At 31.0% G+C, this 72,089-nt stretch overlaps 4 protein-coding genes across 14 annotated transcripts in view; 2 read left to right on the top strand and 2 right to left on the bottom strand.

The window, feature by feature from the left end:
* Window positions 1-25,153: 25,153 nt before the first annotated feature.
* LOC137813601 (histone-lysine N-methyltransferase ASHR3) lies at window positions 25,154-27,836 on the top strand. 3 transcript variants are annotated; one of them, XR_016519661.1, is made up of 6 exons: window positions 25,154-25,631; window positions 25,721-25,867; window positions 26,366-26,530; window positions 26,918-26,982; window positions 27,286-27,403; window positions 27,586-27,836. XR_016519661.1 is itself a non-coding variant. In XM_068615944.2 (6 exons), exons 1-6 carry the CDS (start codon window positions 25,383-25,385, stop codon window positions 27,753-27,755), a joined length of 876 nt encoding a protein of 291 aa, XP_068472045.1. In that variant the 5' UTR covers window positions 25,233-25,382; the 3' UTR covers window positions 27,756-27,836. The 3 variants fall into 3 exon arrangements, 2 of the variants coding, with proteins under 2 accessions (XP_090156740.1, XP_068472045.1); XM_068615944.2 differs by having other exon boundaries at window positions 25,233-25,631; window positions 26,956-26,982; XM_090300614.1 differs by lacking the exon at window positions 27,586-27,836 and having other exon boundaries at window positions 25,228-25,631; window positions 26,930-26,982; window positions 27,286-27,550.
* A 251-nt stretch (window positions 27,837-28,087) lies between these two features.
* Window positions 28,088-49,895, bottom strand: LOC137813600 (histone-lysine N-methyltransferase ASHR3). 6 transcript variants are annotated; one of them, XR_016519659.1, is made up of 12 exons: window positions 49,499-49,895; window positions 49,263-49,409; window positions 48,600-48,764; window positions 48,148-48,174; window positions 47,727-47,844; window positions 47,451-47,544; window positions 46,919-47,012; window positions 46,697-46,775; window positions 46,303-46,474; window positions 32,172-32,370; window positions 31,663-31,743; window positions 28,088-28,523 (listed from the first exon to the last, which is right to left on the bottom strand). XR_016519659.1 is itself a non-coding variant. In XM_068615943.2 (11 exons), exons 1-11 carry the CDS (start codon window positions 49,745-49,747, stop codon window positions 28,364-28,366), a joined length of 1,386 nt encoding a protein of 461 aa, XP_068472044.1. In that variant the 5' UTR covers window positions 49,748-49,895; the 3' UTR covers window positions 28,088-28,363. The 6 variants fall into 6 exon arrangements, 5 of the variants coding, with proteins under 5 accessions (XP_068472044.1, XP_090156734.1, XP_090156736.1 ...); XM_068615943.2 differs by lacking the exon at window positions 32,172-32,370; XM_090300608.1 differs by lacking the exons at window positions 31,663-31,743; window positions 32,172-32,370.
* Window positions 49,896-55,446: 5,551 nt separating this feature from the next.
* LOC137813599 (uncharacterized) lies at window positions 55,447-64,261 on the top strand. Of its 4 annotated transcripts, XR_016519657.1 has the most exons (18): window positions 55,447-55,727; window positions 55,820-55,976; window positions 56,354-56,448; window positions 56,532-56,645; window positions 57,364-57,468; window positions 57,561-57,632; window positions 58,367-58,479; window positions 58,765-58,896; window positions 60,479-60,547; window positions 60,614-60,701; window positions 60,796-60,867; window positions 60,956-61,056; window positions 61,363-61,480; window positions 61,756-61,909; window positions 62,147-62,251; window positions 62,996-63,055; window positions 63,208-63,318; window positions 63,895-64,261. XR_016519657.1 is itself a non-coding variant. In XM_090300589.1 (17 exons), the coding sequence occupies exons 2-16, from the start codon at window positions 55,862-55,864 to the stop codon at window positions 64,003-64,005; spliced, it is 1,476 nt and encodes a 491-aa protein (XP_090156715.1). In that variant the 5' UTR covers window positions 55,447-55,727; window positions 55,820-55,861; the 3' UTR covers window positions 64,006-64,020; window positions 64,110-64,261. The 4 variants fall into 4 exon arrangements, 2 of the variants coding, with proteins under 2 accessions (XP_090156715.1, XP_068472043.1); XR_011081460.2 differs by lacking the exon at window positions 62,147-62,251; XM_090300589.1 differs by lacking the exons at window positions 61,756-61,909; window positions 62,147-62,251 and having other exon boundaries at window positions 63,895-64,020; window positions 64,110-64,261.
* A 5,765-nt stretch (window positions 64,262-70,026) lies between these two features.
* LOC137813598 (LRR receptor-like serine/threonine-protein kinase RPK2) overlaps window positions 70,027-72,089 on the bottom strand; it is a 4,690-nt gene continuing 2,627 nt past the window's right edge. Inside the window, exons 1-2 of the mRNA XM_068615941.1 lie at window positions 71,209-72,089; window positions 70,027-70,620 (exon numbers count right to left, since the gene is read on the bottom strand). The exon at window positions 71,209-72,089 is cut by the window's right edge and continues 2,627 nt beyond it. Of these exons, the coding sequence (XP_068472042.1) occupies window positions 71,279-72,089 (811 nt within the window). The 3' untranslated portion in view covers window positions 70,027-70,620; window positions 71,209-71,278. The remainder of the gene's footprint in view (window positions 70,621-71,208) is intronic.

Genomic DNA, 72,089 nt, shown 5'->3' with positions numbered 1-72,089 from the left:
CTACTAAGATAATGAAATCATATAGATGAAGTTATTGAGGTGGTGAGAGTCGAAGGAGGTTCATATGAATGGGTAAGTTGTTTGAAAGATAACTAACTTGACCTGTTACATGAGTTAACTTTATCATACTAGGAGATATATGATATTGAGATTATTTATGCGCATAGCTGTGTGGATTTCACAGTGATATAGTATGACAAGTGCAAATCTCTGAGTCTAAGTCAACGCACGAGTCTTTCGGAAGTAGAGTAAAGTGTTTATGTGATATGAGTCAGTGGAAGTCTGACATGTGAAAGATGAATATTGAATTTTAATAGACACTTGATGATTTGAGAATTTGTATGGGACTTGATGATTTATGTTTATTAATTTCAAATCGAAATCTAGCTTACCATGTTATTTGTTTGTGTTGTTTCTTTATCTGTGATGATCGTGTATTTACACAGGAGCATATGATGTTACAGGTGATAGAGCTCCTTAATGAGAAGCTGGATGATGAAAATATTTTATTTTCTTTTGATTTTATGTAAATATTTAAAGTCTTATAAAGAGAGATATATTTTGAAACATTTTAAGAAAGAGTTGTGGACATATTTGTATTTTGTTTATATATTTATTTTAATATTTTATACAGATTATAGATTTTAGATGTGGAAAAAATTAAGGATATTATAAATACTCATTAAAACAATTAAAGATTAGGGATATTATAAATACTCATTAAAACAATTAAAAATCTCAACTAACAAAGTCTTCTTAAAACAATCATGTAATTAACATTGTCAAATAGATAAGTTCATGAACATTTTCTTGGTTAGATGTTGTAACGTGCTAATATTTTGGATCTCATTTTTCCAACATTTTTAATAACAATAATTTGATTAATTCCTTTAAATTCTAAATTTAATTCAAAGGTACTGAGTTTAAATAGTAAAGTAAAACAATTCACTATTACAATTAAAAGATTTTAACTCAATTTTTGTATAGAAACTTATTTATTTATTTATTACTTTTTAATTTTAAGAAAATAATATTTATTTATTAATTTATAGTGGTTACATAAAAAATTTACAAGACCCCAACAACTAATAATGGTTAAATAAGTGGCAAAATTTTACCCCAATGAAAAATTGGAATAGTTTCATAAACAAATTGACGTTACAAGCTTTAAATTGATGTAATAAATAATTTAATTTATATAATTTTAACTTTAACAAGTCTTTAAATTGTTATAAATAAAAATTAATTGTAATAAATAATAAAATTACATCACTAATTGAAAGGGGTGTGCATAATTCATTATGTCTAATTAATTATGTCTATTGGGTTTCAAATGTACCATTTATATCATCATATCCTTTGAGATTCTCTATGGGACATATCTATCTCACTCTTTCATTTCTACAATGGGAGAATAATTTCCTTGAAACAAACTATAGGTACTCTTAAAATCAAATAAGAAAAAAAAAGATAGAAATGAAAAAAAAAAGTATAAAAATGAGAATAAGTAGTTTTAAATTATAAGGTACTTTTTCATAAAGATTTAAATTGATCACAACTAGTTTATTTGAAGGAGTATATAAAATTGATAAAAGTACATGATGAATTTAAAGTGAATTATGAAAGTTCTCTATTGCCCATTTATTATGATTTGAATTTGGAGGAAGTGTGGTGGGTTGGATCTTCTCATGCTTCCTCTCATAGTATCATTAACTTCATTCATTGCTGAAGTGGTGGTAAGTGGTGGTGGTGTGGATCTGGACCTCCTGGACTGGTTCTTGCTATTTGATGAGCACCATCAGATTTCAAGAATTTGGAACTTTCCAGAATCTTCTTTAGATTTGGAGCAACCTTCATTTGTTGCAAGGAGTAATAGTGAATTGCATCTGGACCAACTATACTTTCTTTTCTCATATGAGTTGCAATTGATATCACATTATCACTGAATAATGCCAAAACAACAATTATTATAATTGTTTTTGAAGAAATCATATGCAAATTTGCCATTTCTTAAAAACTATGAAAGAAATGATAGACAAGTTTAAAGCAAGATAAGTTAGTCATATATATATATATATATATATATATATATATATATATATATATATATAATCAATTCAATTCTAACTTATTAAAATCATATTTCCTTTTTTGGAGTTACACGCCATTTCCTTTGTTGAAAACAATATCTTGTTTTCAAACTTAAAAAAAAATACCACATTCTGTTTTGGAATTCAGTATACAATTTGACTTGTTTTAGATGCTTTCTAATACCACATATTGTTTTATATATTTACTAAAGTGGTGATAGCATTTATTAGAGTGATGATAAAAATACCAAATTCAATTTTGGAATATTTTCTAACTTCATAAAAATACCACCCTCTATTTTGAAATTCAGTGTACAATTTTACTTGTTTTAGATTTATTTTCAATGCCACATCTTGTTTTAGAAATTTATTAAAGTGATGGTAAAATTATCACATTCAACTTTGGAATATTTTGAAAACTACATATTGTTTTGAAACTTTAAAAATAATATCATATTCTATTTTGAAATTTAATATACAATTTGACTTGTTTTAGATTGTTTTCCAATACCATATACTCTTTTAGATTTTTATAAGAGCACAATCATTATTATACTTGTTTTAGAGGTCTTGCCAAGCCCAAAATTCCTTCTTAGGTCGTCAACAATAAAAATTATGAGAATATATTTACATAAATAATAAACTAATATATTTTTAACAATTTTTCAGTGTCACATCTTGTTTTAGAAATATATTAAAGTAATTATAAAATTTACTTGTAATGACAAAAATAGAACATTTAATTTTGAAATATTTTGAAAACCACTTCTCGTTTTCAAACTTAAAAAAAGTCATCACTACTAAAAATATATTAAATAAAAATTAATTTTAAAAATAAAATAATTAATTACTATATTAACTATGAATTATATATTATCTTATAAATTACTTTAAATATTGATAACTTTTTTTAATATTTAAAATAATATCTAATTTAATAAATAACTAATTAATTTTTATTTTAAAAATTAATTTTTAATTAATTCATATTTAATAATTTTCTTATGTTATACATCCTAATTTGAAATTCAATATATTTAACTTTTTTTTCAATACCAGATTTTGTTTTTCTTCTACAAATAATCATTATAATTGTTTTAGAAGTGTAAGTAATACCAAAAACATAAAATCTGAGGTCGTCAATGATAAAATTTATGGAAACGTATTCGAAATGGTATATATATTTATTCAAAATGTTTATGAATTCTAATTAGAATTAATGATATATTAACTAAAGTATCTGTTTACTCAAAGACTAAATGAAAAGAAAAATATGCTTTATTAGTGTGCGAGTATTACAATTCTTTCTTCTCTTCATTAATATAAATTGAGTAATGTTTTCTTATAATGTCTTCTCCTCATTAAATACTAATATAATGAATGGTATGAAAAAATTTCTTATAGAAAAATATATTTATTTAAAAGATCTTTATTATAAAAAAACTAGCGGAAACACAACACATGTGTAATCCGCATTTTTCTTTTCTATTCAACTCCCACGATGATAGAAATCTAACATGCATAAATAATGTTGGATGAGTTGAAATTGAAAAGTAAAAAATAACATGTAAAAGAAACATAATGAATTGCTTAATCAACATTTTTTTTCCTCTGGTTTGAATTTCTCTTCTTCTCCAAATTTTTTTCACTTCTTCCATTGGTGATTTTGGGATCGAAGAGATGTTCACGTTGAGGTTAAAATTTATTTGATGGTAGATATAAAAGAATGATGGTTTTACCAAAAAATAGAGTTGCTTGAAATTGAGTGGAGAGAGTGATTAAGAATTAAAAGTTATTTTATTTGATATGTGAGATTTGGTGTGATAATCGAATGAGGGTATGTTTTCTCTTTCTTTCTTTTGTTGTCTTAAAATAAGAAATTAAGGAAAGGGGGGAAGTTAGTTTGCATATAAAAGTTGTCCCTTAACATTAATTTAAAAATTAAAAATAAATTTATTTTTTAAGAAATTCATATGAAATGACAAAATACTCTATTGTACTAATAAAATGAGATATATTAAATAAGAGTATGAACATACAAAAAATTATATACACCGAAAAAACGGTTATGAAGAATTTTTTTATATGTATATATAGGTATAGATATATGCATTATTTTAATTGGATATAGTTTTTTTGTGATTATCTTAAGATTTAATTATGATAATATTAGAATTAAATACACTTGAATATACTTATTTATAAAATTAATATTATAATTTATATTATTTACAATAGTTAAATATGAACAAATTATATGAAGTAATAAATTTATTAAAATGATTAACCTCGTGATCTCTATTTACAGAAACTATGAATAAAATATTACATTTATTAATTATTAAAGATAATATTATTTTATATTTTCAATTAGAATAAATAAAACTTAAATATAGTTTTATTATAATTTTGATCTTATATATATAACAATGAAAATGAAAGAGAATATTATTGTACATCTCACAGTTAAGATGTTATTATTTTTATGACAGACTATTAAAACAATCATATAATATAATTTACGAGCAGTTCATTAAAATAAAATAATTTTTAGATTTATTTGATTAACTATTAATAATATAATAAAGGTATAATTACCTTATTTATTTTTATTTTTTTGGGGAAATAGTCAATTTATTATAGGAAGAGCAGAAGGATGCCATAGATCCGAAGTCGATGACGATGAGGGCATGATCTGTCAGGCCATTAGTAAGTAGGGGTGGCAATGCGGGCTGACCTGCCCCACATAGGTCCGTCCCGCATGTCCTGCATAAGAGTTGGTCCACATAAGAAATATTTATTAAAAAAAATATTTTTTTAAATAAAAATTTTGAATTTTTTTTATTTAGATGCATTAAATAAATGGTCTCATAATATTATTTTCATGAAACATGTGTAGTAAGATGTTATTAAAATTTTCATAATGTAAAATATGAGACTACATGAAGAAAATATGGGGGTGTAGAAAAAAAAATTATACATTTTAAAGTTATGCGAACCAACCCGTTCCGCCCCGCACTTGGCCCATGCGGGCTGCGAGTTATGCGGGACGGACCTAAGCGGGTTGAAATAAGCAACCCGCCCTGCATTTTTTTGCAGCGGACCGCGAGCCGGCCCATTCCACTTTACCACCCCTGTTAGTAAGAGCTCCTTCATGGACGACGATGACGAAAAGTCCTTTGTGGGCCCGAAGGATGTCAGCATGACCGTGTTTGGTTTCAATGACGTGGTGGTGGTGGAGGAGAAGGTGAAGTCGAAGGTGAAGAGCGTTGAGGACGCGCTTTTGTTGAAGAGCATGGGAAGAAGGATTTCGCTTTTAAGAAAAGGTTGGGCCGATTGGTTTGATAAAAAAAGTGATTTTTGGAGGAAGGAGAAGATGTTGAGGTCTGGTTTGGAGGGATTGAATCCTCTGCATAATCCCATTATCCAAGACCCTGATGATTTTGGTGTCACTAGAATCACCAAGGCTGATAAAATCATCAAAAATTCCATCTTACTCACTCTTCCAATTTCTAACTCTTTTCTCTTATAGGAAAATCATCTTTCTTAGTCCTTACTTTCAAGCTTCTTGCTTTAATTTCCAATTGTCATATTGCATGCTTCAAAACACTCATTCCAGATTCCAGTTGAATCAATTAATATGATCATTGATGTAAAAATTAAGATTTCAATTTATCAGCTATCTGGGTTTTGTTGGAATGTGGAGGTTGCATATAGGTCAAAAAATTGGCTGTGTTCACAGAGAAGAAGTTGTGGAGAACTAGAAATAACATGTTGTTAGGTATAAGGTAAATGAGCTCAAACCTATCCATGTCTTAGATATTCACGCAGATATATTATTCCATCACACCATTATGTAGTCACTGTGCTATTGGTCATATTTAAGACGAATTAACGCCATACTCTAGCTATCTTCAAATGCTACCAAAAGATCTATAAATACCATTTTATTACCAGTTTCAATCACATGCACCCTTATAAGGGTGACTTTATATGCTTGGGGAAAAAGTAGTTTCTAGAAATATTTCTTCTTGAAACCCAGGACACATGTAATTCACATGTAGTTGTTAAAAATATATTCAGTTATGGTCCAACTTAGCGTATTGAACAGTCGGTTTAGAAATGAAAAAAAAAAATCCTTCATCACTTATGCAAGTTTCTCTTAGCAATCTCTGCATTGCATCAAGAGTAAGGGGGGAAACTTTATGCTGACCTACCCACATTGTGCACTGAACTCCGATCACTGAGTACTTTGTCTAGTACAATTAATAAGTATATATTTTTGTATTAAAATTTTATTTTATTATTAATTATTATTATTTTATTTTATTGTAATATTTGTGTTAGATAAATTTATTTCATAAGAGTAAATTCAGAAATAATTCCATGTTGAGGTGACTTTCCCTTTGTTTCTCTTCATTTTAAGGGGAGCAGATACTTACTGTTCACACTTATATCTTTTCTTTCTCTTTCCCACAAAAATCATGGATCCAAATGACTGTTATCCTCTCATATATATGCTTATTAACAGTACATCCACAGAAGCAAACAAACCCTTATGCTGTGTTTGGATTGAGGAGTGGAAGTGTGAGGATTTGAGGAAGTGGATGTGTGAGGATTTGAGAAGAAAGTGTGAAGAAAGTGAGTGTGTTTGGATTGAGGTATGTTAGAATGCATTTATGAAGAAAGTTTATTGAAGTTTGTGAGTGATGTGATGGTTTTGAGAATATTTTTATTTTTTTAAAGGTGTAAAATGTAAGATTATAAATTCACCATTTTCGTTAAAATAATAGAATAATTATAATATTGGTATTTTTTGTGTGGATGAATTAAAATTATTAGTAGTATAATCCGATATAGTTCAATAATTAATTTCCAAAAAAAAATACAAGTTAGTTGACCGAAGAATAATTTAAATGAAGAAAAACAAAGGAAAAGACACATTTGCATGAGGTTATTTTCGAATTTATCCTAATTAAATAAATTTAACTGGCACAAAAGAGTTTTCTAATTAGATTTTTTAAATTTATGAATATTTAAATTATTTATTTCTGTATAACAATTTATAATTTGTACATATATTCAAAATTTTACATGAAAAATATTTTTCATCAAGTAACTAGTATATTTTTTTTAAATTAATTATTTAACTATATTGAATTATACCACTAATAATTTTAATTAATCCAAATTTAGACAAAAATATCTAATATTTAATTATTCTACTTTTTATAAAAGACAAAGATAAATTTGTAATTTTACATTTTACACATTAAAAAAATAATAAAAATATCGTCACAGTCATCACATCACTCAAACTTTCATCACGAATTCATTTTAGCATACCACAAGCCAAACAAAATCACTCTTTTCACACTTTCCTATCAAATTTTCACACTTCCACTCCTCAATGCAAACAGAATCTTACATATATGGGTAAATTTTGTGTCGTTTCTATGTAAATTGGTAAAATTTATAAAAAAAAATTAAAAAAATGAGTAAATCGTGATTTAAAATATGATTTTTTATTTTTTAAAATGAAATAGTGTTTTGAAGCACATTTTTATTTTTTATTTTTTATTTTAATTGATATCGTGCTCAAAAGTATGGTTTTTTTATTTTTTTAAATATTTTTTTTTGTTTTTCTATATTTTTTTTGGTTTATATTTAATAATAATAGTTAATTATAAAATTTTAAAAACAAATAATATAAAAGAATTCAATATGCATTTGCTTCATAAGTTTAATTTATATGCCATTATTATATATTCAAAGATATCTTTTTATTATAAAAATTTATGATTATTATTTAAATAAATATTTAGTTAGTTTAAGTAATTAATTAATTATTTTTTTTTTATTTTTTATTTAATTATTTTCAAATTTATTTGTAATTAAATTTATTTAAATAAATGATTTTTATAATAAGAAAAAATAAAAGGTAATTGAATATATAATAATAGTATATAAATTAAATTTAAAAAGCAAGTGCATGTTGCATTTTTTTTTATGTTATTTATTTTTAAAATTTTATTTAGTAAGTTAGATATAATTTAGGTAGTTTATTATTATAATTTAGATAAATATTTAGTAAGTTTAAGTAATTAATTAGTTTACTTTTGAAATTGTATATTTAGTTATATGTAATTGAATATAATTTAGATAATTTGTTATTATAATTTAAATAAATATTTAATTAGTTCAAGGAATTAATTAACCTATTACTGTAATTTAAATAAATATTTAATAATAAAATTGAAAAAACCAAAAAAATTGAAAAACAAAAAAAAAATTAAAAAAATAAAAAATTGTGCTTAAATTTCAATTAAAAACATAAAAAAGTTATACTTCCCAACCAGACTTTACTTAAAAAATATTGAAAATCATCTTTAAATGCACAATTTACCCATTTTCGTAATTTTTTTAAAAAATATCCATTTTTACAAAAATAAAACAAATTTATCCCAAATATGTAAATTTTCCATATGTATCTCTGTCTCTCTAACCAATGACGCACAACGTGACTACTTCCGTTAACATTAGTATGTGGCTACCAACAAATGACATTGTAATCGAGTAAAAAAAAATTAAACATAACTGATGTCGCAAAAACAATAACTAATTACTTGTCCAAAAATAATTCAACACTGATTTTGCACTTCACAACACATATTCTTAATAAATTATGACTTAAAAACACATATAATTAATTATTGGATTTTGGATAATCCATTAACTTAAAAAAACTCTCCATAATCCATTATGTGTGTATATGTTCAATGTGAATAATTAATTATCTTTTTCATTACTTACATCCAACTCAATAGAATCACACAATCTATCTATAATACGAATAGAAGACACTTTCTGGAAGTGACAAGTGGTACGCTGTAAAACTTACACGTGTGCAAAACCCAATTTCTTTAAATCTTCTCCTTCTTTATATACTTTTAGCGTTTCTCTCTCTCCTATTTCTCTACTTCCTGGTTTCTCTTTCTTTCTCGTTGCCTTTCGGCCTTCTTCATTTCATTTCGGCCTTCTCCTTCTCGAGGTGATTATTGCTTATGTTATGTGGATTCTGTTAATCTCATTTACGATTTCTTTGTTCCACAACATAAAAATGATATTTTTTTTGGTTTTTCTTATCAAAGTTTCGTTCTTTTCATGTTTTTGCTGATTCTTTTCATCTCTTTTACCGTTTCTTTGCTTCTTAGGTTTTAGACTACTTTGGGCTACTTAGGGTTTGGACTTCCACTCCAAGAGATCTCCTTTTTGTTCTTAAACTTTTTTTGTAAAGTTTTTTAGACCTTTTTTCCATCTACATTTTAGTTTGTGCAGCAACTGGTAGTGGAAGTGGAATGAATTTTCGTTCATATCCATCGTATGTTCAAGCACCAAGGTGAAATCTTTTCCTTCGTCTGTCCTCATGGTTGTTTTCATTGTTCATTTTTTTGCTGATTTAATCGTTTATGGGGTTTTTTTATTGGGCTACTTAGGGTTTGAACTTCCACTCCAAGAGATCTCCTTTTTGTTGTTAAACTTTCTTTATAATTTTTTTTTACAAGTTTTTTCCATCTACATTTCAGTTTCTGCAGCAACCGTTAGTGGAAGTGGAATGGATTTTCGTTCATATCCATCGTATGTTCAAGCACCAAGGTGAAATCTTTTCCTTCCTCTGTCCTCATGGTTGTTTTCACTATTGATTTTTTTGCTGATTTAATCGTTAATGGAGATCTGTTTTTTGGCTACTTAGGGTTTGGACTTCCTCTCAAAGATATCTCATTTTTGTTGTTAAACTTTCTTTTTAAACTCTTTCACACCTTTTTTCCAACTATATTTTAGTATTTGCAGCAACCGGTAGTGGAATGGATTTTTCTTCATATCCATCGTATGTTCAAGCACCAAGGTGAAATCTTTTCCTTCCTCTGTCCTCAAGATTTTTTTTTTGGCTACTTAGGGTTTGAACTTCCTCTCAAAGATATCTCCTTTTTGTTGTTAAACTTTCTTTTTAAAATTTTTTACACCTTTTTTCCATTTATATTTCAGATGTGCAGTAACCGGTAGTGGAATGGATTTTCCTTCATATCCATGGTATTTTCAAGCACCAAGGTGAAATCTTTTCCTTCCTCTGTCCTCATGGTTGTTTTCATTATTGATTTTTTTGTTGATTTAATCGTTAATGGAGATATTTTTTGGCTACTTAAGGTTTGAACTTCCTCTCAAAGATATCTCCTTTTTATTGTTATACTTTCTTTTTTAACTTTTTTACACCTTTTTGTCTGTGCAGCAACCTTTAGTGCAATGGATTTTCCTTCATATCCATATATCCATCGTATGTTCAATTTGGTTCTGGATGGAGGGAATTTTGTCAAATCCATGTAGTTTGTGAAGGCGATAAATTGATCTTTGATAGTGGAATAACCCCAATTCATATGATGGTGTTGTTAGTGCTGTGAAAATTCAAGATTTTGTTCTTCTGAATTTAATGTGCTGATTATAGAGATTCAATTTGTATTATAGAGTTATGTAATTTGCAAATTGTTGTAATGTCCACTAGAGAAAATTAATTCTATTTACTTTATTTTAGTTATCAAGTTTTGTTTACATGCATGGTCAAATTATGTAACTTCATATTAAATATTATTATGTAATGTTATTTTGTATTTTTTATTTCAATATGTTACTTTATAGTTTACTTTGAAAAGAGATGAAATGTGTGTTATTTTTTTATAATAATGTGTTGGCATAAACAAGTTAAACTTCATAAAAAGTTATTATTCAATTTAATGTATTTAATTATATTTAATGTATTTAATTTTATTATTTGCATTAATGTATTCTTAAAAAAAAACATTATTCGTATTATATTTCAAATTTCAAATTCAATTTTGTTTTTAATATTTGTGAATGGTTATTATGATTCTATATTATTAATATTAATATTTCATAATGTATCCATATTAATATCATATTAATATTAATATTCAATATTTACAATTCCAATATCATTAATTACCTTTCTGATTCCTATAAAATGTATATTATTTCTATTATTTAGCCTTTGATTCAAGTTTGAATAACATTCATTTTATTATTATTATTATTAATTATTAATATTTGTTTTTTGAAATTTTCAAAATTTACAATTCCAATATCATTAATTACCTTTCTGATTCATATCTTCTTTTTCTGACTTCTGCTGCACACTTATTTCCAATTTCATTATTATTATTATTATTATTATTATTAATACTCTTCAAATATTTAATTTTTCAGATTTCCAAAATTTAAAATTTCAACATCATTAGTTACCTTTCTGATTTATATAAAATGTTCATTATTACTATTATTTAACATTTGATTCAAGTTTGATTCAAAATCCTAAATAAATACAAAATTTAAATGATTTAATATTTTACACAAATAAAAATTATTTTAATTTATAAAAGTTAATTGAAAATTTATAAATATCAAATATCATTAAATAAATGTAAATTTCCAGTCATTTTGGTTTTTCAACTCATCCAATAGTTTACTCATTGTGGTTTCTTGCAATACTTCATTTATTGTGTTTTTTTCAGCTGCATGTAAAGTCATTCATTCTCATTTTTTATATCCTCAAAACAGTCCATTGAATGGAAGTGATTCTTTTTGTTGGATAAATAACATGTTTTATGTTCATTCTCTACACCATAAGACCTTTATTTTTGTTGTTTTGGTTTGTGTTGTTAATAGTCAAGGTAGGACCATAAGAAGTGTTTGGTTAACAATGAGGCTGAAAGGGGATAAATGTTTCATCTTTTATCTTTTTCCGGAGAAATTGTTAAGAAAGTTTGTATTTTTAATGTATTAAAGTCGAAGATAAGTTTGTTTCTTCATTTTTCACGTTTGCATGTTGATAAAGTTTTCATTTTTACACAAATATCTCATTTGGTTTAAAACACTTTCTCTACAAATTTTGGATCTGACATTCCCATTTTCTACTTTCAGTAAACTTAGATATGATTTTAAACCTTTATCTGCGTGCGTTGCATTGGCTTTTTTGTTTCTATTACCTTCTTGGCTTAAGTCATTAATGTTGATCTCTGCGCTTTCTATCTCACTTTTTCTCCTTTTTGATTTCTTTACGTTTTCAGTAATTTGTGAACGTCACCGCTACTTTCATAGGTTTGTTTCTTGATTTTCATGTTTTCAAACAGATTGCACAGTATATCAAGCACCAAGGTAAGATTTTTTTTCTTCTTTTGTACGCATGGGAAAGCAAGAATGCATCGTTCAATGAATTTGGTAAGATTTCCCGATTATGGATTTTGTTCTTTTATACTTTCGTTCTTTTGTACACATGGTTGCTTTCATTATGGGTTTTTTGGTTTTTTAATCGTTAATGGATTTTTTTTTGGGTAGTTAGGGTTTTGACTTTTTGTCCGTATTTCAAATTTTTCATCTGAAAGACATTTTTTTTCTGTTGTTAAACTCTTTTCTAAAACTTTATCTGACTCATTCTAAGGTTTCCACCTTTTTCTGTTTATGTTCTTCATCTGTGTATTTTGGAAATCTGTGTATTATTTCAGAAATTTCTAAGCAAGGATTCTTTTTTTGTTTGCTAAACAAAAAAGCTCTTTTACAAATGTCCGAAACAAACCTACCTAAAATTTTCATTTTTTTGCGTAGTAGGATTTTCAAATCATGCTAGGAATTTAAAAAAGGTTGTACTTTGTGTTTCTTTTTAGTGTGATTGTTTATACATACATGTCCTGTTCAAATGTCTTTTTTATGCAACATAATAATTATATTTCCTGCAGTTTTCATGTTTTTAAAGTCAAGCAACAATTTCATTAATCGCAATGCTAAAAGTAAAAACATGTTCTTTTGAATCTAAAAGCAAATTGGTTTGCACGCTTTAAAGTTTCGATTTTTTATATGCTTAATCTCTTTTGTATAAAACCTGACATACTTATTTTGTTTTATTATTATTGATTCTTGAATGTGTTGGCATAGTTTTGTCTGATACATTTTTGTAAATGTGTTGGCATACCATTACAATAATTTTGAAAAAAAAAATTTATTTGAAACCCTAAACCTACCATACTTAAAGACTTCCAACACCAAAAATCATGTTTTCAATAATTTGACATATTTTTTTATGTATTTATTGATTTGTTATTTTATCCAATAGTTGGCATAATTTATTGTGACCAACTGCATATGGTTGTTTCCATACAAAAACACACATTATTATTTCAAATTGCAGGTAAGCAGAAGCCCATGATAGTGTATTGGCTTGGTGTTAAGAATAAGATTAACTTCGTTTTTGTACCATTCAAATGTTATACAATAGAAATTTAAATTAAATGTAATGTAATTTCCATTTAATATATAATGTGTATTTTGTTATCTCTTATTTTAATTTTAAAACGGTTGTGAATTTATTTATTGTTTATAATTTTAATTCGTTTTCTCCATAAAAATTTTGAAAGATATATTCATACTAATTTTTTGTTAATCAAATTAAACAAATATACGAATTACATATTAAATCTAAATAACATTAGATTTAAATGATAACAAAGATAATGGCATTTCCATTTAATATGTAATATCTATTTTGTTATTTCTTGTTTTTGTTAATGAAATCAAACAAGTATACAAATTACATATTAAATATAAATAACATTTATATTTAAATGATAACAAAGATAATGACATTGATTTTTATTTCATATTATTTTTATTCCATATCATTTTATGAACATTGAATAAATTGTAAGGCTTAAAAATTAATGAATAAAATGAGAAATAAATAATTGTAATTATAACTTCATTACTTAACACGAGTTATGTAAAATTATAGTTTTTCAGACTTTATATTGATTTTGCTCATGTTAAATTCTATTTTTTTTACTTTTAATTATGCCTTTCATTAGGTTTATTATTATTATTATTAGTTTTATTATTTATGTTACTACTAATATTTAAGTTTTGTGTATGAGATGTTATCATTTCCAGAAAGTATGTTGCTTAGAAATTTGTTTCTGTCAAATTTATTGTCTTTGTCATTTCCCTATATTATTACTAATATTTAAGTATTATTGCCTTTGTCATTTTCTATACTCTGACATCACTATTTTTTCATTGTCCAAGAAGAGTTCTCTGAGGTCTTAATTTTTGGGATTCTGCGTGATCTTCATCATCAACTTAAGAAATCATATTTTTTTTATATCTTCAATTATAATAATAATAATAACTGAAGATTTAATACAATATGTAATATTATTTATATAAATTATTTTAAACTGTATTAATACTATTATATTATTTATTACCATTACCCTACAATATCTGACATACATACAAACAGTATCTCACATTTACCAAGACAAGTCATTTCACATTTCACGTCTTTATTTTTGTCATTCCAATGCTCTTTATCATCAACTTAAGAAATTATATATATATTTTTAATTGTCAATAATAATAATAATATCTTAATATTTTATAATAATACCTTAATATTTAATACAAGATTTAATATTTATATTTCTGATATAAATTATTTTAAACTATGTTTTATTTATGATTTCTGATATAAATTATTGGAAGCTATTTTTTATTATTGGAAACTGCGTTTTCATTATTCATTCATGATCTGCAGGTAAACATATCATCAGTGTGTTTTTGCGTCCTGAATTCTTCCAATATGTTGGTATAAATTTAAACATATCATCAGTGTGTTTTATTTAGATTGCTTTTTTTTCCTTACATGTTAGGTGTTTGATTTTATTTTATTTTATTCTTTTAATATTATTTAATTTAAGCATATTAGCAAATTAAATTCTTTGCATGATTAGAATAGACATGTATGTATTTAATTTTAGTTGTTGAAGGATTCCAATATATAGTTTTGCATATGTTCTTATCCGATATTTAGATTGTATTTTTCATTTAGTCGCTATTATTATTCATATGTTAACACTGTAATCCTGTTTCGGTCAAGAAACGTACTTTCGTATTATATTATATATTTTCATATTTATATTAGATTATTATGTTTCTTTTTTTTTTGGTGCACGTTTATTGTTTTTAGAGAATTAAATGCATATATTGATAACAACAGGAATGCAACTCAGGTTTCAATGACAGAAAAAAACGCACACATCTTTCCTATTGGAGAAAAAAAGGTAACACAGGATAGTATTTTTAATTATGTTGCTAAAGACGTTCTGTCTACTTAAACCAACTCAAAAGTAGGTTCTTATGTTGTTTTACCTTTCTAAAATAACTAATTAAATTATTTAAAATTATAAATAAATACAAATTCTAAATTATTAAATTTCATACTTAAATAGAAAATTACAATAAAAAAATTATTGAATGTCATACTTAAATAAAAATTTACAATATTTTTTTTATAAATTATTTAAAATTTTAAACACATACAAATCTTAAATTATTTAATGTTCAACTTAAATAAAATATCTAAAATAAATTAAATTATTAAATTATTTTAAATAATAATAAATAATAATTCTAAATTATTTAATGTCCTATTTAAATGAAAATTTAAAATAAATAAAATTTCAAAAATATCCAAAATCCTAAATAAACACAAATCATAACTTATTATGTTTAACCTACCAGGTATAAATTTATGTTTTTCTCAAAGTTTATAAATACCTTCTATGACATTAATTTTTTGGTAGGCCTTATAATGGAAGATGCTCAAATACAAAACATTTGTCTTCTACAAGTAGAAGACTTATTAATTTCAAATGATAAGTCTTTAAAAGACTTTAGCAGTATCACAACCTATTCATTCAGATTCTTATTTATGAGAATAAATCATTATTGATGAATTAAATCATGACAAAATAAAAATGTCTGAATTGCATTATTTTCTTTTTCAATCTCTAACTACTGAGCAAGTGGATCTCTATCAGAATATAATGACAACAATATTGTCAGAAGTTGGCGGTTTTTTTTTCTTATACGATTATGACAGCACATGAAAAACTTTTATGTGGAAAACTTTATCTCCTGCCATTAGATCAAAAGGGTTGATTGTATTGAATGTAGCTTTTAGCGCTATAGCTTCTTTGTCACTTTTAGGAGGGAAAACAACTCATTCTACCTGCAACATACCTCAAGGAAGTCTTCGTGCCAGATTGTTGATTGAAACTAAATAAATTATATGGGATGAAGCTTCAATGATCAATAAATTCTGTTTTGAAGCTCTGGATAGAACTCTAAGGATGTCATAAGGGCTGAAAGTCAAGAGAACGCTTATAAACCTTTTGGTGGTAAAGTCATTGTTATGGGAGGAGATTTTGGGCAGATATTACCTGTTGTAAAAAATGGATCAAGATATGCCATTGTGAAGGCAACAATAAACTACGCGGAGTTATGAAAACATTGCAAAGTCTTGAAACTTACAGAGAATATGAGAAAAAGCAGTGAGAAATCAATGCAAACTGCAACAAAAATAAAAGAGTTTGTTGATTGGATACTTCATATTGGAGATGGAGATATGAACGTAAATAAGTTGGGACAAGCAACTATTGAAATACCAGAAGCATTTTAATTCTACATGTTGAACAACCTTTATTGCAATTGCTTGAATTTATTTATCCAGGCTACATGCAAACTCTTAACTCTGATGGATTTTTTGACGATGGTGCAATATTGTGTCCTACTAGAGAATGTGTGGACCAAGTGAATGATTTATCCTCAATCCCTGGAGAATAACTTAGTTATTTAAGTTCAGACACCCATTGCCAATTTGATGAACAAGAAAATGCTCAAAATGAGTGGTTTACAACAGAATATTTGAATGATATCAAATGCTCAGGAATTCCTAATCATTTTGTTAAATTAAAAGTTGGAGTTCCAATAATGCTTCTAAGAAATACTGATCAAGCCAATGAACTTTGCAATGGAACAAGATTACAAGTAATTCACTTGGGAAGAATGTTATTGGTGCCAAAGTTATTACTCAAAAAAATATTGGTGATAAAATATTTATTCCTATAATGAACTTGACTCCTTCTGAATTAGGTCTGCCTTTTAAGTTTCAGAGAAGACAATTGTCAATATCTTTGTGCTTTGTTATGACAATAAATAAAAGCCAAGGTCAAACGCTTAATAAAGTTGGTCTATATCTACCACGTCTAATGTTTACACATGGACAACTATATGTTATTGTTTTCATAGTGAAATCCAAGAAAAGGTGGAAAATATTGGTTTTGGGTGATAATGAAAATACCGGTAATTCAACTACTAATGTGGTTTATAGAGAAATATTTGAAAATGTTTGATACATATTGTTACAACCATACATATCCTGTATGAAAATTCTTTAATCCAAAACTATTCTTATTTCTCATCTCTTTGTTCTAATATATGTAGATGAATTTAACAATTTCTATACGTTTCTTTTTTTTTGTAATAATAGGTTTCTTCTTATTTCTAATAGTAAATCTTTCAACGGGGCTATAATGGATAACCAAAAAATGTATAAATTTATAACTTTTTAATAAATTTAATAATTTTAATTGTCTATAATTTTAGTTTGATAAATTTGTTTTCTTCTAAATGGTTTTAATACAGGAATTTCATAGTACTTAGTAACACAGAAGTGCATATTCACTACAGAAAATAATTAAGATATTATACTTTACACAGGTTCTATATTATAATATTTTACACATGTGTTGTTACATAACGCTTCCTGAATAAAGTGATCGGACTTCAAATATGGTTTTTTATTTTATGTGTTATGTATGTTTCATATAACAATACATTACATATAAATATTCTTTGGATATACCGTGTATATTAGTTAAAGTATTCAAACATTAAATTATGTATTAAAAGATTAGTTGAATTAAAACAATTAATTGTTGTAGTACATTCAGATAGGAATTTGGTTGTTTGTTTACAAAAACAATCAGGACAGTCACCACATCAATGACATGAACAAAAATTAATAGACGTTTTTGTTAATTAAAATTAACCTGAATTGTATATTTTCTTTAAACTACTAAGACAGAAGCTATGATAGGTATTCAATCATTCTTCATAGTTTTAGATATTTCCATGTGTTTATTAATTATCGAGGGTTACATTCAGATCTTTTTTATTTTTTTTTTACTTTTTGCGATAATTCAATTAACGTGTTGTGCTAATTGAGATGTGTTGACATTAAATATAATATTGATCACACTCATATTATAGCACCTAAAAAAAACAACTTTGTAGTTTATTTTGTATTGTTTTTAGTATGTTCTGTTGTTTTACTGAGTATTTCTTTTGTTACAAAGCTTTAAATTTAACAATATTTCTTATTTCGTAAGTGTTGTTCTGGATATTATTTTATGATTTATAGGAAATTGTTGCAAAATTGTTGTACGAATTGAGTGTTAAATAGAGTTGTGAAAAAGTAATCAATCTGCTGCATTATTTCTCTATCAGTAATTACTATAATTCATCATATGCTGCACTATGTGACAAGTATTATGACAAAAGTGTTTATTTAATAATAGGAAGTAAGCATACATTTTTTTCCAAAATCATGCATATATGTACGATTATACATTTTAAGTTATGACTTGTTGTCTTTAGAAAAATGTGTTTACCACTTTCTATGTGATTAACATGTATAATAAGGCAGCTACACCAAAATATGAGTTTTAAATTTTCAGTTTTCATTACTACCTCATAAGCATATTGTATCCTATAGATAACAGTACATGTCGTTAATTTTTACAGTTATCAAATGAGTTAACTTAGTCACATCAAAATAAAACTTCATTTAGAAAACTCATTTTGTTATGAAGAGTATTCAAATAAAAGGTATATTTAATTAATAACTTTTATTATTTGCGTATTTAAGAAATCTAATTTAATTATTTTTCTAACATTATATGTGTTCATCAAAATATGAAATTCAAAGGAGAGAAACTAGCATCATCCTAAATTGATAAATAATTTGGATGTATTCTTAAATTATTTACTAATATTTAATGTAATTTTAATTTATAATTATAATTGACTCTACCATCATTCTTAATTAATTTAATTTTAATATATGATAAAAAATAGTTAATTTAATATATATAATTTATTATTTGTTATTATAATATTATTATTTAAATATAAAATATTTAAAATATTCCTATTGCAGGGTCAACATACATACTAGTAATGAGAAAAGAAGGGAACATGTTCCAAAAAAGGTGAAAACAAGTGTGATCTACTAGGATATAATCTCATTTTTTCACATTGTAAAGTAAAAATAGTTGTATGAACTCTCGCAAATCACCACTCATAAATTCGCTCAAATTAAGGATACAAACATCCATGAAATTAACATCTACTTCTTCTACAGTGACAGGAAATAAGTGGAATCAAACATAGTTATTTTAGTGTAAAAAAAATAATTTTTAGTTTGTCATTATTAATAAATATTTTATTAAAAAAATATTTTAATATAATCATGTTCATATTTATTATTCATAATTTCATCATGTTTTTATGAAAAAAACACAAAGAAAAATAACATAATTAATTAATAGATAATAATATATTGACAATTCACCATTTTTATATAATCATATTATAATTTTTAATATTATTATTGTTTTTTATATTATTTAATTTTAATTTTATCTTTTATTTTAAATATTTTACATCATATATACGACTCTAAAAATTATCAAATATTTTTTCTTAATTAATATAATGATATGAAAAGACAACAGGCAATATAAAAAATATCAAGGTATGTCTAAATTCACTTTCAAACATTGAAAATCCATTCAAATACTATTAAAATTTTATTTCTAGCTTGCTTATAAAATAAAAAATATCCAAACATTCATATGTTACAGTTCAAACCTAAATAATCTGTATAATTTTTTAATCAAACAATTTACTAAAGATTAATTGTAACATTTTTATAAACAATCCTTATAGCTATGGACAAAGTTACCTAATTATATTGTCTATGCCTTGTTTGGGGCTTTGTAGCTCTATACTGAGAATTCATCATTGGGTGGGGGAAATTGAAGCCAAGGTTGAAGGAGCACAAATAAGCATTGAAGGATTTTATTGGCAAGGGAAGGATGAGGAAGCTAAAAAAGTGACAATTTGTATGCAACATGGTAAACAAAAGTGACAATTTATTGACAATGTATGTCTAAATTCACTTTCAAACATTGAAAATCCATTCAAATACTATAAGGGTTTGTGTTGATAGATTTTTATTTCTACCTTGCTTATAGAATAAAAAAATTCAAATTACAATCCAAACCTAAATAATCTGTATAATTTTCTAATCAAACAATTTACTAAAGATTAATTGTAACATTTTTATAAACAATCCTTGTATCCATGGGCAGAGTTACCTAATTATATTGCTTATGCCTTGCTTGGGGTTTTGTAGCTCTATAATGGGAATTCATCATTGGGGTGGGGGAGATTGAAACCAATGTTGAATGAGCACGAAGAAGCCTTGAAGGATTTTATTGGCAAGGGAAGGATGATGAATCTTAGAAACTGTGGTTGAGACGGAAGAATGAGGTTGCAACTGAACTAAAGAAGAATAATTGTATGCTTTACGATAAATAACTACGAGTCTCATTCTCATGATACATGAACTCATTGTGAGACTGTAGTTGTAGTACATGCTAGGAATATTATGTATGCAACATGGTAAACAAAAGTGACAATTTATTGACAAGGTATGTCTAAATTCACTTTCAAACATTGAAAATTCATTCAAATACTATTAAAATTTTATTTCTAGCTTGCTTATAAAATAAAAAATATCCAAACATAAAGTGTTAAATTCATATGTTACAATCCAAACCTTAATAATCTGTATAATTTTCTAATCAAACAATTTACTAAAGATTAATTGTAACATTTTTATAAACAATCCTTATAGTTATGGACAAAGTTACCTAATTATACTGTCTATGCCTTGTTTGGGGTTTTGTAGCTCTATACTGAGAATTCATCATTGGGTGGGGGAGATTGAAGCCAAGGCTGAAGGAGCACAAAGAAGCATTGAAGGATTTTATTGGCAAGGGGAGGATGAGGAAGCTAAAAAATTGTGGTTGAGACGGAAGAATGAGGTTGCAACTGAACTAAAGAAGAATAATTGTATGCTTTACGATAAATAACTACGAGTCTCATTCTCATGATACATGAACTCATTGTGAGATTGTAGTTGTAGTACATGCTAGGAATATTATGTATGCAACATGGTAAACAAAAGTGACAATTTATTGATAAGGTATGTCTAAATTCACTTTCAAACATTGAAAATCCATTCAAATACTATTAAATTTTATTTCTAGCTTGCTTATAGAATAAAAAATATCCAAACATAAAGTGTTAAATTCATATGTTACAATCCAAACCTAAATAATCTGTATAATTTTCTAATCAAAATATTTACTAAAGATTAATTGTAACATTTTTATAAATAATTATGGTATCTATGGACAAAGTTACCTGATTATACTGCTTATGCCTTGCTTGGGGCTTTGTATCTCTATATTGAGAATTCATAATTGGAGTGAGGGAGATTGAAACCAAGGCTGAAGGAGCACAGAGAAACATTTAAGGATTTTATTGGCAAGGGAAGGATGAGAAACCTCAGAAACTGTGGTTGAGACGAAAGAATGAGGTTGCAACTGAAGTAAAGGAGAATAATTGTACGCTTTACGATGAATAACTATCAATGTCATTTTCAAGATACATGAACTCATTGTGAGATTGTAGTTGTAGTACATGCTAAATGGTATACAAAAGTGACAATTTATTGACAAGGTATGTCTAAATTAACTTTCAACATTGAAAATTCATTCAAATACTATTAGCGTTTGTGTTGACATTGCTTATAGAATAAAAAATATCCAAACATAAATTGTTAAATTCATATCTTACAATTCAAACCTAAATAATCTGTATAATTTTCTAATCAAACAATTTATTAAAGATTAATTGTAACATTTTTATATTGTTACTTTTTTATTAAAAAGATTTAATAATATTTTTTAAATCTCACTGGTTGAAAAGTTATACATTGAAGATGAGACATGGACACATAGATAATAAATGATTAAAAGAAACAAACAAAAACAAAACAAAAAAAGACAAAAATGGGAGTTGTTATGGCAAGACATCATTGCAAACTCTCCTTCTTATTTTGTGCGAGTAATGTAAACAACAACTCCACGCCCGTTCTTCTTATCCTTGTGGTATTGAGCACACCACTCTTAAACGTGCGTCGATTGCGACGCGGTTACTGGTTACTGCTGTTGTGGAGATCCAAGCCTTGACGTTCTTCAAGCTCAACCTTCACGACGCCGTTTGATGTGAGTTGATTTTAAGATTGCACATTTTATAGGTTGTACTTTGTGTTATGACTTTTTGTTTTAAGCAGAATATGGTGAGAAACCCATAGAAGATTCTCACTGGACACGAACTTAACCAAGTGGTTAAATAAGTGTGAAGGTTCACTTCTAGAGGGCAAAGAGAAAATGTAATTATATGGTGTTGATGATGATGAGGTGCGAAATTAAAACATATAATGGAAAGCAACAAGATGGAAAAACCAAAAAGGAAAAGAAGAACACAAGAATATAAGAGGAATAGAAATGGCGCAAGGAAGAAATAGATGAAAAGATAAAGGAAGCTTATGGATGATGATGGTGGTCATGCCACTTGGAGTGGTGGGAGACTCCAAGGTGAGTGGCGAAGAGTCGCCACTTGAAGTGCACAAACACCCAATATAATATCCACAAAAAGAGAGCACTCAAGACTGACTCAACACTCTAACAAAAAAATATTTTCTATTCAAAAATCAATGTGTGATTTACAAGAGGGGAGACACCCTGTTTATAGATACGAGTGCCTTAAAGAGGAAAAGAGGAAGTGTAGGGGTGTAAATGACCACAAGCTTTTAGAAACTAGGTCAAATGTGAGCACATAGGGGAGTCTTCTAGAATCTAGGTTAAAGGTGAGCACATGGGTGAGTTTCTAAAAGTTTGGTTAAAGTGGACTTTTGCGCAAACCCAATTTACTAAGTACACAATTTTCTAGCTTATTTTTCTAATCGAAGCTCAAAGTAAGCCCATTTTATTTACTTAACTTGTCTAGTAAGAAGATTAAAGGGAATAACAATTGATATTCTGGTTCATGTCACATCACATAAGTTAAAAAGTTTGTAGACTCAAGATTCAACAGAAAAGAGATAGTGGTGAAAAGGGTTGGTTTGAATGATTGAAAAATTATACATTCAAATGAGAGAGGAACATAAATAATAGATACTTAAACAAATAAATAAAAATAAAATAAAAAAAGACAAAATTGAGAGTTATTATGACACGCACATCACCACAAACTTTTTTTTTTTTGAGTAATGTAAGCAATGTGCTAAATCATATATGCACACTAATATATGATTCGATTATATGTATATCACCATTAATGTCTAATTATATGTACGCAAATAATTATACTAAATAGGTAAATTATAACAATAATAAAATTTAATAAAACATATCATTTAAATATATACCATTAATGTATGTACATAAAAGATAGTGTTTCATCATAAATTAATACATATAATTTATTTCTCACAAACTCCATATCGTTATTATGTATATTATGAAACGTATAATTAAACAACCCAAATGTACATATATCACCCAATATATAAATAATCAATATATGTTTAATTATATGTCTACATACATTATCATGATTTACAAATATCACTAATCTTAATTTGTAACTAATACAAAACTAAACTAAAAAGAAAGAAATATAATAATAATAATAAATAATGAAAAACTCCTGTAATCAATCCTAAAAAAATATTTAATTTTTAATCTTTTTCTTCTTTTCCACAACAAAGTAGTATTGCCACATCAAAACATGATTAGAAATTAAGGTGTGATACATCTATATGGTATAAGAAGAAGAGAACATATTTATATTAATATTTTATACACTATTATTTTTTATGTATCACACCCCAATTTATTTTCTACAGTGATTTTTTTACTAAGTACACCATTTTCTAGCTTATTTTTCTAATCGAAGTTCAAAGTAAGCCTATTTTAATTACTTAACTTGTCTTGTAAGAAGATTAAAGGGAATAACAACTGCTATTATGGTTCATGTCTTGTTCTTCCTCTGCTGAGGCTCTTATGAGATTTGGCAGGATCTTGTTTTGCATGTCGAGATGACAGACCTAGTTGTGAAGAGTTTGTGGTGTCCTTAGTCATTTGTTTGTCGAGTTGGTTTGTATCACCGTTGGAGGTCTCCACAACCCCGTCGGATTTCCTTGACAGTATGATAATATATGTTTAACTTGCTTGGCCTTTTCTAATAGAAGAAGGGAACTTTCGTTTGAGAGCAAACATAGGAACACAACGAATGACACTTCTCCTTCTTTTGCCTTCTTATTCTTCGAAAATAATTTCTCATAAAAAGATTGTGGGTTAGTCGTTTAAAATAAGAGTTAGAGGGAAGTGGGGAGGTTAATAAAAAAGTGGGAGAGTTAAAGAGTGAGAAGTTAAAATATTTTTGAAAGACATTATAACAAAATGCAAAGAAAAAAAGAAAGAATGAATGTTCACAATTTAAATTCAAAACTACTATGCTAACTGCTTTATCAATTACAAAATGACAAAATAACCTAAATAAAAAGAAAGAAAGAGCATTCTTTCACCCTCATTAGATTCTCACACTAAATTTCACATATCAAATAAAATAACATTAATTTCCACTAAGTATCTCCACTCCATTTGAAACATCTCTATTATTTGGTAAAATCATTATTCTTTTGTTATTTTAAATTTAATAATTATGATAAAACTATTTATTTTAAATTTTTTTTTATTATTATATAAAAAAAAGGAAAACACAGATGTGCATATATTTCCACTATTCTAATTAACAAGGTACAAATTAGTTTTTATTTGGAATAGCCACTTTTGTCCTTGGTGACCAAAATTCAAAACTAGCGGTCCCCTCAGTATTGAACCGGACAAGGTTGCAAGGAACAAGGAAGTGGCAGAATCGTAAATATAGAATTGGTGATATGCCTCTTTCGGTATTTCACTGCATCTTCTGAAAATCACATTTTCCCGCTCATTTCTTCTTGTTCATCTTCCTCTTCCTCTTCTTCTTCATCTTCATCTTTCGCTTTCCCTCTCTGCATCTTTTCTCTCTCCCTTTGCCTCTGTCGGCAACTTTCTCCTAAGTATTTCGGCAATGCCAGATTTAGGGAACCTGTCTCTGTCTTCGACTCTCACACTCTCTCACTGCTCCTCCGATGTCGCAGACGCTCCCGTCAAAACCCTACCCGATGCCTTCGTTTCGGAGCCTGCCTTCGAGCATCGGGTTGTTAAGCGCACCCGCGGCTCACTCGATCGGGTCAAGAAGCCCGCCTCTCACAAAGCCTTCCAGGATCGCCTCAAAGATCCCTTCTCTCATCCATTTCTTGTTGGCGCTCCCAAGATGGTATTTTTTTTACTATGTTTTCAAATTTTTTTTCAAATTAATGATTAATTATTTTTGCATGCAACTAATTGGTATGTGCGTGTGTTCAGGAGGAATGTTGTTTTTGCCGCCATTTTATCTACCCTGGTGAGGAGGTAGTGTGTTCGGTTCGCGGATGTGACGCTCGCTTCCATTCTGAATGTGTAAAAGATTCTGTTGGAGCTACCAGTCTGAAAAAATACAAGTGTCCACAGCATGTAGGTTTTTAGTGAATGCAACATTGGTCTCTTTCCTACTGACATCGACCCTCACTTCCTTAATACACTGATTTGCCTTTGGACATATGGATTACACGATGAATGGACACTTTTTTTTAGATATTAGCTTATCCATGCTTTCTCATGTGAATTATTGTTTTCTTCTGACTAATGAAATTTATAGAAGGTAATATTTGATTTATCATTTTGCTGATATTTAACACACTCAGTGAATGTTAGATTATTTGTGTCTTGCCATGAACTTGGGGTGGTATGAACACATGTGGAAAGGGAGATTGATCACAAGTTCTATAATGTTGATGTGTGCTAAACTCTTCCATAAGTACACGGTCAAACTTTTGAATAATTTTCATCATTTAACAAGAGCTTAATGAATAGTTATTGGATTAAGCTGTTTACTGAACCGCATCCACAGTCTTTTTCCTTATTTTGTCTTCCTTGTCTTGCCATTCTCTTATCGAGTCCTTCAATGGACAGGTATGCTTCATTTGCAAGCAAAAAAAGCACTTGAGGTGTGTACGATGTAAAATTGCGTTCCATAATAAATGTGCACCATGGCCAGATGCAGTTTTGCTGCTAAAAGATCATCCTGGTCTAGCTGTTTGCTGGAGGCATCCTTCTGATTGGCGCTTGGATAGGAAGGTCAATTTTTTCTTTTCACCAGAATCTTTTACTGTTTCTGCTTATTGATTATACTGCAACCTGCTGTATCTCCTTCAGCTAGATTCCCGCTCATATTCAAATTCAGTTATTTGTTCTGCTTAGAATATCTAATCTTGTGTTTCTTTATTTACCTCGTCCCATCTTTCCTTTTAAAAATATCTCGGTATTGGTTATGGTTCCAATGTCACTCCACAGTCGTAAGTTTTATTGATGTTTTAATTGACTTGCTTGTCACATGTGCAAATATATGCCTTTTAAGGTTTAAAACTGCTTCTACTTGGATTGATATCAATTTTTATAGCCTCACTTGATTTAGATATTTCTTTTCAAAGTTTTATTTTTTTATTGGTATTTTTCATTGATTAGGCTGGCTGACAGGAATGTTGTATTTGTTGGATGGGCAGCCTGATGCTTCAACAAGTGACATTTCGGTAAGGCTTGTGAAAAATATTTTACATCTAATGCACTTACATATATATATATCCTGTTCTGACCTTTTTCGATATTTATGGATGTAAGATGAATAATATATATCGTGTTTGAGAAAGAAAGGAATGTATATTATTAAATTAATTAATACAAACTTCTGAAGGATTCTGTATTTTAATGACTTTGATTGTTCATTATATATGCTGGTTTCTTGTATGTTTGAATGAGTGAAACCAGCTTCTTGCGTAAGAATTTTGTAGTATTGTTAATATATGTTTTGAAAATTTCCTCTCATCTTTTTCCAGGAAGTATTTTGTCGCTTGCCTCTTCCATTTATCAGTGAGGAGTTTAAGATCGATTCCTCCTGGAAAGACATGGACAGTAAGATGGAGCAGCCACCACCATATGTACACATAAGACGCAGTATCCTACTTGTTTTCTTGTGTGCTATAGGGAAGCAGCTATTATATTTAATAAATTTAGAATTTGTGTAGCCCTTTTAGAATGTTAAGTAAAAGAACTTGATTTTTATTCTTGGTCTAATTAATAGTTTTCAAGTTAAGTACTTCACTGCTCATCATGTTGCTAGCCTGAATTAATATCAGATATATACTTAGTAAAGAAGAAACGTAGTAATGTGGATGATGGTGCAGGGTGCACCAGTTGCAGTTCTACATGTTCTGATGATTGTGTGTGCAGGTACATACATGTACCGGAGTCTTTTTTCTTTTCGATGAAACTTCTTGTAGATGTAGATGATGTAGACATAGTGTAGGTCTTTTAATTATCATTGACGATGAGTTATTTTTGTATTGCTTATTCTACAAATAAATGATTCCTTGCCAACTCCTACAAACAGGTAAAGAACTAAAGTATCCTAAATGTATAATCGTAAAAGATAAAAAGTTAATTTTAAATCAAAGTGTATTTTGCTTTTAAAAATATTAATTTAGGCATTTGCTAGTAAAGCAATAAGTCGGGTTAAAGCACATCTTATCTAACATCGTTGATTTTTCTCCATCTATTTTTTGGGATGTACTTCACTTTACAGACTAATAGTACTTCACGATTGATTATTAGGAAAGTTGATTTCAGAATCCTTCACAATTTAGGAATAATACATCAAATTTTAATAAAACTTAATATTGATACTGGTCATTATTCAACACTGCTGTGTGCTAGCTCAGCAATATCAATTTACATGTTTTAATTACTGGGATGAAAATTTGAGTGACAATGCTGTCAATCTTGAATCAATAAATTGTCATTTCCCTCTACAACAAAGGAACAAAATATTTGAGATATTCTTTTCCCGTCATTTCTTTTTCACTTTTTTTGTCTACATTACAACAGTGATGGCTACACTTAATAGGTTGGCATATATCATAGAGCTGTTACCAGCGTAAAGCAAGCATTTGATGTTCGCTTGCGTTTAGAACCCCAACAGAAATCTAGCTTGTCAATTTTCTTTTTCGTCCCTAGAAAGCCTTGACAATTTGCTGCACCACAGTTGCATTTAACCTCTGGACCAAATTGCACAAATCTACAAAGCCAACAAACCAGATAATGTTAAACCTCTATTGTTGGAAGTTGCAGAGAAAAGATCCGACAGAGTAAACAAAGTTATCTGATAGATACCCATTAGTTAGTTATGTTACTAGTTTAGTTGGGTTAGATAGTAAAAAACATACAACGACATATGTTAGAAAGGAGAATGGGCCTGCAGCTAATTCACGACCACTACTGGCTAAAGCACACGAACGACTACGTTTGTGTTGTTTAAGTAGGGGCAGTCTTCGGATTTCGCCCCATTTTATCATAGATGGCCTCATTTTTCACTCACCTACCATTGAAGGCTAAAAGACATTGGTCTCTTCTCTCTTCAAGCAAGCTTGCTAACCTAGAGCACCAAATTGTGTTTCTGCCCTATGCATGGCACACTGGTTAGTTTCATGCCAACGCATGGCATTCAGAAGGAGTTTAACGCCAACATGGCACTTGAGTGAAGTTTTTGACCAACCCATACCACTCTAGTGGAGTCTCCAACTAACCCTCACACTGAAACTAAGAAACTTCATTCTTTGGTCTCTGAAAGTCCACATCTACGGTATACGGACACTGTTTAACATGGTTAACCCTTGTTTAATTAAAAACGTATATTTTTGTTACCTTTACACGTCAACAACTTTTCAAAACTTAAACAATGCAGACAACTCCATAGATGTAGAAGAGGTAGCGTAGAATATAAAATAAAATAACGTCTCATTTTTTTTGGTATGCAATCATAGAAAAAAAAATATAGGTTGGTCAAAATGGTGTGAATTCATAAACTTTATTTATTATTTTACTCATTTCATTAGAATTTCTCTAATTGTAATGCAACTCTCGTGTCCTATATTTGAAACATTAAGTGTCCGAGTGTCCTGTATTTCCATGTCAGAGTTTAAGCTATAGGTTCGCATCCTTTGTGATGTGTTTTATTTATTTCTAAGGGTCTGTGTTTTATACTATATTCTTTCTTTCATGTATATAGGATGAGGAATAATTCTTCTAAAGATATATTATCATATGAGAATATCTTTTTTATGTAAAAAGAAGTCTAATCATCTAAAGAAGTAATTAAACAAATATATCAGATTCAGATCTCTAAAAGATCTCGATTATCACATCATTCTTTTTCAAAATTATTGCTAAACCAACATCACAAGCATGATCAACATTAATGGATTGTTATTGTCCAATCACATTGATTATTACAAGATTATTATTATTATTATTATTATTGTCTTTGTTATTATTATTCTTAAAATCACCATTAATGTCATGATGATCAGTGTCACTAGTAAAAACCACTGCAACAACTACTGCTAACATCATCAACGTCATGGTCACTACTGCAACCACTACTACCATCATCATCTTCACCATCCTTAACACCACCACTACCAATGTCCATACAGTGATAGCTGTGGCAGTCATTGCATTGGTGGCAAATATGGCAATGGTGGCACTAACAAGAACGGTGGTGATAATAACAATCATGATAATGATGGACTAATAACAATCTCCAAAAAAATAGTGTACTAATTGAAATATTTTTTATTTGTTTAGTGAATATTATAGAAATTTGATCTTACGTATTTTAATGCATTTTGTCCCTTTCCATTTGAGAGTCAAAATTATTCATTACCTAAGAAAGGCATTCTCATGATGCTTAAGGGCAAGAAATGGGCATCGGTCGATCAACCAAAATTGCAAGAAACTCTAAAATTTAAATAGCTTTCTTTAATGAAAGCAAAGCCACGAAAAAGAGCTTGCGCAAAAGCTTACCGTATTTACTATTTGGTAGAGATAAGAAACAGAGGGCTAAAGGCTACCTACCCTAAATGCAGGACAGAATGTCACTTAATATCTGCCAAGTTTTGTTGTCAACAGGATTAGCTAAATCCCTGATTTATTTCTTTCTTACTGATGGCCCTGTAATTTCTCTATAATATTTACTTGCACAGATTTACGTACATTTGAACAGCTGATTTACTAGCCGTTTTATTTCATGAATTGACAGACTTGCACAGTTGTAAATTAGGCAAAGTATCCTTATATAGTTATAGACTAAGTTTCCTTGCATAACATTAAAAATTCTCATTAAATGGGGTCTCTCGATGATGAGAGGTATTCAATCAGATTTGATATGGTACCAAAGCTTCAGAACATATTTGTCACCCGGATCATCTACTAATTTGATTTTGGTTGGATACTTAGTACATGATAACTACAACATTTCTTTCTCTATGAAATGCTTCTCTTGTACAAGTGTCGAGGAAAATGATCATGAAGGGAGCTAAAGTGGGAAGGCTATTTCCTCTGCAATTCCTAGAACCTTGTTTTTGGCCAATTAATAATCGGAGTGAGGTGCAGCATAAGATATTAGACCACCCTAACACTCAAATTTTAAAATATTTGTTTCTGCATGGCTTTCTTTGAAATAATTATGATCCTAAATTGTCTAATAGTTATTTCATGAAACTAGGCAAAAGCAAGATTCTTACCCCTCTCCTCATGGTAATCATGTTACCAAATGTTCTAAGAGTTCATAGTTATGGGGTATTTTGCCAAGTGCTTCTCATGGTTATTATAAGTATTGTGACGTTTGTTGAGATTATAGTCAATTCACATGAGTATAGTTTCTTCGCCACAAGGATGAGCTATTTCACATTTTAGACATTTGTTTCCTATGTTCAGTATTAGTTTTCTAAATGTCTAAATTTTATGATATAACAATGGTGGTGGATGTCTCATAAATTTCTCAAATTCATGTCCTTGTACACCTCAATATATTGGAATGGCTGAGAAAGAACCGTCATTTTTTGGATGTTGTATGCACTTTGCTTCTAGAGTCCTTGATGCCTTCTAAATTTTGGGTAGAGACTTTATCAATTGCTGTTTATCTTATTAATTGTTCCCATCAGAAGTTCTGGAATTTGTGTCCCCCATATTATCAGCTATTTGGTCCAGAATTGAGTTAACATAATTTACATCTATATGGTTGTTTTGTTCATGTACCATCTTTTTAAATAGGATTCTCTCAACGATGAGCTATTTAGACAAATTTTATGTATGTCACCATAGAGAATTGTCTACTCTCTCTCAACCAAAGATTAAAAGGGAACGATCAAATTTACCTGTAATCATATGTTAATGGCTCTCCAACTTCTATTGAACGAGCAGCAAATACACCCACACGAGTTTCGCCATCTACTTGCCTAAAAGAAACCACATAAGTTTATACCTAAATATAAAAGGGATGTAGCCAATAAATAGATAAATATATTCATTTTGTTAATTGACAGCAAATATGCCCAATTATTGTCATACAACATATCTGCAAAGAAGGAGCTTATCATAAAGAAGAAAACCTACTAATTAACGATGTTACATGTTAATAACTTAAGCAGAAGAGTATAGACCATTTCATCAATACAGCAGTAAAGGTTTATAATATAAACATTTTTTTAGGTGGGCATGGTCCTTAGTGCTTAAAAATTAATCAGGACCTAAGTAAAGAATTCTATATTAGCATCCATACATATTCTAAGCTGAGAACGTGCAAAAGTAAGATCACGGTATAAGAAAAGAAAGGTGTCTCATAGGTGAGCATTAACAAACACTTGTAGAGTAATATGGAACATACAATTCACTTGTGCAGGAAATGGACTGCCTCATTTCCCTTCATACTTCCTGCTAAAAGCCTAAAGTAACTATTTCTCCTGATGTTTGTCAAGCTATTAATTTAAGTTGCATGTGCACCGAGATGCCAAATCCTCCCATGCTACATATAACAAACTTTGGTCAACCTTGCTCCATAAATAAATTTGTCCCTCCTCTGCAAACTGTTAGGCACAAGCAAATACAACTCGCTGACAATAAGACAAGATTACTGGGAGGAGGTTTAAAAATAATAACTAAGGATATAGTTGTAAGATAGCTTTTACAGCTAAGAGTTTGTTTAGCAAATAAAATCCCTTTTATAGGAAGCTTAGAGGGAAAAGGAGTTAGTTTTGGGAGTTTAAAGAGTTTTGTAACTGAAATAGTCTTGTGGAGAGGAGAGTGCTCCTTCGTATATTTTGTTGTACATTTGGTGAAATAAAGAGGTTCAGATTTTCCATTCATTGTTTTTCTCTTAAAGTAGTGTTGCTTCCTAACAACTTTAGTCTGACATTCCAGATCTGAGTGCATAATGGAAAACATAGGGGATGCTTTGGAGAAATAGGCCAACGAATAGAGGAAGGAAATTGCAGACATGATGTCTCTGGTGAAAGAAAACATACACATGAGAGAGATAAAGGAACTACTTCTTGAGGTCAAGAAAAAAGAAACTGTCAGATGGAGGAGAAAAATAAGTCAATAGGGGCAAGAGAGGACATCAACAACAATGGATTTAATAAGGCCAAGGAAGAATCATTTCACCCTAAGGTGAAAAAGGTGGAGCTGCCCATGTTTGAAGGGAATGATCCACAAAGTTTCGAAGTTCAAAACATCAAAGAATCAGAAAAATTACATCTAGCCTTCAGTGGAATGGAAAGAATTCAGGCCGTTGGTTCAAATTCTGGGGACAAAAAACCAAAAACCCTTCTTGGAAATATCTTGCAACAACACTGTTAAGAAGATTTGTTGCAATAAGACAAACCAAGAGAGTGGAAGATTTCATCAAGGATTTGAAATCTTGGTTGTCTCAAGACAATCAAACATCAGAAGATCAATTGATGGGGTATTTCTTCACATGGAAACATCAGAATATACAAAATCAGGTTTCGCCCGCATGACTCAAAAGACCAAAATCAAGCTATAGAAATTTCATATGATGTGGAGGAGACTATGAAGGATACCCAACACATTAGCATAATCAAGAACCTAATTAAAGTTTTCATTATCAAGGTGGGAGACGAATTGTATCTCGAACATACCATCAATGAAGCACACCCAGTACACACTTGTCCAATGGGTTAGGACAAACATGGCATGGGAGTTGGAAATCTTTCTCTGGTTGACAGTGGCCAAGTTTGGTAAGAGCCAGGAATTAGAGAAACTAGAAATCTTTCATACCTTGAATACGTCAAGAGAAGGGATGGTCCTTTTAGTTGAAGATGAACTTATTAATGAAGCGGGATAGAGTGCAATTAGAGGTAGAGGAAGAGGATTTTTGTTGAAAGAAAGGAGGATGAACATCAAGAGTTATATTATAAGTGGTTGAAGTTATCAACTTGCTAGGCTAGGGTATGACTCGACCACAAATAAAGAAATTACATGGGGAAAGACATGGTCAAAAGGTTTTGATTATAATTGATATTGGTACACAATTTGGAATTAAAGATTGATCTAACAAATTCATATAAGGTTACATTGGGAGATGAGTACAGAAAGCAAACTCGAGGCCAATGAAACAACTTGAATATGAAGATGGGGGATTATAATTTTTTATGGGAGATTTTTTTATACAAATTAGGGGGAGTAGATATCATTTTGGGGATGACTTGGTTAGCCACTTTAGGAGACGTCAAAGTCAATTAGAGGACCCTTACTATAACTCTTTTCTCATTGAGATCAAAGGGTTAAAATCAAAGGTGATCCTAGTTCATCTAAGGCTCTTATTCATTCCAAAGCATTGTTGAAGTTAACAGAAATAGAAGGTATTAACCTTTGGATAGTAGAAGCACAAGGCACAAAAAATTTAGAGAAGCATTAAAGGGAAGTGTCTATAGTTTTGCTTCTTGCAACCAAGGATGGGCAACTTCAACAAATCCTAAAAGCATATAGTATTTGAAGAACCTAAAGGTTTACCTCCTACTAGGGCAATAGACCATGACATTCCTATCAAACCAAGAACAAATCAAGCCCTTGCAAGTATCTTCATTTTCAAAAATATGAGATAGAGAAGCAAGTAGCAGCAATGTTGACAATTGGCATCATCCGTCCTTGCAACAATCCATACTCAAACCATGTGCTTTTAGTAAAAAAAAGATAGGAGTTGGAGATTCTGTATTGACTACAAAACCTTAAATAAATTTCAGATAAATTCCTCATTCCTAAGATGGAAGAATTTTTAGATGAATTATATGGAGTTAAATATTTTTCTAAAATAGACTTAAAGGGCAGACTATCACCAAATTAGGATGTATGAGCCAGAAGATATATGCACAAAACAACTTTTAAACAACATCAAGGGTTATGATTTTTCGGTTATGCCTTTTGGTTTAACTAATGCCCCACCCAACTGCTTTTCAATGTGTAATGAATTCAGTTTTAAAACCATTTCTTAAATACTTTGTTGTTTGACGATATTTTACTAAAATAGACTTAGGGATAGGCTATCACCAAATTAGGATGTGTGAGCCAGCTATACACAAAACAATTTTTAGACCACATAAAGGGCATTATGGATTTTCGGTTATGCCTTTGGGTTTAATTAATGCCCCAACTACTTTTCAATGTGCAATTATTCACTTTAAAACCATTTCTCAAAAGATTTGTTTTGGTCTCTTTTGACGATATTTTGATATACAACAAAACATGGCAAGACCACCTTCACCATGTGAGGCAAGTGATGGAACCCTGCAACAAGAATGTTGTGACTAGCAAGAAAAAAAAAGTTGTTTTGGGAGACAAGAAATAGGTATTTGTTCATGTTATTTCATAGCAAGAACTTTCCACGAACCCTTAAAAGATTGAAGCCATAATGCAATGGCTTATTCCAAAAACTAGCAAAGTCATGAGAGGTTCTTCTGGAACTAACAAGGTATGATCAACATTTATACGAAATAGCCAAACATTTGATAGCTCTATTAAAAAATGAAATTTTGAGTGAACTCAAGACAACCTGAGTGCATTAAAACATATGCAAGCAAGAAGCTATTACTACTCCTCCCCTAGTGATGTCTGATTAATGTAAGCCTTTCTCCATAGAATGTGAGGCTTCAGGAAAAGGATTGAGGGTGGTTTTATTTTGTTGCATAATATAGGAGAATTATTATGTAATTAAGTGCAGATTTTATTCTCTATTTATTAGGACATATTTGTTAGTGATTTGATTTGATTTATACAAATTTAATCATCCATTATTTCTTACTTTCATTACCTATTATTTTCTTCTTTAATTAGGTTGTAAACAGCATATAAATTGAGACTGTAATCACATTTGTAAATCACATCAGAAATACATTCCATCTATTTTTTTCTATTTCTTTCAACTTGGAATCAGAGCTCTTGATCCGGGAGACTCTACTTCTACAATTCTTTTTTTCAGCAGCCTTCATTGCTGCAGTTACTTTTCTGGGCAGCATTCATTGTTGCAATTACTTTTTTGAGCAACATTCATTTCTGCAATTACTTTTTTGGACAGTCTTTATTCCTGTAATTTTTTTCCCCTTCGTTGACGCACTACCACTTTTTGTTGTTGACCGTCACTACCACCGTCAGCCGACCGCCACCTACCGTCGACCACCGTCGTTGACCAACGTTGATCGCCACTGCCGGAAAAATTTTCCAACGTATTTTTTTCAAACAAAACCACCACCAGTTTTTTCCTACAAAGCCTAATCGATTTTGTCTTATTGTTGTCAACTCTTACCAATGTCAACTAAAAATACAACCCCTCTTAGCTCCAATGATTTGGAGGTGTTGCAAAGCAACTATCGTCTCGATGAAAACAACTACCTGCAATGGGCCCAGTTGGTTCGTGCTACTCTCAAGGGAAGGAAAAAATTGAATCACCTAGAAGGGAACCCTCCAGCCAAAACTGGTTCTACATATGAAGATTGGGACGATGAAGACTCTCTCATCATGACCTGGTTATGGAATTCTATGACACCAGAGATTAGCCGAAATTATGTTCTTCTCCACTGCTAAGGAGATTTGGGAAAACCTTTGTCAAACATACTCTTTGAAGAAAGATATTGTAGCATGTTACAAGATAGAAAACAAGATCTTCTATACTAGCCAAGGGAGACTGTCAGTAACAAGCTACTAGGGTATGTTGAATGGTTTATGGATCAAATTAGATCAATATCAAAATTTGAAAATGAAGTGCACATATGACTTTATCGCACTAGCACAATTCCTTGAAAGGATGCAAATAATTAAATTTCTTTCTGGATTGAACTCTAAATTTGATCCAATTAAGATTCAGATTTTGGGTAAGAAAAAACTTCCTCCTCTGTCGAAAGTTTTTCACATTGTACGAGGGAAAGGGACTCAGAGGTCAGTAATGTTGGATGGGGGCAACTCCGTTGATAGTTCAGCTCTGGCTGTTGGCAACTCTGTTGATAATTCAGCTCTGGCTACTGGCAAGAGCCTTATAAAAGGTCCATTTTGTTCATTTGGAAAGCCTCCCACAAAGGTTAATCGTGATGATCGTTGGTGCAATTATTGTAAGAAGACGGGTCATACTAAGGAAAGGTGTTTCAAACTTCATGGAAAGGAGAAGATCTTGGAACGTACTGGAGGATTCAAAGGTACCATACAAAGGCATGCTAATCAGGCATCATCTAACTTTGAAACTCAAATAGCATAGGAGATCCCATCACTAAACAAAGAAGAATTGGAACATTTACAAGCTCTCATGAACTCTCTTAGTAAGACTTGCTCTTGTTCTTTAACCATGAGTGGTAAGAGTTCAAGCTTCTTATCCTTTAATGCTTATAGTACTGAGAATATTTGGATTATAGACTCTGGTGCTACTGATCATATGACACCTCATTCCTCTTGTTTTTCATCCTACAATGCCTTATCTTGTAACCAACATATTCCTGTTGTTAATGGTTCCAATACCCCCATTACTGGTCGTGGTAACATCCACCTCCAACCTTCCTTTCCTTTAAAAAATGTGCTTCATGTTACCAATCTATCTAATAACCTTTTGTCTATTCATAAGATTATCCAATATTTAAATTGTGCAGTGATATTTTTATTTCTCATTGTGTTTTCGAGGATCTTGCCACAGGGAGGACGATTGGATTGGCTAAAGAGCAGGGCGGGTTATATTACTTACAACAAGAAGAAAATAAAAAGTGTTGGACTACAGGCACACACTTCTAGTCTTTAGCAAGGCACAAAATCTTGGTCATCTTCTCATATATGACTTCAACACAAACGTCTTGGTCATCCTCCTTTTAGTACCTTAAAGTCCTTATTTCCTGTTTTATTTACAAAATTATCATTTGAGTCTTTTCATTGTGATGTTTGTCAGTTTGCTAAACACCATAGAACAACTTTTTCTCCAAATAATAATAGAAGTTCTAAACCTTTTGATCTTATTCATTCAAATGTATGGGGACCTTCACCAATTCGTAATATCTCGGATGCAAAATGGTTTGTCATTTATTAATGATTGTACTCGAGTTACCTGGATATTCCTCATGAAAGATAGGTCTAAAGTATTTCACTTGTTTGTAAATTTTTACCAAATGATTCAAACACAATTTGAAAGTCCAATTAAGAGATTGTGTTCTGATAATGGAAAAGAATATGTGAACCAAAACTTTTCTAAGTTCCTTAAGGAAAATGGAGTTGTTCATGAATTAACTTGTGTGGACTCTCCTCAACAAAATGGGGTTGCTGAAAGGAAAAATCGTCATCTCCTTGAAGTTACTAGAGCTTTACTTTTCCAAACTTTTGTTCCTAGTTCTTATTGGGGGGAAGCAATCCTGACCACCACTTATTTGATCAATAGATTACCCTCTCAGGTTCTAGAGGGTGTTAGCCCGATTAGCTTATTACCACATTTTATCCTTTTATTCCTATTATGACTAGTCTTCAGACTCGTGTCTTTGGTTGTGATGCTTTAGTCCATGTTCATAGTCTTTATCGAGTTAAGTTCGATCCTCGCGCCATCAAATGTGTATTCATCGGTTATGCCCCCCACAAAAAGGGGAACAAATGTTATCACCCTCAGAGTCGTAAAGTTTATATTTTCAAGGATGTCACCTTCGATGAAACAGAGTCTTTCTTTCCTAATTCTCAGCTTTAGGGGGAGAGTATTCAAGAAGAAGCTGAGAACCTTGAGTTGTCACCTTTTCCATTGTTGCAAGATTCCATTCTTAGGGACAATGAAAAAGGCCTTATGCCAGAGAAGAATAATGAAGACAAATACTTTGGAAAACAATATCAACGAAGGCAACAAGAACCCGTCTTGGTCAAACAACAACTTCAATTGTCTGAACCGAAGGTAAGTACTCATACCTATGAGACTCTTGAGGACACCTTAAATGAAAATAACCTAGATGATTTACCTATTGCCTTGAGAAAAAAAAAAAGATCTTGTACCAAATATCCTATATCCCAATTTGTGTCTACAGAAAAACTTTCTATACAGCACCAGAGTTTTCTTTCAACTATTGATTCTATCATAATCCCTATATCAGTACAAGAAACCTTAAAAGATGAGAATTGGGTTCGAAACATGAATGAAGAAATGAGGGCATTAGAAAAGAATGAGACTTGGGAGATTGTAGAGAAACCAAAGGATAAGAAGGCAGTGGGTTGTCGGTGGATATACACAGTTAAGTATCAGTTTGATGGCACATTGGATCGATATAAGGCAAGGTTGGTTGCAAAAGGGTACACTCAAACCTATGGGATAGATTATGAGGAGACTTTTGCTCAGTGGCAAAAATGAATACAGTTAAAATTATTCTCTCCTTGGCAGCACACTTTGGTTGGGAGATGCATCAATTTGATGTTAAGAATGCCTTCTTGCATGGAAGCTTCGAGGAAGAAGTATACATGGAGATTCCACTTGGTTATGGTGCTATTAATGAAGGGGATGAGGTGTGCAAACTTGAGAAGGCCCTATATGGTCTTAAACAATCACCTCGTGCTTGGTTTGGAAGGTTTACTCAAGCTATGGTATCTGTGGGGTACCGACAAAGCCAAGGTGACCATACTCTGTTTATAAAACATTCTGAGAATGGTAAACTCACTCTACTTTTGGTTTATGTAGATAATATGATTATTACAGGTGATGATGAGATTGAAAAACAAAATTTGAAAGAGAGATTGTCTGCTCAATTTGAGATAAAGAATCTTGGGAAGCTGAAGTACTACCTTGGAATAGAAGTTGCTTACTCGAGACAGGGCATCTTTATTTCTCAAAGGAAATACATCCTTGATCTTCTCAAAGAGACCGGTAAGTTGGGTTGTAAGACCACTGGAGTGTCAATAAAGCAAAATCATAGGATTGGAAATGATAAGAAAAACCCAAAAGTAAAGAAGACACAATATCAAATACTTGTGGAAAAACTCATTTATTTATCACTCACTAGGCCAAACATAGCCTATGCAGTTAGTGTGATTAGCCGATCTATGCATGATCCAAGAGAAAGACACTTGTAGGCAATAAATAGAATTATTCAATACTTAAAAGCCTCTCCAGGGAAAGGTTTGCTATTCAAAAAGGGAGAAAACTTATCCATGAAAGTATATACTAATGTTGATTATGCAGGATCAATTATTGATAGGAGATCCACCACAGGCTATTGCATGTTCTTGGGTGGAAACCTGGTGACATGGAGTAGCAAGAAACAAAATGTAGTTGCAAGATCAAGTGCAAAGGCAGAATTTAGAGTCATGGATCAAGGGGTTTGTGAACTACGATGGATGAAGATCCTACTTGATGACCTCAAAATAAAATATGAAGCTCTTATGGGTTTGGCATGTGATAATAAGCCCGCTATCAATATTACACACAATCCAGTTCAACATGATCGAATAAAGTACATAGAGATAGACCGACATTTTATTAAGGAGAAGTTGGATAATGGTCTTATAGCCACTGAGTACATCCCTTCAAGAGTCCAATTGGCAGATATGTTTATGTTAGGATCCCAAACAGAAAACCCAGAATCCCTCCCAAACACAACAAGAAGAAAGAAAACTCTGTTTTATTACAGTGCAGAACAGAACACCCAAAAGGGTTACAAAGGAGAATAGCTCCTTTCACACAGGTTTAATCCTGTCAACTTCTTACAACAATTCCGATCCCCTTCCCCACAGCAGGTTGGTCTTTATTTAATGACCCCCTCACCACAACTAACTAACCCAACAACTAACTAACCCGCTCAACCCTTATTTTTAAATTTCATTCTATGATACACCCTCCCAGTGCTGTCTTTATTTTCCTGCCTAACATTACTCATTTCTGACAAAACAACCTTGTCCTCAAGGTTGAAATCAGGTCACTGCTCCTTGATGTTCTTTTTCCAAATCTTCCTCAATCTGTCCCCACCCAGAATGATTCACCTTTGTAGGGTCTTCCTCATCTTCTGCGCAAATGATAACCCTCAAATTCTTTTCGGGGCAGCGATGTCCGGGACCGTACGCCCCTCCACAATGGAAACATCTTCCCTCTTCCCTTCTTCTCACATATTCGGGATAGGGAAGGGTCCTGGACCCCCTGTTTCTGGATCTTTCTCCTGGCCGAAACTCTCTATTGGAAGAAGAAGACTCATTCCTTGCTGTGCTAGCCAAACTAGACGAGACTGGCCCACTATTTCCCTTATGCAAATCTGTGTGGCATGTTATCCCGGTGCTTCCTTGATAATGCAGAAAAGACGCATTATTCCTATGCTCAAAACTGCTAATTTTTTCTTCCCTAAAGGACTCCTCAACATCCAGCGCAATCTCCATGGCTCTCATCAATTCTTTGGGGTCGTGCGGTCTGATTTGGTTACGAATCTTGGACTGTAATCCAGAAAAAAAATACCCAAGCAGCCGTTCTTCCCCAATTTGTGGTGCTTGTGACACTAACAACTCAAAATCTTGAATGTATTCATCAATTCTTCCACATTCTGTTTGATCTTTGCCAGCTTCTCAAAAACAGAACTTCTCTCCTTTCCCCCAAACCTCCTATTCAGCGCCATGGAAAACTCTTCCCAAGAAGGATTCTTGGAGTTCTTTCTCCAAAAACTGAACCAAGGACTGGCGCTTCCCTCCATACTGATGAAGGCCAGTTTTAATCTTTCACCAGCTGTCACATTCTGCACCTCAAAGAATTTTTCAGCTCTGGCCAGCCAACCCATTGGGTCCCCGCCCTCAAAAACCGGTAATTCCACTCTCCTACCCCACGACTTCATCTCTCCTTCATTCATCTTTTCCCATTGGCTATCCTGTCTTGATGGTTCCTCCACTCTTTCCTCACCATTCACCGAACTCTCTCCCCCTTCCGACCTTCTATCTCCTTTCTTGAGATCCCGCAACATTTCTTTGATTTCTTTCAACTCCAGCATGCCTTCTTTCAACCCCAGAATTTCTGCTCTTATTTCAGCATTCCATTTCAATTGCTCGCTGGTAAATTTCTCTACTGCTGCCATCCTCTGTTCCATCTTTTCTTCCTCACTCTCTGTTTTTTTTAGATCCGGCAGGTCGGACCAAACTGTTAGGATCCCAAACAGAAAACCCAGAATCCCTCCCAAAACACAACAAGAAGAAAGAAAACTCTGTTTTATTACAGTGCAGAACAGAACACCCAAAAGGGTTACAAAGGAGAATAGCTCCTTTCACACAGGTTTAATCCTGTCAACTTCTTACAACAATTCCGATCCCCTTCCCCACAGCAGGTTGGTCTTTATTTAATGACCCCCTCACCACAACTAACTAACCCAACAACTAACTAACCCACTCAACCCTTATTTTTAAATTTCATTCTATGATACACCCTCCCAGTGCTGTCTTTATTTTCCTGCCTAACAGTTTACTAAGGGACTTTCCACAAAACAATTCAAAGATCTTACTTGCAAGCTGGGAATGATAGATATACATTCAATAGCTTGAGGGAGAGTGTTGCATAATCAGGAGAATTATTCTGTAATTAAGTACAGATTTTATTCTTTATTTATTAGGACAGATTTGTAGATGATTTAATTTGATTTGTACAGTTTTAATCATCCATTATTTCTTACTTTCATTACCTATTATTTCATTCCTTAATTAGGTTGTAAACAGTCTATAAATTAAGACTGTAATCACATTTGTAAATCACATCAGAAATACATTCCATCTATTTCTTTCAACTTATTCCAAGACAAAATTTCCTTCCTTAATTAGGTTGTAAACAGTCTATAAATATAGACTGTATTCACATTTGTAAATCACATCAGAAATACATTCCATCTATTTCTTTCAACTTATTCCAAGACAAAAAGACCCATAGTTTATTTCAATAAGGGTTTAGCATAAACATCTCACCAAATCTATATATGAAAAATAGCTTATGTCTCTAGTCTTAGCTATTCAACATGGTGTCCTTACTTCTTGGGACAAACATTCATAGTGTATACACATATCAGAAAAGGCACGTGTTAGTACAATGTATCACAACTCAGAATCAACAAAACTAGCTAGACAAGTTATTAAGGAATGAATTTGACATCATTTATAAAGTGGGAAAAGCAAATTGAGTAGTGATCACCTTACAAAGGGAAGAAGACAAGAAGTTGAAGCCCATATCTAAACCTTTTTGGCAATATATTGCATCTATTGATGAGGACATTAATCTTAATATGGTTTTGTCAAAAATAAAGGAAGATGTTTAACCAAGGATCCACTAAAAATAAAAATAAAAGAGACCATATTTGAGAGAGTTTGAATCACACCTCTGTTACGCTCTCATATTTTTAGTGTTAGAATTTTGATACAATGAGTAGAAGGAAGAGCAAATATCAAAAGCCAAAACAAGAGTCCTAGGTAAAGAGATAGGTACAACTCATAGGCATTGCATGTAGTAGTTTTCCAATACAACTACTTACTACCTATATTTAATACCTATTCTAACATATCCAAACCTCCACCCCCATTAAACTTTGTAACATGATTGATTGTATTACAAAGGAAGATTAGTGTTGGCAAGATCGTCTCAATGGATTCCTAAGTTACTACAACAATTTCATACCGAGAGACATTCAGAAATATGTCGCACTTTTCACCATGACGAAGTATGTGGCAGCCTATCATGTATGCCAATGTAGTTAATATTTGACTTCATCTCCAACAAGGCTTTTGCAACCCTTATTAATACCTAATGTCACAAGGGAAGATGTTAATATGGATTTCATTGTGAGCCTACCTAAATTTAAGTGTTTGGTACTATCTTGGTGGTGGTAGATAGATTGAGCAAGTATGGTCATTTCATCTTAGTAAACACCCATATTCAGCTCTCTCTATTGCTGAAATATCAATCTAGGAAATAATTCGTTTTCATGGGGTACCTAGTTCAATTGTTACTAATCACAACCCAACATTTACAAGTTTATTTTGGCTGAAGTCATTTAGGCTACAAGACGCCAAGTTGAGGATGAGTACCAACCTTCCACCACCAACTATCAAATGGACAAACCAAGGTCCTCAATAAGACCTTAAAAACATATCTATATTGTTTTCATTTTAAGCAACCAAAAGTTTGGAAAAATACTGGTACGATATCAGTTTCCAAAGTGTCCTTAATTGCACTCCTTTTGAGGTGGTGCATGGTCATCCTCCTCCTTCAACATACCTGAAAAAACTTTGGTGGAAGGTGCGACGCATGACCTTATGAAAAGAGATGACACTTTGAGACATTTGAAGCTTCATTTGCAAAGAGCAAAAGCTCAAATGACAATTCAAGCTAATGTTTATCACAAATTTTCCAAGATCAAACTAAGTGATTGGGTGTATCTAAAAATTTGGCCACATAGACAAATCTTTGTGTCTAATAAACTTCCCAAATTGTTAGCAAGTTACTACAGACCATATTGTTTCTTTAGCAAATCGATGAAGTGGCTTTCAAATTAGAGTTACCACAACAAACTCAAATTCATCTGGTGTTTCAAGTATCTTAAGAAGGCCATCAGGTAACACTTTGGGGAAGTTGCTCTACCTCTAAAATTGCAAGGAACTACAAAATTGTTCCTTCAATCTTACATTCAAGGAAGACACAAGATCACCAAAAATATTACTTCAATACAACAAGTGTTAGTGCAATACAAAGGAAAACAACTAAGGAATGGATGTGGGAAGATTTATCTACTATTCAAAATCAATTTCCTAATTTTAACCTTGAGGACAAGGTTAATTCTGAGGAGGGTGGCATTGTTAAGAAAAAGCAAATGCAACATGTTGACACTAAAACAGGGTTACAAGATAAGAGGAGATTTAAAAACAATAACTAAGAATACAATTGTAGGGTAGCTTTTACAACTATGAGTTTGTTAGTAGCTAGGATCCCTTTTAGAGGAAGCTCAGAGGGAAAATCGTTAGTGTGGGAGTTTTAAGAGTTTTGTAATTGGAATAATAATGGAAAGGAGAGTGCTCCTTTGTATCTTTTGTTGTACATTTGGTCAAATAAAGAGGCTCAAATTTTCTATTCATTGTTCTTCTCTAAAATAGTGATGTTTCATAACACCAACAAACTTCAAAAATAATTCAATTAATTGGAACCGCTGAATCCAATCAGCCCATGTTTTGGATAAGACTTAAGCGAATATAATTTATCCATCTAACAATTTGTGAAGCAAAGTAGTCATAATGGTCTTAAAGAGTCAAATATATGTTCAATCTCATTTAGAATATAGCAGCATAGTTACAGAACACCAATTGATAAACTAACAAAACATAATATTGAACACAAATCACACACCAAATAGCAATATACAAGCTACCCTACGAAGAGTGCCCTATCTACAAACTAAAAAATACACTATAATGAATGAAGACAGGGAAATGGTAATTGGTAGGATTGTGTTTCACAATGTATAACAAGAAAAATACTCCCTCCAGCCTTTTCTATAGGCTTAATTAACTAATTCATTAGGATTTAAAAACTGAGTTAATTTGGTTAATGTCGTAAATTTGTTATAAATTTATTGGTTCTCCAAAATTATCCTTAAAATTAACAAGACATTTTTTTCAAATATTTTATGTTTTAATTTTTTTAATCTCACATCATGTGTGTGTATATTTATATTTATATTTATATATATATATATATATTGCTTTAATTTTTACTAGCTATGCATGTGAATAATCAAAGTAAATTTTAAAAAATGCTCTATATACAAAACAAAGTTAAACTCCCAAAGTGCCTAATACATTGACATACTTTACTTACAATTAATTGAACTCAGAAAAAATGACTGGTAAAGGAAATTTTATGAAAAAATAATTAATGTGGAAGACATGCCAGATTGGGTTTATAAAAAGGACCAAATCAAACATTGCATTTGGTTCTTCTAAAAAGGACCGAAGGACATAATTCGCTATTTTAGAAACAGATCACGACAAAAGATAGCTTATGGAATATTGCAGAATTCAAAAGAAATCTAATAATCTAAGAAATGCATCCCATGTCCTTTTGTCTCGATTAACAAAGAAGATACGTGATTGACAGCATAAATGTTATCTATACCAGCCACTTTCTAAGAAGTTGAAAAGAAAAACCAGTTCAGTATCTGATCTAAAACATGCATACGAAGCACATCCTATTTGAGTACATGCTGTTATCTGAGATTGTTTACGGGTTTCTTTGGGAGGGAATAAGCACACCATTATAATTAAGGGGTTTTTTTTCAAATGTCGGCAAATCTCGTGCTAAGGCTTGAGTATTCTATTAATATTCAGTTTGCCTGTAAAAAAATATTTCATTACATTAAGTAAACCAAAGTACATAATATCAGGTTATACTTCACACAAGTTTTTAATAATAATTTGGTTCACTAGGAAACAGCATATCTGTTGATTAATCTCTGAAGAGTGAGAAAATAATGCAGCCTAGGATGAGTTTGATGCTATTTGACACTAACCACTTTTCCAAAACACAGTTGGGATCGCAGCTATGGTTCAAAAAGCGTGAAGTATTTCCTTTGAAAGTTGCATCGATTGTGAAGTCTTTCCGAATCTCACACATGTAAAAATTATGTACACCCATGTATTTCATGTCCCAGAGCCTCTTCTCACATAAAGCATCGTCAATTACTGCAGCATAATTTTTTCTAGTTAAATGGATTAAAGGCATAGCATAAAGATATAAGCTACAGAAAACATGTGGTATAGAAGGTCATATGCTTTTAAAACTTTCCTGAATAAATGACATTTTATATTTTCTGAAGGACGTACTCAACTATGGTTACCAAAAGAAAGCAACATAAACAATGTTTGACATTATGAAACTAGAAGCCACATAGAAATATGAACTACCTTCGCCAATATACTCAACTATAAATCCACCTTTATCAATGGTTTCGGCGGCCTCCACTCCCCATCCACAATGTTCAGTCTAAAAAAAAAAGGACGTGTAATAATTTGTACCAATATTTTTTAATTCTTGAGCCTAATAGAAGGGAAACCCACAAAAAAAATATAAACATGCTTCAAAATAAAAATATATTGTGTCCATCTTGATGCAGTAAAATTTCACACCTTGACTATCTTGATCTTTTTATCCTTGCGAAATGGACGATTATTGCAATTTTCAGAGCAGCGACATGCTTTTGAGCAACTTATGCATTGAACCCTGATGGATGATATACAATAATTAATGTATAAACCTGTTGATTAAATCTTACTACTCAAGCATATTAGTATTAAATGTTCACAACCAATTACAGTGACACGTAATGTGCCACGTTATATTAAGTATATAATTGTCAGTGTACAACACTACAACCTCTTTAATTCACAGAGAGAAGGTGATCATAATTTTATAGACCAGACAAACAATATTTCTCAGTGTAATTTGTAAACACAATAGGAGTAGCAGGCATCAATATTTCTATCCTTCATGTCTGGGATCAAAAAAATTTCAACGTAAAAAAATCATTTATTTGTAGAATAAGCAATACAAAAATAACTCATCATGAATGATAATTAAAAGACCTACACTATGTCTACATCACCTACATCTACAAGAAGTTTCATCCAAAAGAAAAAAGACTCCGGTACATGTATGTACCTGCACACACAATCATCAGAACATGTAGAACTGCAACTGGTGCACCCTGCACCATCATCCACATTACTACGTTTCTTCTTTACTAAGTATATATCTGATATTAATTCAGGCTAGCAACATGATGAGCAGTGAAGTACTTAACTTGAAAACTATTAATTAGACCAAGAATAAAAATCAAGTTCTTTTACTTAACATTCTAAAAGGGCTACACAAATTCTAAATTTATTAAATATAATAGCTGCTTCCCTATAGCACACAAGAAAACAAGTAGGATACTGCGTCTTATGTGTACATATGGTGGTGGCTGCTCCATCTTACTGTCCATGTCTTTCCAGGAGGAATCGATCTTAAACTCCTCACTGATAAATGGAAGAGGCAAGCGACAAAATACTTCCTGGAAAAAGATGAGAGGAAATTTTCAAAACATATATTAACAATACTACAAAATTCTTACGCAAGAAGCTGGTTTCACTCATTCAAACATACAAGAAACCAGCATATATAATGAACAATCAAAGTCATTAAAATACAGAATCCTTCAGAAGTTTGTATTAATTAATTTAATAATATACATTCCTTTCTTTCTCAAACACGATATATATTATTCATCTTACATCCATAAATATCGAAAAAGGTCAGAACAGGATATATATATATGTAAGTGCATTAGATGTAAAATATTTTTCACAAGCCTTACCGAAATGTCACTTGTTGAAGCATCAGGCTGCCCATCCAACAAATACAACATTCCTGTCAGCCAGCCTAATCAATGAAAAATACCAATAAAAAAATAAAACTTTGAAAAGAAATATCTAAATCAAGTGAGGCTATAAAAATTGATATCAATCCAAGTAGAAGCAGTTTTAAACCTTAAAAGGCATATATTTGCACATGTGACAAGCAAGTCAATTAAAACATCAATAAAACTTACGACTGTGGAGTGACATTGGAACCATAACCAATACCGAGATATTTTTAAAAGGAAAGATGGGACGAGGTAAATAAAGAAACACAAGATTAGATATTCTAAGCAGAACAAATAACTGAATTTGAATATGAGCGGGAATCTAGCTGAAGGAGATACAGCAGGTTGCAGTATAATCAATAAGCAGAAACAGTAAAAGATTCTGGTGAAAAGAAAAAATTGACCTTCCTATCCAAGCGCCAATCAGAAGGATGCCTCCAGCAAACAGCTAGACCAGGATGATCTTTTAGCAGCAAAACTGCATCTGGCCATGGTGCACATTTATTATGGAACGCAATTTTACATCGTACACACCTCAAGTGCTTTTTTTGCTTGCAAATGAAGCATACCTGTCCATTGAAGGACTCGATAAGAGAATGGCAAGACAAGGAAGACAAAATAAGGAAAAAGACTGTGGATGCGGTTCAGTAAACAGCTTAATCCAATAACTATTCATTAAGCTCTTGTTAAATGATGAAAATTATTCAAAAGTTTGACCGTGTACTTATGGAAGAGTTTAGCACACATCAACATTATAGAACTTGTGATCAATCTCCCTTTCCACATGTGTTCATACCACCCCAAGTTCATGGCAAGACACAAATAATCTAACATTCACTGAGTGTGTTAAATATCAGCAAAATGATAAATCAAATATTACCTTCTATAAATTTCATTAGTCAGAAGAAAACAATAATTCACATGAGAAAGCATGGATAAGCTAATATCTAAAAAAAAGTGTCCATTCATCGTGTAATCCATATGTCCAAAGGCAAATCAGTGTATTAAGGAAGTGAGGGTCGATGTCAGTAGGAAAGAGACCAATGTTGCATTCACTAAAAACCTACATGCTGTGGACACTTGTATTTTTTCAGACTGGTAGCTCCAACAGAATCTTTTACACATTCAGAATGGAAGCGAGCGTCACATCCGCGAACCGAACACACTACCTCCTCACCAGGGTAGATAAAATGGCGGCAAAAACAACATTCCTCCTGAACACACGCACATACCAATTAGTTGCATGCAAAAATAATTAATCATTAATTTGAAAAAAAATTTGAAAACATAGTAAAAAAAATACCATCTTGGGAGCGCCAACAAGAAATGGATGAGAGAAGGGATCTTTGAGGCGATCCTGGAAGGCTTTGTGAGAGGCGGGCTTCTTGACCCGATCGAGTGAGCCGCGGGTGCGCTTAACAACCCGATGCTCGAAGGCAGGCTCCGAAACGAAGGCATCGGGTAGGGTTTTGACGGGAGCGTCTGCGACATCGGAGGAGCAGTGAGAGAGTGTGAGAGTCGAAGACAGAGACAGGTTCCCTAAATCTGGCATTGCCGAAATACTTAGGAGAAAGTTGCCGACAGAGGCAAAGGGAGAGAGAAAAGATGCAGAGAGGGAAAGCGAAAGATGAAGATGAAGAAGAAGAGGAAGAGGAAGATGAACAAGAAGAAATGAGCGGGAAAATGTGATTTTCAGAAGATGCAGTGAAATACCGAAAGAGGCATATCACCAATTCTATATTTACGATTCTGCCACTTCCTTGTTCCTTGCAACCTTGTCCGGTTCAATACTGAGGGGACCGCTAGTTTTGAATTTTGGTCACCAAGGACAAAAGTGGCTATTCCAAATAAAAACTAATTTGTACCTTGTTAATTAGAATAGTGGAAATATATGCACATCTGTGTTTTCCTTTTTTTTATATAATAATAAAAAAAAATTTAAAATAAATAGTTTTATCATAATTATTAAATTTAAAATAACAAAAGAATAATGATTTTACCAAATAATAGAGATGTTTCAAATGGAGTGGAGATACTTAGTGGAAATTAATGTTATTTTATTTGATATGTGAAATTTAGTGTGAGAATCTAATGAGGGTGAAAGAATGCTCTTTCTTTCTTTTTATTTAGGTTATTTTGTCATTTTGTAATTGATAAAGCAGTTAGCATAGTAGTTTTGAATTTAAATTGTGAACATTCATTCTTTCTTTTTTTCTTTGCATTTTGTTATAATGTCTTTCAAAAATATTTTAACTTCTCACTCTTTAACTCTCCCACTTTTTTATTAACCTCCCCACTTCCCTCTAACTCTTATTTTAAACGACTAACCCACAATCTTTTTATGAGAAATTATTTTCGAAGAATAAGAAGGCAAAAGAAGGAGAAGTGTCATTCGTTGTGTTCCTATGTTTGCTCTCAAACGAAAGTTCCCTTCTTCTATTAGAAAAGACCAAGCAAGTTAAACATATATTATCATACTGTCAAGGAAATCCGACGGGGTTGTGGAGACCTCCAACGGTGATACAAACCAACTCGACAAACAAATGACTAAGGACACCACAAACTCTTCACAACTAGGTCTGTCATCTCGACATGCAAAACAAGGTCCTGCCAAATCTCATAAGAGCCTCAGCAGAGGAAGAACAAGACATGAACCATAATAGCAGTTGTTATTCCCTTTAATCTTCTTACAAGACAAGTTAAGTAATTAAAATAGGCTTACTTTGAACTTCGATTAGAAAAATAAGCTAGAAAATGGTGTACTTAGTAAAAAAATCACTGTAGAAAATAAATTGGGGTGTGATACATAAAAAATAATAGTGTATAAAATATTAATATAAATATGTTCTCTTCTTCTTATACCATATAGATGTATCACACCTTAATTTCTAATCATGTTTTGATGTGGCAATACTACTTTGTTGTGGAAAAGAAGAAAAAGATTAAAAATTAAATATTTTTTTAGGATTGATTACAGGAGTTTTTCATTATTTATTATTATTATTATATTTCTTTCTTTTTAGTTTAGTTTTGTATTAGTTACAAATTAAGATTAGTGATATTTGTAAATCATGATAATGTATGTAGACATATAATTAAACATATATTGATTATTTATATATTGGGTGATATATGTACATTTGGGTTGTTTAATTATACGTTTCATAATATACATAATAACGATATGGAGTTTGTGAGAAATAAATTATATGTATTAATTTATGATGAAACACTATCTTTTATGTACATACATTAATGGTATATATTTAAATGATATGTTTTATTAAATTTTATTATTGTTATAATTTACCTATTTAGTATAATTATTTGCGTACATATAATTAGACATTAATGGTGATATACATATAATCGAATCATATATTAGTGTGCATATATGATTTAGCACATTGCTTACATTACTCAAAAAAAAAAAAGTTTGTGGTGATGTGCGTGTCATAATAACTCTCAATTTTGTCTTTTTTTATTTTATTTTTATTTATTTGTTTAAGTATCTATTATTTATGTTCCTCTCTCATTTGAATGTATAATTTTTCAATCATTCAAACCAACCCTTTTCACCACTATCTCTTTTCTGTTGAATCTTGAGTCTACAAACTTTTTAACTTATGTGATGTGACATGAACCAGAATATCAATTGTTATTCCCTTTAATCTTCTTACTAGACAAGTTAAGTAAATAAAATGGGCTTACTTTGAGCTTCGATTAGAAAAATAAGCTAGAAAATGGTGTACTTAGTAAATTGGGTTTGCGCAAAAGTCCACTTTAACCAAACTTTTAGAAACTCACCCATGTGCTCACCTTTAACCTAGATTCTAGAAGACTCCCCTATGTGCTCACATTTGACCTAGTTTCTAAAAGCTTGTGGTCATTTACACCCCTACACTTCCTCTTTTCCTCTCTAAGGCACTCGTATCTATAAACAGGGTGTCTCCCCTCTTGTAAATCACACATTGATTTTTGAATAGAAAATATTTTTTTGTTAGAGTGTTGAGTCAGTCTTGAGTGCTCTCTTTTTGTGGATATTATATTGGGTGTTTGTGCACTTCAAGTGGCGACTCTTCGCCACTCACCTTGGAGTCTCCCACCACTCCAAGTGGCATGACCACCATCATCATCCATAAGCTTCCTTTATCTTTTCATCTATTTCTTCCTTGCGCCATTTCTATTCCTCTTATATTCTTGTGTTCTTCTTTTCCTTTTTGGTTTTTCCATCTTGTTGCTTTCCATTATATGTTTTAATTTCGCACCTCATCATCATCAACACCATATAATTACATTTTCTCTTTGCCCTCTAGAAGTGAACCTTCACACTTATTTAACCACTTGGTTAAGTTCGTGTCCAGTGAGAATCTTCTATGGGTTTCTCACCATATTCTGCTTAAAACAAAAAGTCATAACACAAAGTACAACCTATAAAATGTGCAATCTTAAAATCAACTCACATCAAACGGCGTCGTGAAGGTTGAGCTTGAAGAACGTCAAGGCTTGGATCTCCACAACAGCAGTAACCAGTAACCGCGTCGCAATCGACGCACGTTTAAGAGTGGTGTGCTCAATACCACAAGGATAAGAAGAACGGGCGTGGAGTTGTTGTTTACATTACTCGCACAAAATAAGAAGGAGAGTTTGCAATGATGTCTTGCCATAACAACTCCCATTTTTGTCTTTTTTTGTTTTGTTTTTGTTTGTTTCTTTTAATCATTTATTATCTATGTGTCCATGTCTCATCTTCAATGTATAACTTTTCAACCAGTGAGATTTAAAAAATATTATTAAATCTTTTTAATAAAAAAGTAACAATATAAAAATGTTACAATTAATCTTTAATAAATTGTTTGATTAGAAAATTATACAGATTATTTAGGTTTGAATTGTAAGATATGAATTTAACAATTTATGTTTGGATATTTTTTATTCTATAAGCAATGTCAACACAAACGCTAATAGTATTTGAATGAATTTTCAATGTTGAAAGTTAATTTAGACATACCTTGTCAATAAATTGTCACTTTTGTATACCATTTAGCATGTACTACAACTACAATCTCACAATGAGTTCATGTATCTTGAAAATGACATTGATAGTTATTCATCGTAAAGCGTACAATTATTCTCCTTTACTTCAGTTGCAACCTCATTCTTTCGTCTCAACCACAGTTTCTGAGGTTTCTCATCCTTCCCTTGCCAATAAAATCCTTAAATGTTTCTCTGTGCTCCTTCAGCCTTGGTTTCAATCTCCCTCACTCCAATTATGAATTCTCAATATAGAGATACAAAGCCCCAAGCAAGGCATAAGCAGTATAATCAGGTAACTTTGTCCATAGATACCATAATTATTTATAAAAATGTTACAATTAATCTTTAGTAAATTGTTTGATTAGAAAATTATATAGATTATTAAGGTTTGGATTGTAACATATGAATTTAACACTTTATGTTTGGATATTTTTTATTTTATAAGCAAGCTAGAAATAAAATTTTAATAGTATTTGAATGAATTTTCAATGTTTGAAAGTGAATTTAGACATACCTTGTCAATAAATTGTCACTTTTGTTTACCATGTTGCATACATAATATTCCTAGCATGTACTACAACTACAGTCTCACAATGAGTTCATGTATCATGAGAATGAGACTCGTAGTTATTTATCGTAAAGCATACAATTATTCTTCTTTAGTTCAGTTGCAACCTCATTCTTCCGTCTCAACCACAGTTTCTAAGATTCATCATCCTTCCCTTGCCAATAAAATCCTTCAAGGCTTCTTCGTGCTCATTCAACATTGGTTTCAATCTCCCCCACCCCAATGATGAATTCCCATTATAGAGCTACAAAACCCCAAGCAAGGCATAAGCAGTATAATTAGGTAACTCTGCCCATGGATACAAGGATTGTTTATAAAAATGTTACAATTAATCTTTAGTAAATTGTTTGATTAGAAAATTATACAAATTATTTAGGTTTGGATTGTAATTTGAATTTTTTTATTCTATAAGCAAGGTAGAAATAAAAATCTATCAACACAAACCCTTATAGTATTTGAATGGATTTTCAATGTTTGAAAGTGAATTTAGACATACATTGTCAATAAATTGTCACTTTTGTTTACCATGTTGCATACAAATATTCTTAGCATGTACTACAACTACAATCTCACAAAGAGTTCATGTATCTTGAGAATGACACTAGTAGTTATTTACCATAAAGCGTACAATTATTCTCCTTTAGTTCAGTTGCAACCTCATTTTTCTGTCTCAACCACAATTCCTGAGCTTCCTCATCCTTCCCTTGCCAATAAAATCCTTCAATGCTTCTTCGTGCTCCTTCAGCCTTGGCTTCAATCTCCCCCACCCCAATGATGAATCCTCAGTATAAAGCTACAAAATCCTAAGCAAGGCATAGACAGGATAATTAGGTAACTCTGTCCATAGATACAAGAGAAATAAAAATCATCATCACCAATACTTCATCTTTATAGTTTGAAAAAGTTGTGGCTAAATCTCGCAGGCTACTACTAGTAAGACAATGTAAATGTAGTTAAAGATGAGGAAACTAAGATTAGATGTGTCCTCCACATAACTGCAATAATTTTTCAAAAAAACACAAATGAAAATAAAATTTTAAGAACCAAAGACATTATTTTCACAATAACAACACATTGATCATTAAAATCACATGATGATTATACACAAGATTGCAAGATTTGTCCAATCAAATCACCCATCCCACCGACATGTGTACATACTAGAAGACAAAATCATTGCCAAAAGTTTATTTTTTTATAATTTTGTATTATCAATATATAATTTTTAAAATAAGTATTATGAAATTGAAACTTTATTATTTATGACAAATTATGGTTAAATAAAAATGTAAGTGTTTCATATTGTTATTGCACATACTTTAGACGAATTTAACTTTTTACTTTTGAATTTTTATTTGTACTTTAGTTTTATAAATTAAATTTTTTTTCACATTCATTAACTCAATATTGGATGATAAAGATAATAAATAAGGTCACAGTTACAAGTGGAAGAACTAATGGAATGACTAATTTGACTGTAAAACTAAAATTTCATTTAATGCATTCTTACCCATTAACGAAGTTTATAAATTATAACTTTTGAAGTAATTATCTTAAAAATAAAAGAAAAAACATTATAGAAGTAAATAGTGAATATATGAATAAATTTGTTTACTTATATGAAGAATGATTTGTGATTTATGTACCATTTACCATGATAGTGTTTGGATTTATTAGGAAAAAAAAAAAAAACAAGTTACGAAAATTCAGCGTTGGGGATTTAGTAATAAGTTGACTACTGAATGAAGAACAGTGAGTTCTCCGTCTTCAGCTAGACTCTCCAAATTGCAAGGTTCAGAAGAAACCCAAAAGTTTGGTTTGGTGGAAAACGCATGTTTGTGTTGTGACCCACCTTCACCTAAGAGTCGTTTCATCTTCGTTATTGGTGTTGCGGTTACAGCACTGTGAAGTGTGAATGTGAATTTAGGTTGTGGAATTAGAAACCCTTTGTTTAGTTTACTCTTCACTGCACCTACCTTTTCGATATACCTTATAAAAACGTTTCCTTTGATTTTTTAGGGAGTGGTGCTGAAGCTACGAAGAGGATAGGCAGAAGCTAAAATGGCACATTTGCATGAAGTGGATCGAAGCAAGGGTGATTTCATTCGTTTAGAGCGCGAATCTGTCATTCCAATTCTGAAGCCTAAGCTCATAATGACACTGGCCAATCTTATTGGTACTGCTTTTGTTTGATCCTTCTTTTGCTCAGCTTTGGCATCTGAAATTGGTCTCTCCGTTGTTAATGTTGTTGGTAGTTATAAAATCATTTCTGGGGAGTGTTTGTACTTTGTTGTGCTCTGACTGTGTTGTGGTTGCCCTTTGAATTGAGAGTATTGTTGGGGGTGGCAAGATCAGTGTTGCTTTTCCACAATTGAAAGCAAAATTGGGATTGCTATTTCCGACCCCTTACACGATTTAGTTTGAGTGCTAATTTGGAGTTCAAATTTGTATTTATTTTAATTTAGAAGAAATTTGATAAGTTTTTCTCCTTTTCTTCAATTCAATGTTATTAAATTCTTTGTTGCTTGAGTTCTTTTTGGGTATTATATGCAGAACATAATTCTGATCGGACTGAGTTTTTGAAGCTCTCCAAGAGAGTAGAATACACGATTCGAGCTTGGTACCTTCTACAATTTGAGGACTTGATGGTATTATTCGTTCCTTGATCTTTCTGATATATTTATAGAAGCCTTGTGTTTGTGGTTGTGGAGCATGATTCCTTTCTCTCCAGCAACTTTATTCCCTCTTTGACCCTGTACACGGAGCACAAAAGTTGGAACAGCAGAAGTTATCTACCGAAGAAATTGATGTGCTTGAACAGAATTTCTTGACATACCTTTTTCAGGTACTCTCTCTACTTTGCTTTCAAGTGTAATATCTTGGGGATATTGTTAATATAATATAGACTTGAAAACCTATCACGGATTATGGTATTAATATAAAGAAGTAAATGCACCAGTCCCCCAATGATTATGGCGCTTCTACATTTTTCCTCTACAGTTTTTGTCACCAAATTAGTTCCTTGAAGAAGAGCAACATCTTACATTAATCTTCAAAGATTATGTTACCAAACTAGTTTCTCTATGATCTAAAATGTCACCACATTCGTCTTTATGAACTACTAAAGTTGTGAAACTGAATGAATGAATTTGGTAGTGGTTATCCTTTAAGGAATTAGTATGGTGACAAAAATCTTTAGAAGACCTATGTTGGTGACACTCTAGGTTTTGGAGAACCTAGTAGATTTGCTTCAATATATAGTAACCTATGACATTGAGGAGGGATGAGGCAGTGTTGTTGGTACAGTCTTGAGGTCACCTGTCTTATTAGGATGGAAGAGTGAATAAGTAACTTGGCTACTTTTTAACATAGAGTAGGAATGTTAAAAGATTGTTGTAAAACACACTTTAGGGTCGTTAATGATTAAGACAAAAGACATGGGTTTTAGCTTAAGATAATCGTAACCAATCTCATTTTCAAAAGCTAAACAAAGAAGAGATATTTGGTAAATAAAATTTACGCCACTTAGTGATTGAGTGAAGACTCTTTGATTTTTTATCTAGGTCATGGAAAAGAGCAACTTCAAGGTAGTGACTGATGATGAGATTGATGTTGCACATTCAGGCCAATATCTTCTAAATCTTCCCATTACTGTTGATGAGTCTAAGGTTTGTGCATAATACATGTTCCTTTAATGGTATATTTAGATGCTTGTTTTTCCTATTAATAGTTGGTGATGTTTGTATTTTTAATGATGAAGCTTGACAAGACACTTCTGAAGAAATATTTTGAAGAGCATCATCATGATGACCTTCCTGATTTTTCTGATAAGGTATGGCTCTTAATATAGTGTAGGAGGTACTTATCCAGGAGAATTTGTGGTGTTCATTATTCTATTATCTGGGCTGGAAATCCGTGTGTATGTATGTGTCTGTGGCTCCCTCTCCCATTTTTAAGTTATTGTAACATCCTTAAAATCATTTCAGGAGAAAGACCTTTCATTTTTAAGTTTTTTTTGTTACAAATGACAGACATTCTGTAAGATGTTTAAGTTCAAACCCCTCACAACTGGCTTAGATATTTTATATTGAAGTATTGGCAGTTCATCCTTGTTTGAGAAACAGAATCTTAAATTTTTTAATGAAGTTGTGAGTTTTGGAACAAATCACGAATCACACTGATTGATGCCATTGACTTTTGCTAGTGATCCAATATTGAATATTGGAATGTTAAGTTGTTAAATAACGATCAGAACTTTGTAGGTTAAGAAGGTTTATTGTATTTGTGGACATCAAGTGGATATTATCTGCCTTTTGTTACTTCACTTGTTTGATGCTGGATTATTGTTGATCTTTCCCTCTAGCTCTCACATGGTGTTGTACTCACAGCAGAGGCTGGTTCACTATTATTATTATTTTAATTGTTTGCAGTAGATTGGAAAAGAATGTAATTCCTCAAAATAAGTAAGCTGAACCTGCAAGTACAAACACCAATCTAAAGATTGTTGTTGTTCCTTGAGTTTAGTCTAATTGTGAAATGGCAAGCTAACAAAACCTATTATTTCAGTATGTTATCTTTCGGCGTGGCATTGGAATTGATCGAACAAGTGACTACTTTGTCATGGAGAAAGTGGACATGCTTATTGGACGTTTTTGGGCATATCTGTTGCGGCTAACTAGGTAAGCGGACTGAGTTTGGAATATTTAGTAGTTGATGCTCAGGAATAATCCATTATGAGAAGTCATGGTATTGATTATCATATTTTCTTGTCTCCCCAAGACATGTAAAAGGCAGATATGAAATGATTTATTGTTTCCATGGGTTATAGTCAATATGAGCTTCATCTGTGTATTGAAAGGCCATATTTTTTAAATCTATTCATGTAAATGTACCAGAGTATACAAAGTATGCTTCTTAGGTGTTTTTTTTTCCCATAGAACTTTTTAGAGCTGTACTGCTTGCAGGTTGGAAAAGCTTTTATCCAGAAGGTCAAAAAGGCGAAATAAGAAAATTCCAAAGGACAATGAAATTAACTCTGAAGTAGATGGGCAGGACCTTTATGTTGAGCGGATACGTCTTGAAAATATGCAACTAAGGTTGTAAAATGCATCTCTCTCTCTATATATCGATGTTGTTGTTGTTGCTACTACTACTTTATTTCTTGTTATCTTATTTTCTTTCTGGATGAGGGCCATTGCCTTTATATAACTTAATTGTAATAAATGATTATTGGATGGGATGAATTTTTGGCATGTAAGATTGACATCATCTGCAAGTTGAATGTTACTTCTGGAAATCTAGATTTGTGTAAATCCTGATTGTTGGTAGCTTTCATTCAACTTTATATTTAAGTTCTCACTGTATGCTCTGTACCACATAAAGTTTTGGTACAGTCTGTCCATTATTCTGTAAATACAACCATAGTGTAACCTCAATATTAGGTGAAGGTCATGAACAACTATCTTTAAATCTTTAAATTAATAGGTAAAGACACATAAATGACTTTATTTTATATTTCTGACATGTCCCTTCACTTATAGATCCCTTTGGCCTTGTAGTATCAATAATGGACAGGTCAACCTACCTTTTACAGAAATTGATAGTTTTATTAGAAGAACAAGGACAACGAAGTTTGAACTCTAGATCATGTGAACAGGAAAACTCTGATACTTTGTTTTGAACTACCTATCCTAAAACTTGTCAGGTGACTAAACTATCTCAAAAACTGAAGTTGTTGGATGAAGTCACATGAATGGTTTTATGTTTCAATTCTAACAATAAACAATGATCATTTCTGAGATAATGATCAACTTGGATTGAGGCTTTTGGTCTTCATTAAGCTTATCTACAGGAACATTGAGAATTTTTGGTGATTAAAATCTTAAACTCTAATACTTTGTACTGAAGTATCTATCCTAAAATCTTGTTAGGTGACTAAACTATGTCAAAAACTGAAGTTGTTAGATGAACTCACATGAATGGTTTTATATCACAATTCTAACAATAAAAAGGATCATTTCTGAGATAACAGTCAACCTGGATTGAGGTTTTTTGGTCTCCATCAAGCTTAAGTACAGGGAACATAGAGAATTTTGTTGTAGTGAAAATCTAAAACTCAGAAAAGTGAATTTAAGTACAATATTAAAAAGTGGGTTTACACCTAATTAAACTCTACAAACTAAGGTAAGGTTTACATCCATCTATATACTAAATTTTGACCATGTATCTAGTCAATATGGGTTTTTTAACTCATCCTCTCATGTTGAGGATTGAATATCTCGAGCATGGGTCTACATATTTATGAGTGGTTTGATAGTGACCTATTAGTGAGTGACATGATAGACTTAACAAACCTGATTAGGATAAATTTTGATACCATCTCAGAAACCAAGTTTAGATCTAACTCATACCTACAAAATTAGCTTGTATAGCAAGGTTTAAAAATACTTTTGAACTATAATTTGGTCTTATTTCTAGTCATTGTAAGATCTCTAACATGGGTTTAGGAAATTATTCAAATGCCTCAAAGTTCCACATATATTTAGTATATCTACTGATTTGTCTTTGAAGCATATTGTTTTTCTTTCTAATCAAAATGCAGTGCCCATGCATCTATTTTGTGTAAATTTTTAATGTGTTGATCTGGTCACTCACGTGATGATTTGCTGCAATTGCCAGTTTTCGTAATTTGCTAGGCAAGACCTTAATCCAAGAACCGACATTTGATAGGATAATTGTTGTCTACAGGTAGATCTTCCTTACACATCAAACTTCTGTTGAAATTTTTAATCTAAGAAGCAAATTATTTTTCAGGAGTGCCAGAACCAAATCAAAAGATGAACGAGGAATATTTGTGAAGCATTTTAAAAACATTCCAATGGCTGATATGGAAATAGTTCTTGTGAGTTACCTCATTGTGAAGACTTGATATATTGAATATTTAACTTTTCCCCAGTACTAGTAGTGACCTTGTTCAAGAACTTCTTACTTGACAGCCAGAAAAGAAAAACCCTGGATTAACACCAATGGATTGGGTCAAATTTCTTGGATCAGCTATAGTTGGGCTGGTTAGTCTTTTAACCTTGATTTATTGTTTATGTTTTAGTGTTCTTGTTTTTCATCATCCTGAATTAATGAATCTAATGTTCTTCTCAGGTTGCTGTAGTTAGTTCACTTGAAATGCCTTCAGCTGATTGGTTTGTTATCATTGCTGTTCTATCCACAGTAATTGGTTATTGTGCTAAGACATACTTCACGTAAGTATTATGGCTCTTCCCTATCAATGGAGATAGAAGCTGTGCATTGATTATTCTGAAAATTACCTTCATATAGCTCTGAAACTTAATCTATTTTTGTTGGACACTAATCTAAAGAAATCTCTCCACTTGTTGACTAGTTAAACTGTTGTCCGTTCCTTCTTTTTTTTCATACTAATCATGTAGCTTGTGGAATTGTGTTCACATTATCGTTGTCGTATTCTAATAATTTGAGGTGTATGGTAGTAGTAAATGCATTTGAAAATACATTTAACTATAGTGGCTACTAATTTATTTTCCCCATAGGTTCCAACAAAACATGGCTCAATATCAAAATTTGATTACGCAGTCAATGTATGACAAACAACTTGACAGTGGAAAGGGTACACTTCTTCATTTATGTGATGATGTCATTCAACAAGAAGTAAGTCCCAGCTTGATGCATTGTGATTCTTTTTTTTTTTTTTTTAAATTAAATCAGTGTTGATATTTTTTGTTAATGATTTTTAGAATTGTTCAGAAAGTAAGATAGGGCTGTCCGTTCTAATGGTACCTGAAACTTGCCAGCTTATTTCTTTTCAATCCTAAATCTTTCTTCCTTTAGTTTGACTCTAGCTGATCTGGGATTTGATTGAACTCTTGTTTCTTCAATTTGTTTGTTTCTGTGTGGTTGAGCTGACTGATTTGTTTTTGCTTCAGTACCTGTTGGTTTGTCCACATAATTGTGCTCTGTTTTGGTGTTTGGTTCTCTTTTGGTTGGCTGTACGGTTCTCAAGCATTGCTGTTACTATAAAATGTCATTTGGTGGTGCTTCTGTTGGTGTGAAGAAATGTCGATGGAGTTCTGATTTAAGGTTGCTTAATTATGCATTGTTATGAGAATCTTATGATTCAAATTTTGAATCTTACAATTTGATACGTTTTGACCATCTACTGATTTTTATCTTAAGATGAATCTTACATGACTTTGTATATTACATACATAAATGAATCTATGTAATTTTTATGTATTGGTTATTAACATTTATCATCTTGATGATATGTCTGTATTACATTATGATGGTTTCATTCAACAAAACATGCACGTGTAGGTGAGAGAGAGAGAGAGAGGACCACATCACCTTGTTTGTTGTTTGACCCACACTGCTACACTAAGAACCATTAGCTGTTGAATTTAAGCAATTGTGTGTGATCAGGTATCCTTGTTTAAAAAGTATTATATGTTGAGACATGAGAATGGGTTAAACAGTATTGGATGAGTTTCAAACTAACCTTTCAATTTGATTGGTGGATTTTGTGGGAAATTCATCTGATATTGTGTGCATACTCATGCATGTGTGTATATCTTAGGCTTTTTTGAAGTTCTTGTTTTACCACTTCTTTTAACAAGTATATATGCCTATGTTTTCTTTCAAGGGAGGAAAACCGTATCCTATTTGTAAGCAACCATAATCATATATTGGCTGTAATTCCCCAGTATACATAAAAGTTTAAAAACTAAACTTCAAAAATTCAAAACCACATTTGATACGTGTGAAAGTAGTGGAGCACATCATTTACTGCACTGTTATCTTATATGGACGGAAAAAGCTTGGTGAACCTAACTTCCGCAATGCAACTACTTTAAACAATTCCCTTCTATCAAATGTTCCAAAACAGAGTGAGAAATATAGTGATACTGTTTGGAATGATGGCTTTTACTTCTCAAATGCTCTCCAATTTGCAACATTTTTTATAAGTCTAATAATTTAGGAAATGAAAGTTTGAATATTTTTAAAGTGTGCATGTATTTGAGCCTTAAGATTACGCTACTACTTTATATTTGATAATCAAGTTATTAGATTGTTGTAAGATCATTTTATAGTTTCTAGTTGCTCCGTGTGTATACACTGGCAAACATGTAACTAATGGCTACCAATCTGTAATTCTTTAATGTTTAGGTCAAGGAGGTAATAGTTTCATTCTTTATTCTGATGGAACAGGGCAAAGCTACAAGACAGGTACACACATGAACATAAGATTTTAGCAATCTTGTTCTTTTGTTCTTTATGCCACCTTTTTTATACTTATAAATTCTATCATATACTTAGAAGAGATAGATTTTATTATTGCTGTCTAAGTACTTACATTAGCTGTTTGGTATATGAATCAGGATCTTGATCAATGGTGTGAGGAACTAATCAAAGAAGAGTTTGGTGAGGATTGTAATTTTGATGTGGATGATGCTGTTGATAAATTAGAGAAATTGGGAATTGTTACTCGGGTGAGATTCCTCAAAAATATTTCCTTTCTAATCTTTAGTGAATGTAATATATAATACTCTCTCTTTAAAGGAAAACTAACCTTTTTTTCCCTGTAACTTGGTTTTATTATTTCCATTTCGAATATATTCATATCTCAATCTTTTCTCTCTATCTAGTATTACATTTTAAAGTGAGTTGAGTTTGTTAACAGTAGTAGGAAATTTCATGTCTCTTTAAAATAAAGTGTAAACTTTACAGATCATGTGAGGTTTTTCCCTTAATGGGGCATAAACAAACTAGTCTAAATTTTTGTCAAATGTGTTGCCTGGAAGCCGTTTAAGAATGGTTGAACTTTGTGCCTTGTTTGCCAGTTAGGGTTCATTCTTGTTTGCCTGAATGAGAACATCAACTAAAATTGAATCTTTTTTTTTTCCTTTGTGTTCTATCTTCAGTAAAAGGTACTAGATTTTATCTAACAGTGGATATCTCTTTGTTGTTGTAATGGTATGCCAGAATGATTACTAGAAGATAGTTTTCAATCACTGTGACCCCTTAAAAATTTCTCAGAAGATTTAGATTTCTTTGTTGTTATTCAGGACTCTGTTGGACGGTATCAGTGCGTTGGGCTAAAACGGGCTAATGAAATCATTGGCACCACCACTGAAGAGCTTGTCCTTAAGGCAAGAGAGGGAAACATGGCTCCTTGATGCTGATTTCAAAAGGTGCTTATCTGTCTCATGTACATGTTTTGTGTTGGTTGATAAAATCCAGACATTTCCTGTAGTTAAAATTTTCCTTTACACACTCCTAGATTGATGTCCCCATTTCAAGATGGAAGTTAGTTTCTGCTTTCTGTACACAATCTTCTGTATTTTCATGTAAGTCCATGTCAATGTGTACTCTATATTCTATTCTTTTCCCATTAGTTTGTGTTAATAAAACCTGGTCCCTGATTCTGAAGCACACACTCAATTACAATGTTTGGACTACTTCATTATTTTCAAGCTTTTTTAATTTTTTGATATATATTCTTATTTTTAAATTTGAGTTTTAGTAATTTTTGGTAGAAAATATAATAAAAATAATCTCGTGTAACAGTAGAAATTGTTTTTTGTAAATTATGAATATAACTTATGTTTGAAAATATATATTTAGTATGAAGTTTAAGTATGATTATAGAGTGATTTATATATTTAAATATGTTTATTATAAATTTTGATTGTATACAAGTAAATATTTACATCAGACAATAAACAATATAATCTAAAATACTAGTAAAAATGTATTAGAAAGTTATTTGAGTTTGTTAATGTTGGACTTTAATTTGGTCAATTATTATATTTTGGGCTTTAGACGAATTACACTTGGCCTGCAACTCCATAATTTTTTATTTTCATTTTTATGCAGACATTTCGAATGGTACAATTCATCAAAATACAAATTTTACAATAAAAAGAAATATTAAATTATATTTTTAATTGTAGAATTTATATTATATTTTGAATTATAGAGTTTGAAAGGTATTTGAGAAATATATTTTAAATTTTATAATTTAAAATGTAACTTTATTAAAGATAAAAATAGATTTTTCATAAAAAGTATGGAGGCTTCAAATTTTACAATTCAAAATAAGACATCACTAAATAAAAATAGATTTTTCATAAAAATGTATGTGCTATAGTTTTATGGTATCTAGAAGAAAAGGGTTAGATGATGTTTAATTTTTAGATTTTTATGTTACTCTAAATAGAATAAATAAATATTACAGATCATAACGTCAGACTTTATACAACACATTGATGTGTAATAATGGCAATTTGTTTTTTTTTGTGCTTTTATGAAATGGATGAGGTGAGTAATGTTTTTAATTAAGTTCTTAATGAATCTAATTGAATCAATAAATTTTTTAATCTAATATCTCTACAATTTTTAAACCCATTAACTACTTCTATAATATAAACTATAAATGATTTGACTCCTTTAAAATGTTCAGAATATAGAATAAAATGTAATTATAATTGTTAATAAATAATGAAAATTATAATTAAATTTAAACTATGTAAATATATATTTAATTGTGTCATAATTCTAACCGTTGATGAACAATCATATACTTTTTATCTTTTTTAAATTGCAGTCCTTGAAAAACCGAATCCAGTTGTTGAAGAACTTGAAGTGGAGTCCCTCGACGACTATGAGCATGCTTGGAGCAAATTTCTTCTATGATAAAAAACATTAGAAAATGAAATTAATTTTTACATTAATTGCAATTAATTTATGCATAAAAAAAAATCAAATTTTAGAGAAATTAAAAATAAATAGCTTCTAAATATTTTGTTGGAAAGCTACATGGTTATTATTTTTTCATTGAAAACGAGAATTTATCTTTAAAATTATATTTTTATTTTTATTACCAAAATTAATATTTTGATGTCAAATCCATTTAAATAACATTACTATAATAAATTATCATATATAAAAGTATTTTTATACACATTAGGAATATATAATATATTTGTTGTGCACTAAGATAAAGCTTACGTTTATGAAGATAATTGCGCTTCTTAAACATTAGGAATTAATTTTATTCTTGTGTTAATTTGCGTACTTGCTTCAATTAATTACATGTTCATAGTTAGTATTGTAGCAGTGCAACAGTTCATAATCGTTTCAAAGGAATTTTAATGCTATAATAGCCCTATATGAGAGTTTTATTACCATTAATTTCATAACTGACTACATTTGTATTCAATTATTTAATTATGTAAATTAATATAAAAATCATTCAAATGACATTTAACTTTATTTAAGTTTCACAATAATTGTATAATTACGACAATAATATTCTAACTACAATAATACTTGTTAGCACTTAAAAAAATGGGATTTAATTTGAATAATAATAATAATAGTAATAATAATAATAACTACTCCAGTTTAAGTTTAAAGGTAATATTAATTGTTCTAATTTAAAATGAAATATCATATTCGTTATAATTATTTAAATTCTTTAAAAAAAATGTTAAGTTTCAAGAAACCAACTCCACTTTTATAAGTTGTTTATGCATATATATTTCGTTGTAATGAGAAAAAAATAGAATATAATAAGTGAGTTAAACAAGAAAAATGACAATAGGAATCTCACATTTTAATGTATAAGTAAATAACATTAGGATGTTTATTAAATTATTTCTTTTAATTTATAACTTATTGTAGATTTTAAACCTTAAACCTATCTTTAACTAAAAATAAAAGTATTTATAGAATGAACTACCTTCTTTATAAAAAGCACTTCTTCAAAAATAAATAAACATTTTTTCAAAGATTAAAATGATTTCATATAAAATTAAAGGTAAAAAATAAAATAAGTTATATGAAAAAAATGGGCTAAGATTTGTTTATCTCTTGATAATGGAGGATTGAAGATTATTAACCTTCATCATGAAAATAAGGCATGTCTTCTTAAGCTTACTTAAAATTTCGCATATAGTAATAAGACTTGGTCTCTTCTCTTGAAAGCCAAAGTTCTCAACTCAAATTACAAGCTTAGAATGACTTATATCCTCCTCTATTTGCCTTAGGATTAATTTTATAACACTATTCTTGAACATACTTCTTGGACGGTTGGTACATGTACTTTTACTAATTTCTGGAATGATAAATGGTGCTCTACTATTTCTTTTTCAGACATTGTAAGGGTACCTAATGGTTGTAGCATCCCGGATACAGTTTTCCAATTATGGACGGGTAGTGATTGAAATATTCTCTTTCCTTTACAGCAGATGTCTCATTTTTTTGAACATATCATGATTAGGTAGGAATACGATATTTCTAATTGGATTATGGACGAGTCTGGTCGTTTCACTCTCAAATCGGCTAGAATTTTTCTTTTTATTGGATCCAGGAGTTCCATGTGGTTGGGGGTAAACTCATTTGATCTCCATATATTTCTTTTTCTTTTATTAAGAGTGATGGTAGTTCTTTGGTTAATTTGATTAAGCTTGTTGTGATAACCTTTTCTATTTGGATAATATGGCGTATGAGGAATTATACTAGATTTCATGTTAAGATTGATGTTTCGAGAGTTATTTCGGTTGTTAAAGATCTCACTTGTCTAGTGGGTAATTCATCTAAAAGTTCTATGCACAATGATATGTTTGATTTCAATGTGCTTAAGTTTTTTGATATTTATACTTGTAGTAGTAAAGTTCTTGTTAGATGAAAGTTTCCTTCACCAGGTTCGGTTAAAATTAACACTGATGGTGCTGCTAGAGGTTTTACTAGTCTTGCTACTTGTGGAGGTATTTTCTGTGAGAGTATGAGAGAGTTTATTTGTGATTTCTATGCTTTTCTTGATGTTTAGACTATACTTTGATTGTTGAGTTTTATGGAATTATACATGCTACTGAAGAAGTTTAAAAGATGAATCTTATTAAATTTATAGCTTGGATGCTTCATAATAGATGAAATACTTATCTTAATTATAGATAACAAAGTAAATTGAGTTTAATAGACAATCCATCACCATACCACCAATTTGGTAGGATAAGTTATATATCAATCAGTCAATTTTTAATTTATTAAAATATAAATAATATAACACTGTATAATAATTTAAACCATTAATACAAATTAATTTTTTTATTAATAATAATGAACTAATTTAATATGTAAAAATCTTATCAAATTTTCCCATTAAAAACACAAATTAACTGGGTAAAACTTATATAATTAAATGAATTTTTAATGTATTTAAACATATTAATATTTTTTTCAAAAGGTAAAAAAAAGAGTAGATTAACCTATCAATTTATCTTAACTAGTGTGTCAAAACAAATATATTGACACCTAAATAATTTTTTCCAAAGACAAAAAGAACATAGGAACAAAAAGATGAATGGTAAAAGATATAATTTTTATCCCTTTCAAATAAAATACATACACTCTTGTACTTTCATCACTTTCTGATTCTATTTTACTCTAACCAAACAACTTTAAATTTATATTTTTTCTCTTCTGCCGGTATAATTTTAAATCAGCACTAAACAAACAAAACAGAAAGAAGAAGAAATAGAAAATTTGAAAAATAAATTTAAATGGCAAACTAAATAAAAACACAAATAATATGTGAAATCAAAGAAGAGAAAAGTAATCAGGTGTATGAGTGTCGTATAGGAGATTCCTTCACTTAGTAGTCTATCCCTAAGTCCCACATTGGCTAAAACCACCCCTTAATGATCCATGTTAGAACCGTAGTTTACTGAGAGAATAGCATAGCAGGAGATGTTTGTCTGAAAAAAAAAGTGTTCGCGATGGTGACAGCTGACATAGTCTAACATAGTCCCACATTGAAAAAGTCTCTAAAAGAAAACAAGTTTATAAAGGGACACCTAAAGCTCCTGGTCATGACCTTACTTGAACAGGAACTCCAGTCTGGTGGATGAACAATGCCTTCTGTTTCATGTTTTCGTAAAATCACGTTCTGTTTTATGGTTTTGAACTGAAATCCAAATACACAATCTCTTATTAGCTATAGGTTAAAGGTCAAGAATAAATTATTCAGTTATTTGTTCTTTAATTATGTGATTTTTAATTTTTTTTATATGTAGTTTGTATGCTATGAAGTATAATAACTACTCTTTTCAAACATACATTAGTTGGACACGTATAAAATACTTATCTTTCATGTTGAGACAAAATAAATTTTCAATCTATAATCTCTAGTAATTAAGAGAGTTAACTATCACTTACTCTTTACATAATATTGTGAGACTAATAATTTTTTTAACTGTTAAGAGATATGATTATGATCTTGCATTAAAATAACAAGTAGTCAACATAATAGAATATTAATATCGTTGTTGAATAGATAACATAACATGGATTATTCATTCATCCGAGAGTCATCAAAATTTGTCCCACTAATTGTTACATATTCTCCAAATTTTAGGCCACATTTGCCACTTGCATTTTCCTTCTGCCAGTTCCAATGCTCAGCATTCAAAGTGGTGTGCAAATTGCAATGATGAGTGAACAATAAACAATTCCATTCTCCAACCGTAGTAGTAATTGATTGACAAAGTGCTTTTTGACTGCCATGATTTTAGTTCTTGAATATGTATAAAATGTGAATTAATCACTAAATATTGTAATTCAATAACATAATAATTTTTGATTTAATACCAACGGGTTGTTAAAACTAATGATAAAATATTATCAAAACTTGTCATTTTCGTTTTTTAAATTATTTAGGGTGTTTCAAATATCAATATTTCTCTTCACAAACCAAGTCATCTTATATGGTTCTAAGTACAAAAAAGATTTTTTTAGAAAGTCTTGAATATGTTTGTAATATCTCTCTATAGTTGTTTTCTCCTTATATAAAAAAAGATTTGATATCTATTTAGATTGATGAAGATGTGTATCCCACATGGTAAAAATCATCATAAAAGAATAATTATATCCAAAGACGACAAACCTCTTACTCATATAAACATGTAAAAAAAGTTGAAAATCTCTGAAATTTTAGAAAGTCATAGAATCCTGAATAACCATTTCTCTGAAAAAGAGTTTTATGAATTTATTTTTTCTTTCCTTGAATACATAAAAAAAAGTCTTAATAACGGGGGGTCTTGGATTGAACTAATTACATGACACATTTCGTACATTTTTTTCGCGTTGAGATACTAAAACTTTTTTTAAGGACTAAAATAATAACATTTAACACATTTAGAAATATAATGGATAATTTACCCTGAAAAGAACACCTTTTTCACTTCAGGCATCTATGAAGGAAAAAAAAAGGAAAAAAGAGTTGGAAATTGTTTTTCTGCCTACACTTTCTATTTACATGTTGGAACAAAAAAAATCAAAAGCATCCCAATAGGGTTTATGTCAATATATATTCACACCTTTAGGTAGATTTTGAGAGAGAAGTGACTTGCACTTTTGGCATTTCTCTGAAGAATGATGACAATTGCTTCGTCCCTGTGCCATTAAATAACTTTGGATCTTTCAAAGGGTCCATGCGGTCACCTATGGAAATCATCCAAAATGTCAGAACAATCACAAGGGCATGCACATTTAGCCTCATAGGATGAAATGATAGATGATGGTATCACAAACATCCATCTAGCCATTGCTGCACACATCTTCGGATGGTGTGAAATTGCTGGCACCAATGTGAAAGGATGCTCATAAGCCTTGGTAGTAACAGGAACAGCTCATGTGTGAGCCACTATGATGACATTCCAAGTGGCATTAAACAACTAATCATTATACGAGCCTTGCAGTGGCTGAAACTGTAACATTTTGCAAATCACCTGATCGACAAGAATAAAATTGAAAGTATCAATAATTGAAGTTTAATGTGATCAGTATATTAAGATATTCATAGTATGTTCACAATTTTTTTCTCTCCTATAACTGCAATGAACTGTAAAGATTGTATTCAACTTTTGAGAGTATCATGGACCAGCCCTTATCAAACACTGAAATCAGATTTAGGAATTTAGTATTGTAATGACCAAGAAAAGCCGTCAGATATGTGTTCGCAGTGTAGATTCATTAGAGAAGGGGGGCATAAAAGTAAAAATGTACAAGCTGAGAAATTTAGATCAAACTTGTTGAAGACAACAACTATTAGCATGTGTTTAAATATTATAAAAACAACAAAAAAGATGTATCTTAGAGACATTTGATGTCACTGTTTGTTAAGTAGGATTTTTACTGATTCAAAATTTATGAGAGTGGTTAAAGAAAGTGCTTGGTTATTCTTTCCCAAGAAGTTCCATGTGTATATGGATCGCAGAGAATGAGATTTTATCTATATCCCATGCAAACGCAAGCAAACATTAGAATGATGGAAGAATTTGCAGAAGTAGGTTTTATATTGGAATTAGATCACTCACCTCAGTCAAGTATTTTGAAGCAGATAAAAGCAACATTACATTGCTGTTGAGTATGACATGCAGAAAGCTTTCAACTTTTCAAATATTTCAATTTCTCAAGAACCAGTTTCATTGATGGTCGAATAGAAAGAGTCTCTTCTGTGCATGTTAATGCAAGCTTTAAAAGCCCCAAGAGTTTTTCCTTAGGCCCTGCTTCCCACAAAGTAGATGAAAATAGCTCAGAACAACGGCCTTCGGTCATTAGTAGCTCTGCCCAGGGTACAATGTTGAATCCATTTCCATACTCAGAAAAAGATGGATCAAGTGACTTTCTTCCAGACATCAATTCTAATAACACTACACCAAAGCTGTAGACATCTGCTTTGTCAGAAACCCTGCAAGTGGTGGCATATTCTGGTGCAACGTAACCAAATGTGCCTGCAACATCAGTGGTGGCATGGGTCTCAGTTACCTCAAGCAGTCGTGCCAAGCCAAAATCCGACAGGTAGGCATTATGATCTTCATCAAGTAAAATGTTGCTAGGTTTGATATCCCGGTGAACAATCCGAGGAACACATGAGTAGTGAAGGAAGGCAAGGGCCTCTGCTATGTCTTTTGCTATTTTGTAAATAACTGGCCACTGAACATTTTTCCCTGAACTGTCATGTATGAAAGCTTCAAGGTTCCCACCAGAAAGATAGTTGTAAATTAAGAACATTTCAGCCTTCCCTACATAATAGCCAATAAGAGTCACAAGATTCTTGTGTCGAATTCTTCCTAGTGTCCTTATTTCCGTTTCAAACTGTTGAATGCCTTGAAACCTACCTATGGACAACCTCTTTATGGCAACAAGAAAACCTGGGGACAGTTCTGCCTTGTACGTTGACCCAAAGCCGCCTGTG

This window comes from Phaseolus vulgaris, chromosome 1, assembly GCF_051622355.1.
Source record: "Phaseolus vulgaris cultivar YP4 chromosome 1, ASM5162235v1, whole genome shotgun sequence".
Taxonomy (NCBI): Eukaryota; Viridiplantae; Streptophyta; class Magnoliopsida; order Fabales; family Fabaceae; genus Phaseolus; species Phaseolus vulgaris.
The sequence above is the reverse complement of the archived record's forward strand: the minus strand, read 5'-3'. Positions and strand labels throughout refer to the sequence as shown.

Bases quoted from the DNA above. Each gene is read 5' to 3' on its own strand.
- LOC137813601 (XM_068615944.2), top strand. From the start codon at position 25,383: ATGCCAGATTTAGGGAACCTGTCTCTGTCTTCGACTCTCACACTCTCT. The intron at 25,632-25,720 runs GTATTTTTTTTA...GCGTGTGTTCAG, and splicing joins TTGTTGGCGCTCCCAAGATG to GAGGAATGTTGTTTTTGCCG. The intron at 26,983-27,285 runs GTAAGGCTTGTG...ATCTTTTTCCAG, and splicing joins CTTCAACAAGTGACATTTCG to GAAGTATTTTGTCGCTTGCC.
- LOC137813600 (XM_068615943.2), bottom strand. From the start codon at position 49,747: ATGCCAGATTTAGGGAACCTGTCTCTGTCTTCGACTCTCACACTCTCT. The intron at 47,545-47,726 runs GTATCCTACTTG...AATTAATATCAG, and splicing joins ATATGTACACATAAGACGCA to ATATATACTTAGTAAAGAAG. The intron at 28,524-31,662 runs GTAAATTTGATC...TTGGCTTTGTAG, and splicing joins CCATTAACATATGATTACAG to ATTTGTGCAATTTGGTCCAG.
- LOC137813599 (XM_090300589.1), top strand. From the start codon at position 55,862: ATGGCACATTTGCATGAAGTGGATCGAAGCAAGGGTGATTTCATTCGT. The intron at 55,977-56,353 runs GTACTGCTTTTG...TATTATATGCAG, and splicing joins GACACTGGCCAATCTTATTG to AACATAATTCTGATCGGACT. The intron at 61,057-61,362 runs GTAAGTATTATG...TTTTCCCCATAG, and splicing joins TGTGCTAAGACATACTTCAC to GTTCCAACAAAACATGGCTC.